At 40.0% G+C, this 72,089-nt stretch overlaps 1 protein-coding gene and 1 pseudogene across 1 annotated transcript; both read right to left on the bottom strand.

Moving 5' to 3' along the window:
* Window positions 1-18,407: 18,407 nt before the first annotated feature.
* Window positions 18,408-55,224, bottom strand: LOC149205367 (nibrin homolog; annotated as a pseudogene).
* Window positions 55,225-57,212: 1,988 nt separating this feature from the next.
* Window positions 57,213-57,774, bottom strand: LOC149205366 (nibrin homolog). Its single transcript, XM_089393453.1, has one exon. It carries the CDS (start codon window positions 57,770-57,772, stop codon window positions 57,242-57,244), a length of 531 nt encoding a protein of 176 aa, XP_089249579.1. The 5' UTR covers window positions 57,773-57,774; the 3' UTR covers window positions 57,213-57,241.
* Between the last annotated feature and the right edge of the window lie 14,315 nt (window positions 57,775-72,089).

Genomic DNA, 72,089 nt, shown 5'->3' with positions numbered 1-72,089 from the left:
TTTTCCTATAGCTCAACGCTTTCGAGATTCTTTGTCTTCAATTTGACATCTATAATCTGTTCAATTTCCCTTAGCTCCTTTATCATTTTCATATTCACCTGTTGTTCCCTCTTCTCTTGTAGCCTCTGCCACTTCACCTTCTTTCTCATGACATAACCATATTTCTTGTCCGTTTCATTTTTCTGCAACATTTCCATTAATACTTCAAGCTAAACTGCTATCTCAGCCTTCTCCCTCTCATATTCTTCTTTACTTAACTGTCTCTGTATGTCATTTCCTTTCTTTTGTCCTTGGATGTGGTTTCTTTTAGACCCTCTGTTATGACTGTCACTAGTCATCATCCTCTTTATCTCTATGAGTTCCTCACTCACTCACTATGAGCTGCGCTAAAGCCTCTATAATAGCAAGTCTGCCCTGCTGCCACCTACCTCACCAAGCTCTCCTCTGTAATTGGTCTTTTGGCAAGAAATTGGTTCTCTATCTCTGGAACCTCCTTTGAGCAATTCTCTTTCCTCCTTCTAGGCTTCAACTCATCTATACTTTCCAAGAACACAACTTTCCTCTTTATGCAATCTCTATTGGAATTCATCAAGGTTTTGCCACATTTCTTCTTGCACTTAGAAACTCTTACCAACTTCCTTCTTTCCCTTAGCAATTCTATCACATCCTCTGTGGAATTACCTTTGTGAGCTGAAACAATACCCCTGTAGTAACAAGTCTCCTCCTTGATTTCTTTGCCTTACGAAGCTTCTCTGCTCTGAGCTCAGTTTGATGGCATTTCTCTGGTTCTTTCCTTTGGAACCAATTGAGAACTCCTCACTCTAGGTTGCTGCAATCTTCTCACCTTCCTCTGTTGCTACCTGTGTATCAATATAAAAACCACAACTCTCCAATCTTCAATTCAAATTAAAATAAGAACATAGCACCTCACCTTTAAGATCTCTGTCTGATCTTTTCCTCCCATTCACCTGCACTTTTGAATGGATTGTTCTTTCCACTAGCCTTCAGTTGTATCTTCAAACTTTGTTACTTTAAGAGCTTACAAAGTCCTTCTTGCAGTTTAACTACTGTAATCTTGCTCTAAATATCATTCATTCAATATCTATAATCATTAGACAAATTTTCATACCTTCACCTACCTTCAAGATCTCACCATTTCTGCAAATCTGTTTCAACAGATCTTCATGCTTCCACTGCACAAATTTTCAACATTCAACTCTTGTCAATCAGATTTAGGATCTGATTCCTTCTTCCAACCTTCTGCTTTATCTTGGCAAGGCTTAACTATCGGCAACAATTTCTCCTTTTCTGATTTTTCTTCCACTCAAATATCCTTACCAGTTTCTTCCATTACTGCTTCTTAAGACTTGATCTTCTTTTGTTGAGATACTTCATTAGCTACAACTATCAATCTTCAATCTATTTCTTTATCTAGCAAAACTCAAATCAGAGTTAAATAAAACAATACCTGCATGGTTTCTCCACCCACTCTTCACATCTGAGTGAATCTCCATTCTTCAAAACATCGTTGTAGATTCTTTATGTTTCTGCAGTCTCTTCTTAATTCTTACTCACCTGCCTCTAAGAACTTAGCAATCTCCCAACTTTACTCTGGTTGCTTCGCTATCAGATTAGAATCTGATCTCCCTTGACTGCATACACATCTTTCCACATGTCTAAATTCTTTCAAAGAAACTTTCACACATAATTTCTTTGTTCTGCTATGATACCAAATGACGCAGGGTTACCCCTTATTTACCCATAGTATGCATATAGGCCTATGCATAAACCATTTTTTGCCCAGGAATTTATATGACCATCCGGTCAAAGATTCATTATAACTAAACAATGGGTTAAGGCCCCCTTAATTAGAATTCATGTGGAATGATTTATTTATTAACCACATAGTCTAGCCCTTCCAATCCTTTCTATCAGGACTTAATACATCCTCATAAACCTTTATTAGTTCCTATGGCTGCACATATATCCAAAACCCACTTTATAACTTCTGGTTAGAATTGGAAAATCATTAAAACCCTTTTATTGGTGCTTTAATCCATTATAATTCTCCTATAAGAGAATACACGTAAAAAACATGCATAACATACCTTTTTCCTCCTTTCCTCAACCTTTTCACATTTCCCAAGAATTACCTTTATCGCAATCTCTCATCCCAGTTTACCATGGTCATACCACATATATGCTCTTATCACCCCTCGGACTCTAATATGCGACTATTGAAAGCATTTAAATAATGCTTAAGCCTTAAAATACTTGGGCACAACACTTTAACAGAATACAAAGGAAATACATGAAATCCCGCTCCGAAACACATAAGCGGATCTCAAAATCTATACACCCGCATTCATATTTATCGTCGAGTCTGTCTCCATCTCAATCCTTCCACTGCGCTACTCCTCCTCTGATCTCTGATCGCTGATGCCTTTGATGTATCGCTATTGGCTATTTCTTGATCCTTGTACTTGACTCTTCTACTTTGAAACTCCAATCCGACATGTATTTCGAACCCAATGGGTTCTAGGTCACATTCGATAAGGTTTCGGGTCCGGCTATGCATCACATGTCACATTCATTCTCCGATCCAACTCCATATAACATTTGCGATGCGAATTAATCTTTGCCATTGATCTTCTGCCATCAGATCAATGACTGATGTCTTCTCCGAACAAACACAACTCCTCTAAATACCACTTACCACTTTTTCTCCACCCGATATACCACTTTTGTGTATAAATCTGTCGATGCGATATTCTTCCGTCTCTTCTGTGATCGGATCCTATCCGTTGATCTGTGATATCTAACGGTTGTTGTCCATTGACAATTTACTCCTCCAATATTCTGTTTGCTTATGATTTTACGTTGTTTCTTCAATGTTTCTGTGGTTCCGGGTTTCTTCAAGGTTCTGATCCCTTGGTTGTTTCACTGCGCACTTCCTCTTGAGCTTTGACTTTGATCTTTCTAATGGATTCAATGATCCATTATGATCCTCCTCTTCATGCATTTCTCTGTGTAATCACTGAACTTCACCTGCAACTCTCTGTTACACAAAATATGCTAATTCATTCATTCATCATTCAATATTAGATAACACACTTATACAAATTGGAAATTGAATCTTTGTGGATATATATATCAACAAACAATTACATATTGAGACTGTCTGTCTCTCCTCAGCCTGATCTTCTAAATTAATGGCCTCTGTTCATTATATACCCGTAGGCTTACAAACACAACTAAATATCTAACTCTCTCTATTTCTTTGTCTAACCTCTCTCTCTCTAATCATGCCTTTTAGGCTTACATTTATACGAAGGGATTCTAAAACCAATTTCTGGTTTAGATCCATAAACTCCTCAACAATATTCCTAAATATCTTCCTCATTCCTAAGGATTCTCTTTAATCCACAAAATCATGAACTGATTCCTAATTTAAGATTTACAATCAATTCTCAATCCTCTCATCACTCAACTATCCTAAATCTCTCATGTTCTCTTACGTTCGAGAACATTTACAATTATGCCTCATAATATTTAATTAATTCCTATTCTCATTAAAATCACTCAAAACATTAAATAATTACATTAATTCAATACTTAGGAAACCAACTTCTTTGAAACACAAGACCCCCTATGTCTACCAAAATACAATGATAATGTTGAGCTGAATGCTCCTGCATCAGGTAGCACACTCATAGTGAAAATATTAGCTTAAAACGACCTACTTATGCAAAATATTTGTAAATCATGTACACAGAGCTATCACATGTAGCTGAACATGAAAATCTATGAACAACAACACCAAATAACTTGCATGCATGAGAAAATAGGCATACAAAATAGGAGGTTGCACTTCCGAAGAACGGAGGAGTGTAAGGGGTCATTCGAGGCTTTGCAATGTGCTCATGCTCTAAAGCAAGTGGAGAAAACTATCAAGGGCACATAGGCACACTCTGAATGGTCGAAGGGGTGAGTTTTGGGGCCTTCAAGCCTTCACAATGTGCTCATGCGCAAGGAGAGAAAGAGGTCGCAGTCTGAAAGGGGGAGGGAAGATTCTTTGGGTCTTCATGGTACGCTCATGCTCTCAAGGGAGGGCACACATCTTTGTGGTGAAGAAGTGTGCTCAAGTGGAAAACATGGTTGTTCTCAGCGAAGTTTTCAAGGTTGATTGAGCTTCAAGGTCCAAAAGTGCACTCTACCTATTGGAAGCTTAGAAACAAGTTTAAAAACAAGATTTCATGATCAAAATGAGGAGAAGAAGGATTTGCAAGCTAATATAGAAGTTATCACACTCTTGGTGGAATATGGATGGTTGAAGAATGTGAAGAGTTTTTGCATGCGATCACAAATTAACACTTACAACATGAAGGTTGAAAAAAATGCCAAAAATCAAACTAAAAAACCAAGAAATGACAACAAGAAAAGAAAGAACAACAAAGAAATCATGAAAAGCGATGAAAATATTTGACATGCAAAACTTACTTGTGAAATGGGTTTATGAAGAGCTTCTTGATCTCCAGCTATGTGCTCAGCTAAGATGAGCATGATTATGCAAAATAATGATTAATTGAGTTGATTTAAAGAAGTTTAAATGAAAATATTATTCATTCATGATCGCCACTTGTCGACGCGTGAAAGGGTTATATAAGATAAGTTAAGTGGGCTCCTATTTTCTAGGAGTGTGCTCAAGAAGAGCATATGTCTTCGACGCGAAGGAGTGTGCTTAAGGCAGGCATACTTTCTCAACATGGAGGAGTGTGCTCAAGGAGGGCGCACTTCTTCACCCTGAAGGAGTGCGCTCAAGTTGAGCGCATGTCTTCACCAATTTAGAGTGCACTTTTGATTTCCTGACTGATTTTTTTTATTTTGTTTTCTTTTCATGTGCTTTTGAGTGTTTTTTTAGTGTGTGCATGGTGAGAATGAAATTTTCTAAGTCAAGATAAGTGATGAGTTCACCCAACCATAAACTAACTAACTCAAGCACTTCTAATGGTTAAGTGACAACGCTAAGGAAACATTGACTTAGGAGGATGTGACACTAGGAGAAAACACACAGATAACATATCAAACAAAATGACAACACAAAAGGGATTGAAATGAAAGTTGATGTAGTCTCCAAAATTGACATAGGCAAAAATTTTGGAAGGTCGTTGTTGCAATGAAAACACTTGTCGACATACTAGGAGAACCCCAACTTTTCTGAAATGGTTTCGTTTAAGCGATAGGTCTCATTTCTCCAAGAAGTATTGATTCAGTCAGTGGGTTACCTTAGCTCCCCATTCTTTCTTGGTTAGAGATATAGTCTTCCTTGTTCCATTACTCAACGTAACAAAACATATAACAATCCATATCATTGTATTGTTGATGTAAGGGTAATATAGTATGGGGAATTAAAAACAATCAGAGTATGAGTTTTACATGTTTGGCATTGCTCTTCTTCCAGCAGGCCTAGACTTAATTGTTACACAATAATTTGTCACTGCCTTCACTCTAGTCCTTCTACTGTGTCATGTGTCTAAGTCAAACATTCTCATATTGAACAAATGCTCTCTTGTGCTGCCAAATGACCCATTTTCCTAAGTTATCTACCTCATTGCGTCTGTGGACTAAATATACACGCTGAAGGGTGCTCATGAACAATCCAGATGCGCTTCCAGCACGAAAGTACATCTGATTCCCGCGATGGTCCGATTTCATGCTCCAGCATGAGGTCACTTGTTATCTTTAGCGATGATCTAACTAGATACATTGCTCACTAGCGATGTCAGCGCTAAAGCTCAGTTATGCCCCCACGATGATCCAGGTTGGGTGAATTTGTTCCAACAATTGGCCTTCTGGATGGCTCCAGACTTGGTTTCTGGCATAGTTTGTATCGCCCTCCTTTCTCTGGCATGGCAGTTCCATCAATTGTGCTACCTTCCTTGGAGATAATCTCACTCTTCCACCTTTCATGTAGACTCCTTCTCCTATTTAAACTCTCACTATTGATATGCATTGCTAGTTTCTGATAGTTGGCTAGTTAAGCAGTGCTGTTAGTGTTTGTGAGTTTGCTAGATAACTGGTGTGAGTGTGACAAGTGTGGGATTGTTAATAGCTTGTGGAAGGTTGTGAAGTGCCTTAATCTTGTGTAAAACTTATGAGTGAGAGAGATCTTGTATGTTGGGAGATTCATCTTCAAAGAGTGAATGCTTGAGGAACATGCTGGCTGGATCCCTCTGAGAAGGCTTGTGGCGTCAAGACTTTGGTTGTAATCTTACTCTTATTTCATTATTAATACAATCAATGATGTTTTCCTATGTCTTGTGTGTAATTTACTTTATAGCTCATGACTTCTTGAATTTGTGAGTAAATAGATCATTGTTGTTTTCCGGTTACGTGCTTTTTTGTATTTCCTTTGCATTGTTTCAGGTTGATCACTCGTTAAGGAAGTGGAAGCTGGAGCAGCGCAATGGAACTCCATCGACCACCGGTTGAGGTAGGCCTCCAACTATGACTGTTTAAGAAAAGTTATTGTTGATCTATCCTTGTTTGTGACTAGACTCACTCTAGGGCTAGAGGGGTTGCCTCTTTCTGCAGAGGGAACACTTTCCTGCATCACAAATTGGCGACTCCACTGGGGAGTTTGGCCTTTGTTCTTCCCTTGTTTTCTCTTGTTTTAATTTTTGATTTGGTCTCTCTTGAATTTTGAGGATTAGTTATTAGTCTTTTGAGTTTCCTGGGTTGATCTGGGAAATACCCCTATTTGATTGAAGGATTGACTGCTTTTGATTTGGGAGTTTTGGTTCGCCTGTCATTGTTTTGAACACCATCGTGGTTTTAAATTAACAGTCGTGTTGTCATTGTGCTCACCCTTTTGTAATATCCTGTGCATCACGTAGTTACATCTCACAGTCGTGACGGTTCTGAAAATCCGACCATCGCAGAAAAGTCGTGTACTTCTACGCTGACATCGCTCTGTTGCTACGGTTAATTCTTTATCAGCGCTAGTTGCTTGTGTATTACCCGCGCTGATTGTTGTAGAATTGATTTGCTCAATTCTTCTTCCTGAGTCCATCAGTCTTGCTAGTCCCTTGCTTTTCTCGCTTTCTTAGTAGCTTGTTTTTTCACTGTTTATGGTTAAGGAACTTTCTCGCTGGCTTCGTTGAATGGATTTTGCTTTTTTTCCTGTGTGACCTAGTTCATTATTTCAAGTTTCTTGAATCAGTTGGATTGGTTGTTGGTTTCCTCAAGATTCGTTTGTAGCTTTTTGTTAGTTTGATTGAGCCTTCCCCATTGCTCGTTTTTGGTTGATTGTTTAGTGACAGTTATTGAACCAATCTTCAGAATTTTTTCGATTTCTTTTCACTACCGAACATAGATCACAATTGTTTGGATCAACTGGTTTTTTCCACACTTGCTTGTTGCATATTTGTTTCTTCTAGATTTAAAGACATCAAAATCAAAAGGATTGCATTCATTTAGTGTACGAAAGTGAAAGTGAATTTGCATTTCGAGTTTGCATATTGGAAAGTGAATAATAAAATCTCTCATTAGTAGTATCCGTGCACTTTAGGAATTGATGTCTCTATGCATTGAGTGATTGCCTTTGTTGTCTTGGTTTTCTTGGTTTGGGAATAATCTCTCTACCCTCCCATAGGTAGATGTTCATTGAAGAAAAAGGATATTTCATTCATTCTAGCTGCATCCTAGGATTTGTTGTATACATACGGTAAGGCTTGAAAACTGAAACATAATTCAAGATCAACTCTAAAATGAACTGAATAAACCTAACAACGCATTGGAACATAACACACACTATTTAGAGGTCTAGGCTAGAGACGTGCTCTGGCGTCGTTAAACCTAGTCACTTTTGTTTTCACTCAAGGTTGGGTGATTCCTCCTTCTGTGACTCAATAGTGGTCTAGTACGGAATTGTGCTCCCATGTACTATCGAGTATATGTTGGGAGACCCCACTAGGTTATCATCCTTTATCCTTAGGAAGTCGTGTCTGCTGCCTTGCAAACTGTAACGCACCGAACACAGTATTCGGGAAGATTGACTGCTGTACAGAAATTCCTTGGTTTTCATATGACTGCTAAGGTGTATATGCAGTTTTATGGGTTGTCTGGTAAAAATTTTGCCTAGTTCTCCAGAGTAGTCACTTTCGTTCCTTTTAAGACTCCCTAAAAGAAAAGGTCCATCTGAGCGCTTGTCACTTCAGGCTCATTAAATATTCGAAGGTGACTAGAGTCATCTTTTTGTCCTTTTCTCGACTCTTTAAAGATGAAAAGTTCAAGTTTTGTTCCTGTGTCTTAAAATTTATTCGGCCACGTTCACATTTACCCTGTTAGATCTTGTTTGCGTTAGCTTGAGTAGGGTTCTTTCTCGTTAGTTTTCTTAGGGTTTTTAAATCAAATCATCCTGGCGGAATCACTGATCCCATCTCCCATTCCAAGTGACCAAGGGTCCCCCTCTTCTGTTGCTCTTGAGATACTGGTTGTTAGTGATACCCTCCCTGTTATTCCAAGTATCCAACCGATTAACTCTTGTGCTCTAGAAGACGAGTCTTACGATATTCACTGGAACCCTGTTTGGGAGCCTTCTGAAGAAGATATTCCCGGTACTCCTCCTAGTGTTTCGGTCCCAATGTCTTCTTTTGACATGGATGACACATCCCCCATCACGAGTGAAGAATCCGTTGTGATGAGCGGTGAAATTCCTATCCCAACAGAAACTACACCCTTCCGTGTCACCCCTCTCGGTGTCACACTACCTTTACGCTATAAGGCTTTGAGGGATGTTATGGGTTCTAGGACCTCCCTTACAAGTTCCATGTGGTCTCATACCATCACTCCAACCTCGGAGTCTTTTATTCCTCAAATTCATAATGTGTCTGTCACCTCAGTCCCGACTATTCCAACTGTCTGTGTGGCTTCTTCAACCCCTGTTGTTGGTGCCATCACTACATCCTCAGTTGTGACCACTATTGCTGGACCTTCGTCCGGATCTGCGAATAGTGGCCCATCGACATCTACACCTAGAGTTGTTGATCCTACACTAAATGCCCCACCTTCTTCTGGTTCCATTCCAGCAGGAGGGGTGTTACACAACAATTTGTCACCATTTGTCACCGTCCTTGTTACCCCTCACCCGCACACTGGAGGACTCATTCCCGGACCTGTGAGAAGTGACATGACCTGAAACCACTTGCATCATATTCCTCTAAGTATGAGCTTCATATGCCCTGAAGACATCTCCTGCAGAATAACCATGAAAACAACTCTTTTTGCATTAGCGCGGGTCCACAGTTTACTGCCCGCGCCAATGGGGGAAATCCTCTAAAGAGGGTGCGCTATTGGCGCTCTGTCTAAGAGTCGCACTCGCGCCAACCGAATTGAGTAAAGTTTTCAACGAACAAGCTTCCGAAGGTTCTCCTTAAACCATTCACCAACTGAACCTATGTTGAGCTAGGATGGTTTGGCTTCGAATCTCCATAGAAGGGAAGTGGTTTGCCACCTTTCATGGAAGTTTCTAAGTGATAAATCCCAATCCCATGAATAATGTGGTTGATCCTATCTCTTTCCTCTCTATCTATAAAAGCTTGTTTCCATGCCTCGAGCAAGCTAGTAGTTCCAGTTCTAATATAGTGATAAAGAATACCAGGAGTTCAAGAGTTTGAAGCTGCAAGGGCCTTCTTTGCACCCATAAAGCCAAATCTTAGTGAGGAGATTCTTGTCACCAAAGAGAGAGAGGCTTGTTCCCATACCAACAAGCTTTGCAAGACTTGTGTAGCTGACTACCCAGCCAAAGGAGGATTTGACGTCAGAACAATGGTTGTATTCTTCTTTGTTATTTATCAATAATAGATGACTATCATTATGGTTCCACTCTCATTGTCTTATGATTGATGTTTAGTGATATATTTTTTGACTGATATATAGTTGCATCTATTGGATTTTATGCTTGTATTTGTGTTGTTCTTTGCATGTGCAGGTGTCCAATTACGGAGATCGTGGGGATCGTGATCGGCCAAGGCAAAGGAACGAGGGCGACGTCTCTTCTACGAATATTAGCGTTGGAATCCAAGTAGGTTCTCATCATATACTTTTATTTGCAATTAGGAATTTGCGTAATAGCATTGTTTGATTGTTGCTAGACCCGGTCTGGGCTAGTAGGGATCGTCTCTGTCCGCAGAGAGGATTTACCTCCACAACATTACCTCCACAACAAGGGGCATACGATCAATATTTACACACTCTTCAAAATCCGAACCCCCAAGATCCATTTCATTATTACGGTTCTCGAGGAGCTCATATTTATTACCCTGGACCTTTGCCCTCTAAGCCTGCGGTTGAGGTTACGGTCCCATTATCTGTTGCTTGGGGTACCACCGGTTATCATGGTGGCCAAGTACCCCCTGCCAATTTTCAAGGACCACCTTATCAAGGTCAGCCATCTTACACGTAGCCCTCCTATGGGCAACAGTATTACAGATAGCCTTATCCAGGGCAACCTGGAGGCCCACAAGGACAACCCTTCTAGGGACAACCTTCGGCCTCTAGTGGTTCATCTTTTACCTATTTCGGGCAACCTTCTGGTAATCCGGGACAACCTTACATGCAACAAGGCCAACCTGGTGTCCAGCAAGGCTACCCTTCTGGGCAAGTCAGTCAGCCTTACGTTCAGTAAGGCCAACCCACTGTCCAGTCTGGTCAACCATCTGGACAAGTTGGTCAGCCTCAAATCCAATCAGGCCAACCAACTGTCCAGTCTGCTCAGCCATCTGGTCCATCAGGACAACCCTCAGTTGTGCAAGGACAACCCAATACCCATCAAGCTCAACCTTTTGGGCAAATGGGTCAATCTCAATCTCAACTAGGTCAACCTTCTAGCTAGGTGGCTCAGCCTCAGTTCTCTCAAGGACATCCATCTGGGTCTGCTCAACCGAGCACTCAAATGATTGTTGCTTCTCAAGCTCCACCCGGTTTTCAGCCCCAGTCTGGGCTCCAGACCCAATCCGGTCCTCAAATGCAGGTTAGATCTCAATCTCAACCTGCTTATCAAACACAGCTTGGCTCCTAGGCTCAGTTTGGAGCCCAACCGCCTTATGGTTTCCAGCAATCCCAAGGGCAAACCCAATTTTCCCCATACCAAAATTATCAACAACTGCAGGTGAGTCCTTATCAGAATTACCAGCAACTGTATGTTGCTCCTGTAGGCCAAGTTGGTAATCAATGGAATGCTGGGGGGAAAATCTAGGGTCAGCCATCCAGTTATAGCTATAACCCCTATGGACAAAATCCCTATAGACAGAACCCTCCTGGGCTAAATTCGTCTGGACAGAATCAATGGGGGCAACAAGCAGCTGGCTAGAACTCTGGTGCTACCTCCTACCCGCGGCCTCAAATGTCCTTTAACCCTCAACTACCCTTTTTAGCAACGTTGCAGTTATCGGATGTGTCCAAATTGACTAATGATCCTATTCTTCATAATCTGTATTGGCCACCGGTTCCAACTAAGATTCTCGGTGATTGTCCCAAATTTGATGGTAAAGCTGGAGAAGATCCCCAAGCCCACGTTATGACTTACCATCTATGTAGTTTGTCGAATTCATGGCTTGATGATTCAATCCGGCTCTGCCTTTTCAACAGACCCTCACTGGCTCTGTTGCTAAATGGTATATTGAGTTAGCACGCGGATCTTTTCAGGACTTTAACTCGTTGGCTATGGTGTTTTAAACTCATTTTCACTTGCCGATTCGATATGAAACAGGCACACATCTCCTGACATCCTTAAAAAAAATAATGAATACACATATCTCCGATCATATCCATGAATGGAGACGACGTCTCCGTTTGATTAATTTTTGGATTCCCGATCAGCTTCTGACCGACTGGTTCACGACCTCATTTGTCGGTTCGATAGTGCGGGACATTGTTATGGGGGCATGTGTAACTAAAGAGTAGGCTATTGCGCATGCTCAGTACCTTGACTTGGTTTACTCCCAGTCCGGTACCCTATATGATTATTTGCCTGATGCCTTGAAGCCCGGAACTTCCAAAGCCCCGCCAACACCATCTATTGACGACGTCATTGGTTCTGTTAATCCGTCCTCTAAGAAATCTTCCGCGAGCCCTGGGAAGCAAAAGTCGAATGCTCTGAATGAAAATACTTCTCGGGCTATATCCAATTCTGGTAATACTTCCGAGGTTAATGTTGTCCAGTCCACCACAGCAGACAAAGCCTCGAAACGAAAGAAGAAGGGAAAAGGAAATAATAAAGCTGATTAACCCAAGCAGGATTGCCCTAAACCTCCACCCGAAGAAGGTGCCAAACACAAGCCCAAGTATCCTTGCCTTATCTGTGACGAGGATCACTATACCAAAGACTGCTCGAGGCAGTCTGAGGTTAGTCGTTTGTTGAAAGGTTCTTCCAGGACTCCTGCCGTGCTCAAAGAGCCTTTTCCCTCGCAGTAAACGCAAATGGTGGTTGATCCATCCCAATCCTCTTCTCCCTTTGGTTCTCAAGTGTTTATGGCTAGGATGATTCCCGTCCACATTAGTACTTGGGAAAAAGAGTATCCGTCGCTTTTCGGGAAAGAGCCCGAGGTTCCCTCTAGCGCTCCTCCGTCCAGTTCTGGTCTCCTCCATATTGAGAGACCTAGCACTGAGATGACTATCTGACCCCCTCCTAAAGGTGTACTCTAGAAATCTTCTTACAACCCTAATGGTCGTGGTGCTCAGCACTACAACATCGTTGAGGACTTAGCCTAGGCTCCATCAGCTATGTCTGCTTTAGAAGTTCTTCAGAGCTGCCCCTCTCAGAGGAAGTCCTTGCTATTAGCCATCAGTGGCATCGACCCGGCCGACTCGGATTTGATCACTTTTGACCTCGATAGTCATATACCGAGACTGCCTCACCAAATTTTCTTCCTTATCCAGGTCATCATCAATTCTAAAATGATTCCTCATACCGTCATTGATGAAGGCACTTCTACTTGCATCATGTTTGTTGCTTGTTGGAAGGCTATCGGTTCTCTGACTCTAAGCCAGTATCCTACGACCTTGGAAGCCTTTGATGGGAGAGAGTCTTACCTTATGGTATACTCCAATGCTTGTCTATTACATTGGAAGGGAAGACAGTTGAAGTGGAAGTTGAAGTCATTGATGCCAATCTAACTTACAACCTCCTTTTGGGACGAAGCTGGACATATGCCATGCGAGCCGTGGCTTCATCTCTATTTCGTGTCATTCATTTCCCTCATCAGGGGAAGATTGTCACAGTAGACCAGCTGTCTTTCTTCGCCTCCTCCTCTTCCGATGGCAATGTGCCTTTTGTGGAGCATACCTCCATTCCATGTGAGAGTGTGGGAGCTGGACTCTTTAAAGATCCTGCCCTTATGGGTGTTTTTTCACTCCCACCTCCCAACGTCACTCCTATTAATATGATTTCTATTCGCTCTGATCCTTGGGTTCTTCCCCCCACTGATCAGATAGAATCCTGGGGTGATGAGATGCTGTTGAGTCCTACCGAGCTCAACTATGTCGAAATTGTTTCTGCATCAGCTCCACCCTCTGAATCTACTCCTTCGAGCAGAGCTCTCGACTCGTACGCTCATTCCCCTTGGCTTGGAGGTGACGCTTCTTCAGACCCTTTAAAGGAAATTTTTCCTTCTGATGAAGCCATTATCAAGACCATGTCTCTCGAGGAACCCCCTTGGCCCGATCATCACTATCATTCCTTGTTTCTCACTACCCACCGAGAAATGCTTACCTGTCTCGAGCGGTTTGCTCCTTGTCTCCAATCTCAACCCCTTCAGATGCCCATTCAATTTTATCAAGTGTCTTCTAAAGGGAACATGGGAAACATCACGCAAACCCAGCCAATAGACATCTCTGTTAAACCAGGGATTGTCGAGCACATCCATATTGGAGTGACTTGTACTCCGACGGAGATTCAACTCTATATCGATCTTTTTTGTGAATTCCATGATGTGTTTGCCTGGTCTTACGAAGAAATGCTCGGCATCGATCCTAGCATTGTGGTGCATGCGATACCTACATATCCGGGTGCTAAGCCTGTTCGCTAGCTTCTACACCCCGTGCACCCCCGAAAGGCTGCGGCTATTAAAGCAGAAGTTGAAAAGCTTCTTAAGGCTAGTTTTATTTACCCCATCCCACTCATAGATTGGGTCTCCAATATCGTCCCTGTGACTAAAAAACAGGGCACTATCAGGGTCTGTGTTGATTACCGTGATATTAATCGGGCCTGTCCCAAAGATAACTACCCCACACCCTTCATTGACCAGCTCATTGATGAGTGTGCCAGGAGTGAAATGTATTCATTCATGGACGGTTTTTCTGGTTATAACCAGATTAATATTGCGCCCGCAAATCAACACAAGACCGCCTTTATCTGTCTGTGGGGCACTTTCGCCTACAAAAAGCTCCCTTTCGGTTTGAAAAACGCCGGTGCTACCTTCCAATGTGCAATGTCTTATGCATTCCATGATATTTGACACATTGTGCAACCTTACCTGGATGATCTGCCAGCTCATTTAGCAAAACACCAATATCATCCCGCCCACCTTCGCAAAATATTTCTCCGCTGTTGACACTACTGCATCAGGCTTAATCCACATAAGTGTGTCTTCTCTGTTGAGTCGGGTAGACTTCTCGGGTTCATCGTCTCCCGAGAGGGTATCTGTTTGGATCCCCTTAAAGTCGAGGCCATTTTGAATCTCCCTCCCCCTGCTTTTTTGCAGTAATTGTAGAGTTTGTAGGGCAAAGCAAATTTTTTATGACGATTCATTCCGAACTATGCAGAGGTGGCCAAAGGCTATATGCGGTTATTGAAGCGGGACACCCCTTTTCTTTGGGATGCTGCTGCTTAAGAGTCCTTTGAGCGCCTCAAGGTTCTCCTTGTTTCTACTCCGTTGTTGCGTCCTCCTAATTATCATCATGACTACACTCTGTATTTAGCTGCCGCCGACACCACTATTGGAATGGTTCTTGTTCAAGATGATGACGATGACACTGAGCATGTCATTTATTATCTCAGCCACAATCTACTAGATACGGAAACTTGTTATGATTATGTCGAGAAGTTGGCATTGGCCGCTGTTTGTGCCGTCCAATGTTTATGCCATTATATCTTATTGCGCACCACGACGTGGTTTCTGATTGCAACCCGATGACGTACATCCTATCGCGTCAGTTGCTGGGGGGCAAGTATTCGAAGTGGATTTTTATCCTCCAAGAGTTCGACTTGGAATTCACCACTTCCAAGTCTAAGAAATCCCTCGTCTTTGCTGAGTTGCTTTTCTCTCTGCCATCTCTTACCACGCCCTCTTGGTTAGAGGACCATATTCTGGATGAAACTCTGTTCTTAATTAACACCCTCAATCCCTGGTATGGGGATATCATTGTCTATCTACAGATGTCCTCTTTTCATCCTGATGTGTCTAAGGATGCTTGACGATGGATTCACCATAAGTCTCAGCCCTATCGTATTATTTGGGACACCCTGTACCGTCTCGGCGCTGACTCTATTCTCCGCCGATGCTTAACATTTGAGGAAGCTGAGTGAGTTCTAAATGACTGCCATTCTGGCACCTGTGGTGGTCACATGTCTGGATATGCTACTCCTTAAAAGATCCTCCGTGCTGGTTACTTTTGGCCCTCCATTTTTAAGGATTGCATTCTTGCCATCCACTCTTGTCATGAGTGCCAAATCCACTAGCAGAAGATGCATGCGCCTCCCGCTCCATTGCACCCTGTTGTTACCGTCGACCCTTTTGCCAAATGGGGCATTAATTATATGACCTATAACCCTCACTCGGCCGGGGGGCATGGGTATATCATCGTTGCCATTTATTATTTCACAAAATGGGCCGAGCGATGCCTACACTATTTGAAGACGGTCACACAGTGGCACAATTTTTGTTTAATCATGTTATCTCATGGTTCGGAGTCCCTCAGGCTATCGTCACTGATCACGGTAAGCATTTTTGTAATCATATGATGACTGAGTTAACAACCCAGCTAGGCTTGCGGCATGATAGCTCGACACCATAATATCCTCTGGCCAATGGCCAAGTCGAAGCCGTCAACAAGGTTCTAGTTACGATGCTTCAACACACCATTGGCATGCACAAGTCCAACTGGCACTTGATGTTGTTCTCTGCCTTATGGGCCTACCGAAATTTTGTGAAGGATGCCAATGGTTTCACCCCGTTCCAATTGGTTTATGGACTGGAGGCTACCCTTCCCATCAAGTGTGAGATCCCTTCTTTGAAATTAGCCATTGAATTACTCCCCAACACTACTCCGATAGAAGAACGCATTCTCTACCTAGAGCGGCTGGATGAGACTCGTTGACTAGCCTCTCTAGCTATTGAAGCACAGAAGAAGAGAGTGAAAAATCACTTCGATCATACTGTCCATCCTCATTCTTTTGTTGAAGGAGATTTAGTCCTGCTCTATGATCAAGCAAATGATAAGCTGGGGGCAGGCAAATTCGAGCCCATGTGGCATGGGCCTTATATTGTAAAGCGAGTTTTGCAAAAAGGGGCCTATGAGCTGATTGATTATGAAGGGAACCCTCTGGATAAGCCCCGAAATGGGCTTTACTTGAAAAAATATTATGCGTGAACTTCATGCACTTTGATTTGTACATACATGTGTTTTTAGCAGGTGTGTTGTGTGTGTGTTTTCATGTTTTGGCTTGGTGTGTAGGCGTATTGCTGCTTATTGTGTCTTTTGCTTCTTGTGTAGATCTCTGGTGCACCTTACATTGGTTTTCCTAATGGTGCCATAGTACCCACAACCTGTCTTCTGCGGCATGGGTGATCTACAATCCTCAAAGTGAGTTAGTAGACCTTCAAGGTGTTTGTCTAGGTTGTACCACGAACAATGTCATTGAATATAGTGTTGTTATTGAGTTACTGACTGAGGCTATCAATCTCGGTATTCATACATTGATTGTGAACTTGGATTCTCAGCTTGTCGTCCACCAGCTCAATGGGCAATATTCCGTCAGAGACCATCAGATTTTAAGGTTGTATTTACGTGTTAAATTGTTAGAAAGGAATTTTGATTTTATCACATATCAACACATTCCACGAAGATTAAACATGTTAACTGATGCATTAGCTAACCATGTATTAGATAGACATTTGCGTAACATGTAATTAAAACAGCATATAAGAAGCATGTAAAACACAATAATAAACCATAGGAATATGTATATATATATCTCGTGTGGCTCACCGAGGTGCTAAAAAAATAAGTGTATATGTCCAAACAGAGTCTGTGTTCTCCATACATCCGAGACACATGTCTCTCAAAAAAGAAAATCATCAGCAGCAAATAAGACCTAGGTGTCTACTGCGGTGGGTTATGCTCCTTATAGCACACCACCGCTTGTGCCACCCGCGTCCACAGGCGGTGCACCCTGGGTACCACTCCTACTATGTGAATCTGGAACGTTATGGGGACCTCCTCAACCCCCATGTAATCAATAATTCCTCTCGTTAGGCCCTCAAGATTTCGGGCCACTGTCTCCACCGGATCATCGGCTGAAGGAGCCAAGGCCAGTGCTGCAATGCCCTGTGCATCCCTCCGTGCCTCTAGAGCCAGCCCGACGGGTCTCATTGGTCCCACATCTGCAATACCATAGAGTTCATCATTAGGACATATACATGAAAAAATATAAAAAACATCATAAAAAATAAAATGCAAAATAATGTGATCAAGTGTCTTACCACCATCATCCCACTGCTCACTAGTGGGCAGCTGCATTTTAGGATCTTCGTGGAAATCCATGGCAACATATGGCCAATCTTCAACAAAGATCGTCTGGCGCTCCAGCCACTCTCGAAACAGTGTCCCCCATGACACTGGTTGTCCGCCACCTCCTCGTGGCATAACGTGTGCCCACCGTGTGATCCTAGTCTCACGTGGTCTGGGAAAATCCAAATCCATGTCCTGTAACTGCAATGTTGGCACCCGCTCTAGCATGAGCGGGACTAAGATGGACCCGTAGCCAAACTGCTTTGTCTCTCCTTGACGGCAGTTGGTAAGTTGTCTCTTCATATTGGTAGTTATTGTTTCTGCCCAGTTGAACATGGTTGGATTGAGACATTCGAGAGCTAGCCAGAGATGCGTCTTCAATGCCTCGTGTTGGGCTTGGGAGCTCGCTGCCCCTCTAGAATGGGCCTCTCACCAAGATGGGACAGCCCGGTTAGGAAATATATGTCTGTGGCATCAAAATCGATGTCTCGGCCTCGGATTATGAATTTCCCATCTGTTGGATTCCAGGCACGGATCAACAGCTCTAATAAATCGGGTTGGGACCAAAGGTGCGGAGTAAGGAAGAATTTTAGCAATCCGCATGCATGTAAAGCATTTCAGCATCCAACATCAGCAAAAGCTTCCACATCGTTATCATCATGCGTTCGTTCCTGCCAGACAAACACCATTATGGCCTGCATGACGAGAAAAAATGAATTAGAACTTCGCTTGCAAATTTCAATCCATAATTTGCATAAAAAAATAGTTTTGCATCACCATCACGACTGTTTTTAAAACAGTCGTGACGCAGCGAGGTTGCCAGTTCAATTTTCTCGCGGTCATCGCGGAAGTACATCACTTTCCCGCGATGATCGGAAAACGATATGTGTAAATATTTTCGGTCATCGTGGACTCGAGCGGTATACCCGCGATGACTGAGCGGCAGATCCGACTTGAAAAATCCACCTAAACTCACATATATAACATCAAAATGCATAAAAAAGACTTTGAAATGAAGCGCAGGAAGAAGTCTATTTACCTGGAAGAAGTTTCAGGATGAACGGTGGACGAATGGGGCCAAAATCAGCTCGCCAACTTTGGTGCTCCAAAACACTCCAAGGTGAAATGAACAGTGCCAATGGTAAAAATGAATGAATTACCCCCCCTTTTATAGTAATTTTTGAATAATAAAAAATTATATTTTATAAATGTGGTTTTTTCTCATTTTTTATCATATGGTCAGTTAAAATTTTGTTTTTTAACTATGTTTTCGCATATATTTTTCATTTTATGTCGAATGGGTTTACGTTTGACGTGTTTTGTGCAGAGATACAGGTAGTGGAGTTACCTCGTGCTTCGTGTATACTTGATCCATAAAGTCGTCTTTAACGCTCTTTTCCGACTTGAAAAATGAAAAGATAGCTGAGTTGTTCCTCTTGACTTGTTAAAGAAAATAAGAGGCGGTTGCCTTTAAGCTCTTTTCCGACCATGCAAACACGAAAAGATTGCTGGGCCTTTGTCATTTCGGATTCGTTACTGGTTACGAAACGATGTGATTTCGATCGCTTTTCTACTTTTTTGGGTCAAGGTCACTAGCCACGAAAAGTACTCCTCGATCGTAATGGCCGGGTGGTTATTTCGAGTATCGTTTTATACATTTTCGAGCTCAAGAGACACAAATCTACGAAAAACGACCCCCTTGGAGTTTTTTTTTCCGTGTCTTTTTCAAACTCTATAAACATGAAAAAGACTCCGAGTTTTACCTATGTCGGACTCGTTAAACCCTGACGACATTGGACTCGTCACCATGACGAGACTCGAGCTTCTCCTCCCTAGGGCTCGTTAAATTATTACTAGGTTGGATTCGACCAATGGTCGAACTTATATTACAAGAATATGCTACCCCTTCAAGCTTGTTTTCAAAAATAATAGGGGTACTTGCCAGAAATGGTGGGGAAAATTTGAAAATCATCATTGGTAGCTAGTCACTCCTGAACATCGACACTTTTTCTTCTTGTCAGGTTGGGACATACATACATCGTCATTTGGCCTTCCGCGGATTTGGGTTGTCATTTAGCATCATTCCATCTGATTCACACCGTTTCCATTGTGCCTCTAATCCCTTGGTACCTGAATGCTGCCACCCACTGTAGTTGTGTCGCCGACATGTTCAAGAGTATAATCCTTCTGCAGTTTACACCCTTGCCTCCTCCTCTGATACTCTGTTTCTCCATCTACCACTTGTTCCTTATCTCGTGTCGTTGATGGGGGAAATATTATGTCCCTCCTGCGACGGGTCGTCTCCTATCGACATCAGCTCATTATCCAGGAGATTGATCTAGAGATCCCCTTTGGTACCTTAGAGCTTGCATGCCTCAATGGCAAGTTCTTCGCACCTGACAGCCTACTTTAATCATTGGTCGTCGATTGGGTGATTCCATGAGTGTTCAACTTTAGCTCCTTTTTCACACTTCGTGGAGTGTGCTAGATAGTACCTTGAGAACCATTGGCATTATTGGTGGTTTCTCTCGTTTTTGGTAACAGTTTTCATCATTGACCGGTAATCAAGCGACTTTCTATCATGCTCGACCTCAACACCTCTATTCACATGTTAGAATTTGTACTATGGTCAGTTGGGTTCAAGACCCCGAACTCAGATTGCACATGTTCGGGCTGCGTGGATTGGTTTGTGATTACATGACCCATTGATGGATGGCTGCGACCATACCTGAGTCTTCATGGATGGCTGTGACCATAACTTTATCATTATCATGGTCTCATTTGCTGGATGGCTGCGTCCATACCACAGACCTAGTTCGTATGTCTTTTCGATGGTTGCGCCCATGCCTAGACTACATTATCAGAGATATCAGTTGTACTTGCATGTAGGTTCTTCTAGATGGTGTTTCAGCTTAGCCAGTTTTGTAAAGCAATTCAGCCCCCCCACTCTCTTGGGCTTCATACTTTAGGGGGCATCTGTTACATGGTAATTTGTCACTGCCTTCACTCCAGTCCTTCTACTGTGTCATGTGTCCAAGTCAAACATGCTCATATTGAAAAAATGCTCTCTTGTGCTACCAAATGACCCATTTTTCCTAAGTTATCTGCCTCATCGTGTCTATTGACTAAATATATGCGCTGAAGGGCACTCATGAATAGTCCAGATGCGTTGCCAGTGTGGAAGTACATTTGATTCTAGTGATGGTCCGATTTCATGCTCCAACACGAGGTAACTTGTTATCTTTAGCGATGATCTAACTGGATACATTTCTCACTAGCGATGTTAGCGCTAAAGCTCAGTTATGCCCCCGCAATGATCCAGATTGGGTGAATTTGTTCCAACAGTCGGCCTTCTGGATGGCTCCAGACCTGGTTTTTGGCATAGTTTGTATCACGCTCCTTTCTCTGGCATGGCAGTTCCATCAATTGTGATACCTTCCTTGGAGATAAGCTCACTCTTCCACCTTTCATGTAGACTCCTCCTATTTAAACTCTCACCATTGCTATGCATTACTATTTTCTAATAGTTAGCTAGTTGAGCAGTGCTGTTAGTGTTTGTGAGTTTGCTAGATAGCTGGTGTGAGTGTGAAAAGTGTGGGATTGTTAATAGCTTGCGGAAGTTTGTGAAGTGCCCTTAATCTTGTGTAAAACTTATGAGTGAGAGAGATCTTGTATGTTGGGAGATTCATCTTCAAAGAGTGAATGCTTGAGGAACATGCTGGATAGATCCCTTTGAGAAGGCTTGTGACGTCAAGAATTTGGTTGTAAGCTTACTCTTATTTCATTATTAATACAATCAATGATGTTTTCCTATGTCTTGTATGTAATTTACTTGATAGCTCATGACTTCTTGACTTTGTGAATAAATAGATCATTGTTGTTTTCCGGTTACGTGCTTTGTTGTATTTCCTTTGCATTGTTTCAGGTTGATCACTCGTTAAGGAAGCGGAAGCTCGAGCAGCGCAATGGAACTCCATCGACCACCGGTTGAGGTAGACCTCCAACTATGACTGTTTAAGGAAAGCTATTGTTGATCTGTCCTTGTTTGTGACTAGACCCACTCTAGGGCTAGAGGGGTTGCCTCTGTCTGCAAAGGGAACACTTTCCTGCATCACATTAACTTGACAGAGTCAGGAACACAAACATTTTTTTGTCATCAACAAGCCTGGATAGTACGTTGACGAAGTATCTTGTTTCACCTCCTTGTGCAGGAAGCCTTTCTCTTCTTTCACCCTTTATATTTTTCTTTTCTTTTCATAGGACTATGCATAGGCACTTATTATTTTTCAATGGGCAGAAGAGGGATCACAACTTATTAAGAGAAGAGGAGGTTTCTCCTTCAGAGACAAGTTTTAGACCTCTGATGCTTTGTTCGCCAAAAAATTTCCCCTTATCTTACTCTACACAGATAGATAAGTAAGAACACATTATTCATAAACATCAGTAAGTATAGGAAAGAGAATCCTAAAAAGATATGGGCATCATGGTTTGTTTATATATTCCCAGCTAAATTATCGTATTTTCCATCAGACAATCACTGACTTGAAAGTGATGTAAACCAAAACAAAGAAGAAGGTAATAGATAATCCAAGGGTTGTATGATACTACAACTTTCCATTCACAAAATCTTAGCCACATCATCTCAAATCTTAAAACCCATTTTATTCAAAGACAAATAAATTCAAAAGAAGCCAAACGTGAAATATAAAATAGAGAACAAGAATGTAGTTCATCTAACTACATGAAACCTATATTATCCTAACCTAAACAATACAAGGTTGAGTAATGTAAAGTGTAATTTCCAGTGCAACCATAGAAGTTTCTCCTGACCTTTGGACTAAAATATGTGATCGTGTAGAACCAAAACAAAAAGCAGTGCAATGAATAAGGGAAATCATACAAACATCTACATGGACCAATGAAAATAGGAAGTGCAACCACAATGGTGTATTATGCTCAACTGCTCTACCAAATGAAAAAATCCACAACTACAATAACTACCAGTATTGTGACCATACAAAACTCGACCAGGTGCATGCAAGTGCAGGCCACGAGACATCGGTCTGGACTGAAAATAATCTACTAATGAGTCCACAATAGGATCATGGAAACAACCTTTAGGTAAAAATAGACAGGAAAGACTGAACAAAGACATCCATTTCATAAGCAATTTTATTAGATTGAACACAATCCATGTTGTCATGCACGTGAGATTCTTCGATGTATGATGTAAAATATTCATTAATATTCTTCACTCTTTACACATTACATATTAGATATTTGCTTTAGATGGGATGTAGTGGTGGAATTTCAATAGTCAATCTAAATTTCCTCCCCTAGGGGTTGAATAGTTTTATGTGAAGGAAATAAGCATCCCTCAGGAGAGAGTCAACATCCCATGTGATGACATTAATGACAAAATTGTACAAAAGAAACATGAACTGACTAAAATCACAAATACCATCATGATGACAGGAGCCTGACATAACCATCAATGTAGGATGAAGTGTCTTATTCACCTGGCTCAACTTTGAATTCTGAGGAAACACGGTCAGCTGCTTATCAAGACAATATTCATTATTTAAATCATGAGATTCAACAAAAGATATATTTTCAATATCACTGCAGAAATATTCAATGATAAGTATGTCATTTTCCTGATCAAAAGGAGATATACCTGAAAGAAAATATTTGATAATTGTTACATAGGAAAATGACCTCCTCATCAGCTCAGAGGAGAAGGGCAAGATGACTGAAAGATTGACCAAGTTCACAGGCCTATTTTCTAAGCTAATGCTCTCCAAGAACTAGCAAGGTGCTTTATAAATCTTCCTAGCCATGCATCAGGTGCGTTAGTCCCTAGGGTAACTCTCTGTGTTGCCTCAGGGGGTGCGTTAGTCAAATTTAGTGAGTTTATGGAGGTCAAAGGAGTGGGTTGACCGAATAATATCCCTATATTCACTCATATGTCAGCTCATAAAGCAGGGAAACATCCATATTTGACCTGTTTGAGGAATTTCTATTCCTAACGGAGTCTACAAACAAGGAAAGAGTGATAAAGCATGGAAACATCTCTGCTTTTTCCCAAAAGAACTCATGAAAGATTTGGAAAGGCTTATCCTCTCATGCTATATATTTGAGGCTAGGGCCATTGTGAAAGAGGTCGAAAGTATTGAAAGGATTTCCTATTGGCTGTCGAAGTTTGTATTGGACATTGGCTCTTCAAGAGCTTAAGAAGAGAGAGAGGAGCTGGATGAGTAAGGGAAAATTGATGCAACTGATGGTTGTAAACAGTCTTTCCTATCATTAATATAGACCTACAGTTGTGTTTTCCACTCCATGGCGTTGGTATTTTGATTTATTTACATGTTTATGCAACGCTAATGATTATGAGTAGCTTAGATGTATGCAGTTAGATATCCTTATGTATTCTTGTATTGATTGTTAAAGTTATATGCTATGATATTATGCCTTGTATTTTTTCTGTGCAGGTATTGATCTAGGAGCTAGCTAAGGGGTCTTCCACTCCGCTACTTTGTGTTCTCTAGCAACACCACACCAAGATATGAAGTAACAATCCTTATTCTTACTTTTATTGTCATTTCACTAATACAGATATGTGCATGTATCTCTAGGCTAGCTACGGCTAATCTTATTGTTTGCCAAGGATACTGGGAAGATCCTTGAGGGTATCACCACCAAAATCACCTGTGCATTAATCCCTATAGCAAAATTGGTGACTCCACTGGGGACTACACTTAGTTCCCGGTTTTCTCCCAGAAAGTTCCCAGATCTCTCTTTCTTCCAGGCCTTCCTATACTTCTTGATCCCCTTTCTGACCACTCAAGACTATACAACACCCTTCTCACAGTGCTCAACCTTAGATCTGATCCCCACAACCTTATTTTAGAGCCTATTCCTCACTAACGCACCCTACCAGTGAAAACAATGCTTTATAAAGCATCGTGACCTTGCAAATAGAGTGTTAGTGCAACCATTAACTCTCTGTATCCTTTGTTACAATGCGTTAGACAACGAAGTCTTGATAAGCAGCCAATTCTGTGAACTCATGGGTTGGGAAAGTTTCTTGTAGGTTGAACAAGGATCCGTAGTTGTGCATGTTTGATTGATATATGTTTCCTAAACATTTTTTTCTTTTTAGGAAAATAGCTTTACTGCTTAAGTTTTTCATAAAAAAGAAAATACAATTTTTTTTACAATTTTTCTGCTTAGTTGGTTAGATCTACATTTATTTGGTTTTAAAAGTTGTTATATAGAATTGTATTTCTATTGGTTGTGCTTGTGTTTTACTGTACTGGATGCATGATATGTATTTATGTATAAATGACCCTTTCCTTATAGAAGCAACTCATTCATCGAAGTGAAATTTAAAGCATTTTTCCTACATGGTTTGTGTCTGAGAGTCCCACATAAATCCATAAGTCAACACCCCCATCAAAGACATTAAAATAGTACATTTAAAATTTACATCGTAATAAAATCAATCAACAACTCTTTTATGAGTAAACACACATATTAGTCTAGGCTAGGATCTTGGGTTAGGCAGTTGTGAGTTAACTACCCAAGATCATACACCGAAACTAGTGTCATTAATGAGGGAAATCCTTCTGGACTCATACTATCTAGGACCACTCCATTCAAACCAGAGCTAAATGCAAGACAACATTGTACTGTAAACGAAGGTAGCTCACCTTCGCTTACATCTCATTTGGGTATTTTGTGTATCAGGGATCCATTCGGGGATATCGGAGCTAAGTCAGGGACTCAGATATCCTACCCACACAACGTACTATCTATGACCATGTCCCCCTCAGTAGTGTCTGTGATTTGAGGTAACCATAGTGGCCATACTTTTAGGGACAAACACAACGTGACTGGGACGGGCTGCCTTGGTACCTAAATAGATGAACCTACTTTGTCTTCAATTTTTGGGAGGGTGCTCATCTTCACGAGAGTACTTGGCTACTTAATATGAGGTTCTGGCGAAGCTCAAGAGTAATCGTAACTGTACATTTGGCCAACTCTCTGTTTTATCCATTGTGATACTGGGTTTCATCTCTAGAAAATGGTGGTTATCAAACAGGGTCATACCCTTTGCTTGTTGATTGACTTATTTAGAGTATTTTTTATTTTTTAGGTGCCAGTTTGTTATCATCGAGACTATAATAGATATCACAGTAAAATATTTTGATAAAACATATTGGTCATTGTAGCTACATATGACCCTCATCATCAATCTAGACAGATACAAGGTGTTCCCCCACTAATTGTGGAGGATTCGTTGAACCCTAGTGAACTGGATTACCCATATTCAGGTAATAAGTCTCTAATATCTAATACTGAATCATTCTAGACATCCCACGACTCAAGTTTACCAGAAGATTTCTTTATTGAAGGCTTCATTTCTCCTTATAATCCTTTGATCACGAATCCATTAGGACTAATGCTAATTCAAGTTGCACCTGTACCTCCTATGTCTTCCATTGTATCTATACCCACCATCCCATCGACGACTAACATGTCATTGGATTTTGTGGACACTTTTGGTCCTCCCCCACTTCCCCAGTTGACAGTCAGTACTACGTCGTTGATGGCATACCCAGCTATCCCAACTATGCTAGTTCTGAGCACCATAGTTATACCCAACACGAGTGGAACTCAAAACATACCGATTTCCACCCATTTTGTGTCAGATCCTAGATCATCTACAAGCAATCTGTATAGTGCTCCATATAGCGTGGTTATCACAAGTCCCTTTTGGTTGGAACCCATTGTTTAGTTCCAATCCCCAGGTTCAAACGCCCTGGGGAACTGTTCCGAATACGCATATACCGGTTGGGAACATTATTGTTCCCCCTTCTTTTAGAGGACAAAATAGAAAGTGATTGATTGACATGAATCCTCCATATTTCAGTCAAGGGCCTACGACTAATTACGTGGCTAGCAGGATCCCTCAACAAGGTCTCACTCAATCCATATGGGCACCCCACTCTCAACCTCAAATGAGTCAAGGGGGCACTCCTTATCCTGGGGGAACTTATATCCCCCAGCCTAACAACCCCTATGGATAGCCACAATATACAATTGTTCCCCAAGGAAATTATTATTCCATGCATCCTATGTATAATGTTGGGAACAATATGATGGGAGGACCGCAAGGACCCTCAAGTCATTTGTCATCACCTTGGTCTAAATCGGGGGCATCAAATACTTTTCCTTTCTTGGCAATGCTTGACATCCCTGATTTGAACAAACTCACCAATGAACCCATCTTTCACAACTTACTTTGGCCTCCAATCCCACATAAAATTCCCACCGACATCCCGAAGTTCGAAGGGAAACAAGGGGAGGATCTGGGTACACACATCATCAACTATCATTTATGGTGCATTTCTAACTCCATGGTGGATGATAGTATCTAGCTTCAACTCTTTCCCCAAACCCTTACTAGTAATGTAGCAAAGTGGCAGATTGAGTTACCACGTGCATCAATCAATACCTTTGGCACTTTAGTGATGGAATTTTTAAATCACTTTCAACTACCAATCCGCTATGAAATTGGGACGAAACTCCTCACTTCTTTACGTTAGGACATTGCCACCCACATCTCTGATCACATCCATGAATGGATATGTAGGCAGAGGCTAGTCAAAGTGCCCCTCCCATATTATCTATTAACGGATTGGTTCTGCAAATATCCTCTCCCACAAATCGCTAAGGATGTTACCTTAGGTGGTGCGGTCACGGAAGACCAATCCATTCGTTGTGCCCAATACTTAGATTTAATTTATTCGCAGTCTGGCACATTATACGATGTAATTCCTGTTGGCATTATGATTCTGGTATGGCTCTATGATACAGGTGTTGTACTTGATGGAAACTCTCTTAAGTGGCAATGCTCTGTTCAGGCTCTCAAAATATGTTGGAAAATAAGAGGTACGAAGGTACACCGTACAAAAGCTGCGGACCCGCTGGAATATCATAGATAAAGTGCGTAAATACCCGTAGGTTACCCGTTCATGAGGTGCGGACCCCCAGTTCACTCACTTCAAGGCAGAGAAGCGCGCTCACGTGAGGTTTCTTATGTTTGGCTCATGGTATTTAGCCCGCCGTTCTTGATTCTATGGTTTTGGCCCATGGTATAGGATCTAATTTAGCCCCGGTTTGGATCCCTTGTATTGGTTATTGATGGTTTTGTCCCATGGTGTGAATAAGGGCTTGACTATAAATAGGGAAGGAGATCACTTGGCTAAGATATCTTTTGCAAATTGAATATCTTAAGATCTGAAATATTGGGTTATTAGTTTAAAAGCTTGATCTATATAAAAGTTTGAAAGTGAATCTATGAAGTGTGATCTCTCAGGCGCATGATCAGAGCTGAGCATCTAACTATCTGTGGCACACTGGTGGACTGCCAATTTGGCCCTAATCAGAGGTTCGCAAGTGATTAATGGTTCAAGTGCGGGGGTACGCATCCCAGAAGAAGGAGCAGTGCGTGGGTACGCAGCACGACAGAAGTCCAGGTGCGGTGGTTTGCAGTGAAGAGAAAGGAGGAGTGCGGAGGTATGCTGTGCGACAGAAGCCGTAGGTGCGGAGACACAGTGAAAGTACGCGGCGTGATAGAAGCAGTAACTGCGGAGGCACAGTGAAAGTACGCGGAGCGACAGAAACAGTGGGGGCGAGGGCACAGTGAAGGTACGCGGCGCATTTAAAGGAACAATGAGTGGATATGCAGAGCAGTTCAAGGATCTCAACGGGTATACGCAGAGGTGCAGAACGTGAAGTGCATAGCAACGCATGCCAGAGAAAGAAAAACTGCGTATCTGTATTAAGGCATTTATTTGACTGACTTTTCTCTGTTAATAAGGTGTTCTGGGTTTAGTTTACTATCACTATTGATCTGGTTACTGCAGTTGACTTGGTGATTTACTTATACTTGATGATCTCTTGATGTTTATGGATCCAGTTTGAAAATTTATGAAAAGTGGTCCTTGAAAGAAAAGAAGTAGGGGGTTGTAGCTCCCTTCCAGGAGAGACTGGAAAACGAGAGAGAGTTGTAGCTCTCTGCAGGTTGCAGCCTGCGTACTGGTAAAGGACTGCACCAGTACAAAACCATTGTAAAAGGAGTTTTTAATTTGAAAGAAGATAGAGACATATTGCAGCAGGTGGTTTTCACCCACATTGGGTTTCCACCTTATATCTGGTGTTCTTTGGTGTGATTATCTGTTTTTCTTGTTCATGCTCATTATTTTATGGTACTGACATGCAAAAATAATCCAAAGTATAAATAAGGAAGATTTATTGAAAGAACTTGATAATACTGATTCACCCCCCCTCTCAGTATTATTTCCAACAATTAGTATCAGAGCAGGTCCTTCAGAGAAGCTTGATCTCTTGAAGGAAGATCATTCATCATGAGCAACTACGAGAGGGAAGCATCAATTAGGCCACCAATTTTTGATGGGACAAACTTCAATTATTGGAAGGTAAGAGTTACTGCCTATCTTCAATCTCTTGGTACAGAAGTTTGGGATATCATAGATACAGGCTACACTTTTCCTTCAGCTACTCCTACAGATCCGGCCGAAAAGAAGAAATATGAAACAAATGCTAAAGCAGTGAATACTCTGTTGGGATGCTTATCTCAAACAGAATTCGTGAAGGTTATGCAATATAAATCCGCAAAGGAAATATGGGACAAGATTGTCTTGAGCTACGAAGGAGATGAACAGGTAAAGCGTGCTAAACTTCAAACCCTCAGGATTCAATATGAGAATCTCAGAATGTATAATGATGAAAGTGTGGCTAACTATTTCCTTTGGGTAGAGGAGATTGTTAATTGCATGAAAAACTTGGGTGAAGAAATAAAAGAGGCTATTGTGGTTGAAAAAGTTTTAAGATCATTGTCCCCCAAGTTTGAATCTAAAGTGTCTGCAATAGAAGAAAAGGAAAATCTACGAACTCTTACTATGTATCAGCTACACGGAATTCTAACTGCTTATGAAATGAGAAAAGGAGGTCCATCAGACAGGAGAGAAGCTGCTTTCAAGGCTTCAGGCAAAGGAGACTACTATGAAGCAAGTCACGCGCCAGAAGAAGAAGAAGAATCAAATTTTGTAAGAAACCTTCAACAGGGTACTAGAAGGTTCAGAGGTAAGTTACCTTTTAAATGTTTTGCTTGTGGAAGAGTAGGTCATTATGCTGCAAAATGTCCTCATAAGGATAAGATTGACAAAGGAAAGGAACCTGCTAGATGGAACAAGAAACAGAATGCAAATAAGAAAAGCTACTACACTCATGAAGATAGTGATGGTCTATCAAATAGTGATGAAGATGAACGAGGTAATGACTATAAACTTTTAATGGCATTTGAAGATGATGATTACATGGATGCTATAGATGTGGATAGCTTTTATGAAGAAATTTCTAGACTCAAGACATGTATAGAAGAAAATAATAGGATCATTGATACCCTACAACTTCAAATTGATGAAAAAGAAAAATATCTTGAAAAGTTAGAAGGTGAAATTGTTGGTCTTAGAAAAGAGATTGAGAAAACAAAGGATATTAATCTTAAGTTTGTCAAAGGATCTGAAACTCTGGATGAGATCATCAATGTACAGTGTTCTCCTCTAAACAAGACAGGTCTGGGCTATAATGGAGAAACTTCTCAAGCATCCACCTCAAAGAGTTATCTTGATGCAGCAAGAAGGAATGAGCAAAAGCACAATGGAGATCACCAGGTAAAGCAGGGACGAATTACATCAAGAACAAACAAAGACTATCAGGTAAACCAGGGGCAATCCATCTCAAGGATGAACAAAAGCTACAACCAGCCACAGGTAAAATCCTCTCAATTTGCTTCAAGAATGGATGACAATAGAAATTACAATCATTTGGCCGGAAGATTTGATAACCGCAGAAGTTTCTTCAATGGACAATGCTTCTCTTGCCATAACTTTGGTCACAAAGCAGCTCAATGTGTTGCATATAAAACAATCATGACTAGAGAAGCTCAAAAACAAAGAAGTATGACCGAGATTACAAAAAGGACCTATAACAACTTTTCGGCTCTTGAAAATGAAGTTGAATGTTCTATTTGCAATAACTTTGGTCATGAAGATTCTGAATGCAGGAGCAGGTTTCAGCAGACAAAGGAACAAGCCTCAAGCACCAAAACATGGAGAATAAAGGAACCACAAACAGAAAGATGTGGGATAGCATTTTATGCAGAGGGACAGGAAAATCTATGGTACATTGACAGTGGATGTTCGAAGCATATGACAGGTGATAAAGAAAAACTTGAATCATATTCTGCTTTAGAAAAGGGAAAGAAAGTTTCTTTTGGAAATGATACTCCTGCAGCTATAAAATGAAAAGGCACTGCTCAGTTAAAAGAAAAGGTCAAAGCTGGAAATGTTTTGTATGTTGATGGATTGAAGCATAATCTTCTGAGTGTCAGCTAGATGTGTGATCAAGGAACCGAGGTGATATTTAGATCAAATGGATGTCTTGTTCGTGATCTTGATACAGGTAAAACAGTGATCAAAGGTGAAAGAACTCCAAATAATCTATACATATTTGAAGAAGGACAACAACAATGCTATCTAAGCAAGGATGATGAACACTGGTTATGGCACCGGAGGTTGGGGCATCTAAGATTTTCACAAATAAGGAAAGCATGCAAATATCAGGCAGTTCGCGGTCTTCCAGATATCAAAATTCCAGACAACACCATATGAAAATCATGTCAGTTTGGAAAGCAAACCAGAACTAACTTTCCGGAGAAGGAAGGATCAACTAGCATGCCTCTTGAGCTAGTACATACAGATGTATGTGGTCCATTCAGGAAAAGGACACCTCGAGGAGAAGAATACTTGATATTATTTATTAACGATTTCTCCAGGTTTGTCTGGTTAGGACTTATGAAGCACAAAGATGAAGCATTCGAAAAATTCAAATCCTTTAAAGCCTTGGTTGAAAATGAATCAGGATACAAAATTAAGTGCCTCAGATCCAACAGAGGTGGGGAGTTTACCTCAAATGAATTTTTCGATTTCTTTGAAGAACATGGGATAAGAAGAGAATTCTCTACAGCTAGAACTCCTCAGCAAAATGGAGTGGTGGAAAGAATGAATAGAACAGTCCAACAAATGGCTCGTGCTATGCTTGATGAGTCTGGAACTCCCGCTACTTTCTGGGGTGAAGCTGCATATGCTGCGGTTGTTATTCTCAACAAAACAAATGTCCGAGTGAACAACACTCAAACCCCTCATGAGATCTGGTATGGTGAGACTCCTTCGGTAAAGCACTTCAAAATCTTTGGGAGCAAATGCTATATTAAGAATACTGATGAGCAACTTGGCAAACTTGAACCTAGAGCAGATGAAGGCATTCTTCTTGGTTATTCTCCACACAGCAAAGCATACAAGTGCTACAATAAAAGACTTGGAAGAATTGTTGACAGCATTGATGTAGTGGTTGATGAGAAGGGATACATTCCTAGGCAAGTAAATCATGAAGATATCGAAGAAGATGAAGACTACCCTCAAAGACAGAATGATGAAGAAGAAGAACCTCAAGAAGAACCAGAGGAGCAGATAAGGATAGAAGAGAAGACTCCATCCAGATATGTTCAGAAGAATCATCCAGAATCTCAGATTTTGGGGAAGAAAGAAGTAGGTGTACAAACAAGAAGAACAATTGCGGAAGCTTCAAGCTATTTGGCATTACTCTCTTCCATTGAACCACAAAATGTGAAAGAGGCATGCAAAGATGAATGTTGGGTCAAAGCAATGGATGAAGAACTTGAGCAGATCGAAAAGAACAACACTTGGGAGTTGGTTCCTAGACCAAAGGATAAGAATGTTATAGGGACAAAATGGGTCTTCAAAAATAAATTGAATGAAAATGGAGAAGTAATTAGAAACAAGGCCAGACTTGTTTGTAAAGGGTATGCGCAGCAAGAAGGAATAGATTTTGAAGAAACTTTTGCTCCGGTTGCAAGACTTGAGGCCATCCGAATGTTCCTTGCTCTCTTAAGCTTTGAAAACTTCAAAGTATTTCAAATGGATGTGAAATCAGCCTTTCTTAATGGAGACTTGGAAGAAGAAGTATACATTGAGCAGCCAGATGGTTTCATTCTTGGAAATGATCCAAATCTTGTATGCAGATTGAAAAAGGCTCTCTATGGTCTCAAACAAGCTCCAAGGGCTTGGTACTATCGTTTGGACAAATATCTTCATCAACAAGGTTTTTCAAAAGGATCAGCAGATAGCAATATTTATATAAAAGTTGAAAACGACAAATTGCTAATACTTGTTGTGTATGTAGATGACATTATCTTTGGCAACAATGAAGAAGCTATGATTCAAAGCTTTGCCTTGGTAATGCAGAAAGAATTCGAAATTTCCTTGCTGGGAGAACTGACATATTTTCTTGGTTTGCAAATCCAACAAAAAGGAGGGATCTTTTTGTCTCAAACCAAGTATCTCAAGCAGATTTTGAAGAAATATGGCATGGAAGAAGCAAAACCAATATGTACACCCATGGTCACAGGATGTAGCCTCAGTGCAAATGATGAATCAGCAGCAGTGCATCAACCAACCTACAGATCTATGATTGGAAGTCTACTTTATTTGACAGGTACCGGACCAGACATAATGCATGTAGTAGGAATAGTTGGAAGATTTCAGGCAAATCCAAAGGAAACTCATCTTCAGACAGTAAAGAGAATCTTCAAATATCTTCAAGGAACTCAAAACTATGGCTTATGGTATCCTAGAGATACATATCTCACACTTCATGCTTATACAGATGCAGATTGGGCCGGAAGTGTGGATGACTGGAAGAGCACAAGTGGTGGTGCATTCTTTATGGGTTCCAGATTAATATCTTGGTTTAGCAAGAAACAAAGTTCGATTGCCTTGTCTACAGCTGAAGCGGAATATGTTGCTGCTGCATCTTGTTGCACTCAACTCCTTTAGATGATACAGACCTTGCAGGATTTTCAAATCACTTGTATACCACCCATCTCCATCTTATGTGATAATACAAGTGCAATCAGCATTTCAAAGAACCCAGTCATGCATTCAAAGACCAAGCACATACCGATCAAGTATCATTTTCTCTGGGAACAAGTACTTGAACAAAAGGTCAAGTTGGAGTATGTTCCTTCTAAGGAACAAGTTGCTGATATACTCACCAAACCATTGCCCAGGGAGACCTTTGAATACCTCAGGCAAAAGCTGGGGGTTGTTGATGCATCATCTTGTTGAATCTCTTCTGATGGTTGGTTGTACGCAAGGCTCATCTGGGGTACATGCGTACATGTGCTGGGTTGCGGATTGATCGAAGATCGAATGGCACAGGTTCAGGGGGAGCATATAATGCATTGTTGGCATTATGGAGGAAGTACAGAGGGAGATCATGGATGATGGTCTGAATATTGCTGCAATATGTCTCTATCTCTTTCAGGGTCATTTATGGTGTTTGGTGGATTATGGTTCTTCTTTGCAGATCTGGTTTATAGTCAGGGGGAGCATGTTCTTAGGGGGAGCATAACCCTTTGCCCTCGATGTCAAAGGGGGAGAATGACGTTGAAGATCTTGAAGTTGCCATCAAGTCTAAAGGGGGAGATTGTTGGCATTATGATTCTGGTATGGCTCTATGATACAGGTGTTGTACTTGATGGCAACTCTCTTAAGTGGCAATGCTTTGTTCAGGCTCTCAAAATATGTTGGAAAATAGGAGGTACGCAGGTACACCGTACAAAAGCTGCGGACCCGCAGGAATATCATAGATAAAGTGCGTACATACCCGTAGGTTACCCGTTCATGAGGTGTGGACCCCCAATTCACTCAATTCAAGGCAGAGAAGCGCGCTCACGTGGGGTTTCTTATGTTTGGCCCGTGGTATTTAGCCCGCCGTTCTTGATTCTATGGTTTTGGCCCATGGTATAGGATCTAATTTAGCCCCGGTTTGGATCCCTTGTATTGGTTATTGATGGTTTTGTCCCATGGTGTGAATAAGGGCTTGACTATAAATAGGGAAGGAGATCACTTGGCTAAGATATCTTTTGCAAATTGAATATCTTAAGATCTGAAATATTGGGTTATTGGTTTAAAAGCTTGATCTATATAAAAGTAAAGTTGAAAGTGAATCTATGAAGTGTGATCTCTCAGGCGCATGATCAGATCTGAGCATCTGACTATCTGTGGCACACTGGTGGACTGCCAATTTGGCCCTAATCAGAGGTTCGCAGGCGATTAACGGTGCAAGTGCGGGGGTACGCATCCCAGAAGAAGGAGCAGTGCGTGGGTACGCAGCGCGACAGAAGTCCAAGTGCAGTGGTTTGCAGTGAAGAGAAAGGAGGAGTGTGGAGGTACGTTGTACGACAGAAGCCGCAGGTGCGGAGACACAGTGAAAGTACGCGGCGCGATAGAAGCAGTAACTGCGGAGGCACAGTGAAAGTACGCGACGCGATAGAAACAGTGGGGGCGAGGGCATAGTGAAGGTACACGACGCATTTAAAGGAACAGTGAGTGGATACGCAGAGCAGTTCAAGGATCTCAGCGGGTATACGCAGAGGTGCAGAAGGTGAAGTGCGTAGCAACGCATGCCAAAGAAATAAAAACTGCGTATCTGTATTAAGGCATTTATTTGACTGACTTTTCTCTGTTAATAAGGTGTTCTGGGTTTAGTTTACTGTCACTATTGATCTGGTTACTGCAGTTGACTGGGTGATTTACTTGTACTTGATGATCTCTTGATGTTTATGGATCCAGTTTGAAAATTTATGAAAAGTGGTCCTTGAAAGAAAAGAAGTAGGGGGTTGTAGCTCCCTTCCAGGAGAGATTGGAAAACGAGAGAGAGTTCTAGCTCTCTACAGGTTGCAGCCTGCGTACTGGTAAAGGACTGCACCAGTACAAAACCATTGTAAAAGGAGTTTCTAATTTGAAAGAAGATAGAGACATATTGCAGCAGGTGGTTTTCACCCACATTGGGTTTCCACCTTATATCTGATGTTCTTTGGTGTGACTATCTGTTTTTCTTGTTCATGCTCATTATTTTATGGTACTAACATGCAAAAATAATTCAAAGTATAAATAAGGAAGATTTATTAAAAGAACTTGATAATACTGATTCACCCCCCCCTCAGTATTATTTCCAACAATTCCCAATGCCCCTAGAACTTCCAATGGTCCTGCTACTCAGAAACCTGGTGCACACACTAATGGTATTATCAACGGTACCTTTGGGGCTGTTGTAAAACAACTTAGCATCACATTGCCCAGTTGTCAGTTGACCCTGCTACCCAATTCAATGCTCTTCCTACCACCATGATAAACTCTATGCAGTCTACACAAAAACACGGTGGTAAGAATGAGAAGAACAAGAAAAACACTGCTCCTTTTGAAGAGCAGTCAGGCAAGTAGTCCAACCCAAATCAGAAAGTTATTGTGCCTCCTAAAAGTGGAAATGACAAAGCTGTCGACCTCCCTTGCAAGATCTGTGTGGAAGACCATATGACACATCATTTTCTGCGTCTCCACCAATTTCACAAATCTCCTTGCTCAAAAGGAAACTGGCCGGACCCCGTAGTTCCAAACAACCCTTTCCCTTCTCAGCAACATCACCATCTTATTGCAAACGAACCTCAACCCGCACAAGGGGGCAACGACAGTTCACATCATCCTTTAGTTGGTGAAGGACCATCCACCATTTACACCTTTTAAATGATCAATCTTCAAACTAGAGCCAAAACTTATGGAGCTCCAGTCGTTAATGTTGAGAATGATTCCTCGAGTCCAAATCCACTGCCGCCCAACAGTCTTCATATAGAATGACCGATTGATGATCTTGTGATTCTCCCCCCAAAAGGGGCACTTCATAGCACAATGCATAATACATCTACATGTGCTGCCCAAAACTATAGCATTGTAGAAGATTTGGCGCAAGCACCGTCATCTATGTCGGTGCTCGAAGTATTGAAAACTTGTCCAGCACAAAGGAAAGCTCTACTTTTCAAAATTGGTGGGGTCGACCCTCAGGATTCCATGCTAGCAATATTCGACATGGAAAATTGTAAACCTCCCCTTTCACACTAGCCTGCATTTCAGGTGCAAATATTTTAGAAAGGACAAGGGGTACATAGAACTGTCATTGACGAAGGTGATTCAACCTGCATCATGTTGGTTTCATGTTGACTCACCTTGGGTTCTCCAACCCTCTCACTGTTTTCGAATTCCCTTAAAGCTTTTGTTGGGCACACTTTCATCCCAAAAGGTTACCTTGCCAGCTACCCCATCACTTTGAGTGGGAAAATGGTAATGGTGGATATTGAAGTCTTGGATAGAAAATTCAACTATAATTTCAACATTGGGCCATAGTTGGACTTATGCCATGATTTCCATTATGCCTATTGTCTTTCATATCATTCTACTTCCATTAGATGGAAGGATAGTCACAATGGACCAACTATCCTTTTGCACCCCAGATTACTCCCTGTTACTTAGTGGCTATGTACCTTTAGCGGGTGATATACCTGACTCTTATATCAGTATAGGCATTGGTCTATTGAAGGGTTCTTCCCTGATGGGTTGTTTTCCTCTTTTGTCACCTGCAGTTCCACAGATGGTCTATATGGTCTCATCTATTCCTCATGGACCAACTAATCCTTGGATCCTCCCTGCCCCTTCAGACATTGACTCTTACGGAGAACAAATGCCAATATCACCAACCGAATTGGCCTACGAAGCCATTCAATCTACATTTGAGTCTCTGGTCACTTTGGTCACGACCAATGGTACCTCCTCCTCTCCCATAACTGCTCCCCCTAACGATCTCCTCAATCAAGTCCTACCTTCATATGAAGCTATTCAAGAGATCATGTGTTTAGAAGAGAGACCTTGGGAGGATTCTCATCATCACATTTCGATATTTGATTTGGATGTAATACCTATATAAATCATGTCCTTTGAAACACTTGAGGTTGTTCCCTCACTTTATACGATCATCCAAACTTTGGGTTCGTAAGGGAACATGTGCAATCTTTCAAAGACACTTCTCATCGATATTTCAATCAAGATAGGATCGTGGAAAACATCCTGATTGGAGCCGATTTCACACATGAGGAAATTACAAGCCTCACCTACCTTTTCGAGGAATTCCGCGATGTATTTTCTTGGTCTTACGAGGAAATACCTGGCATAGATCCATCTATTGTCAAGCATGAGATCAAGATTTATGATAATGCCAAGCCTGTTTGCCAAAGACTTCGACCAATCCACCCCCGCAAAACTGCATCCATCAAGACTGAGGTGCTAGTTTCGTTTACCTCGTTCCCTTAACAGAATGGGTTTCCAATCTAGTTCCTGTAGATTAAAAAATAGGGTACCACCCACGTCTGTGTCGACTACCGGAACTTGAACACCGTGTGTCCAAAATATAATTATCTGAAACCATTCATGGACCAAATAATTGATGATTGTGCCAGTTGTGAATCCTTCTCATTTATGGATGGTTTCTCAAGCTATAACTAGATCACCATAAAACCCACAGACCAACACAAAACCGCCTTCATTTTCCCTTGGGGAATATTTTCATATCGAAAACTCCCATTCAGTTTAAAGAATGCTGGAGCAACATTTCAACGGGCCATGGAATATGCATTCCATGATATCAGACATATTGTTCAGGCTTACTTGAACGACCTTCCAACCCATTCCAAGAAGCAAACCCAACACCTAGTTCATTTACGAGCAATTTTTCTTAGGTGCAGGTTCTATAACATACGTCTGAATCCGCACAAATGCATTTTCTTTGTTGAGTCTGGACACCTACTTGGTTTCATTGTCTCAAAACATGGGATTAGGGTTGATCCCGATAAGGTAAAGGCAATTACTTAATTTCCCAAACCACGATCCATTTTTCAGCTCCAACGTTTGCAAGGGAAAGCAAACCCCTTATGACGGTTCATTGTAAATTATGCCGAGTTGATGAAAGGATTTATGCGCCTACTAAAGAAGGGAGTACCATACTTGTGGGATGATCAATCCCAATGATCATTTGATGCCTTGAAACAGGCACTTATATCAGCCCCACTGCTTAGTGCTCCCAACTATGCACGCAACTTTCTCCTCTATCTGGAAGCCTCGCCATCCTCTATTGGAATGGTGTTGGTCCAAAATCATGATGATCTGAGTGAGCATGTGATCTATTATCTATCGAAAGGCCTGGTTGGGCCCGAACTTAGATATTCACATGTGGAAAAGTTGTCCTTGGCAGTTTTCTTTGCTGTCAATCATTTCCGATACTATATACTACTGCAATGGACTATCTTCATCACTTTGGAGAATCCCATGGGACATATTTTGTCGCGTCAAATCATTGGAGGAAAATTTTCCAAATGGATAGTTATACTCCAACAATTTGATTTGGTTTTCGCCACTGCCAAGGTAAAACAATCCTTAGTCTTCGTAGAACTATTATCAGATCTTCCCATTTTCGATCCATATCAAATAGCTGATGATCCTCTCCTAGATGGATCTGTCTATTTGATCGACTCTACTTACCATTGGCATGGTGACATTCTTGTCTACCTCCAAGCGCAATGTTTCTACCCTGAACTATTGTCAAGTGACCGTCATCACATTCGCCACCAAGCTCGGCATTATTTAGTGTTGAACGATTCTTTATATCGTCGTGGTGCCAATATAGTTCTTCAATGTTGCCTCACTCATGAAGAGGCGAAACATGTTTTAAATGACTTCCATGTTGGGGCATGTGGTGGTCATCTTTCTGGCATATCTACTACCCAAAATTTTTTACGTGCAAGATACTACTAGCCAACCTTGTTCAAAGATTGTATCAAGGCAATCTAACAGTGTCACCCTTGTCAAGTATTAGATTAGCATCTATCTCATTTATTATAGATACATGCATGAAAGTTAATATTTACACAATTAAAAATTTACAAAAACATTTACATCATAAAAATGCCTATATATATATATATATATATATATATCGAATCCAGTATTTTACATCAGAAAATTCCAAAAACTTGGGTGTTTTTAAGTACAAAATGGCTACTAAGTATCGCTATAAACACCTGCTGGCTATACCATGTGTCTGCTAAAAGAGCCTACTACTCATGAAAACTCAAAATAGCTCTAACTATCCTCCGAAGAGGAACCAGAAACTGCTCAGGCACACCATTGGTGTGTCATTGCATATGAGCAGGAATCTCCCTTATGGGAAGTGGAGGAACACCCATGCTCAGACCTTTGAGGTTCCTCATAGCCTCGAGGAGAATTTGTGCATCATCTCCATCTTTGGCATCTGCTGCTCCCATGATAGCTCCAGGTAGTCAGTCCCCTCGCCTCGCTTGGCAGGGCATGCCTGCAGGTCGTACTGGTGCCACATCTGTGTCAAGCAAACACTTCATGTCAGTACTTGTTCATCCATAACAAAAAAACATTACATAAATATTCAAAAGCTAAAAAATACTTTAAAGTACTCTAAAAAAGCCTTCTTACCTTAAGGCTCCCAATGTGTACCAGGTGGTAGTATCAAGTCTGGATCTCCTGTAAAGTCCATGCCCTCATAGGCATAGTCATCAATCATTAAGATCTGACTGCTGAGCAACTCGAAGAAGTCCTCTTTGAAGAAATGTCTGATCATTCCCCCTCTAGTATGAGAATTGAGAGAAGCTCATCGCCTCGGATCAATTGGGCCCACACTTATTCGCAGTCTCATGACAGGAACCCTCTCAAGTATAAAGGACACGATGAGAGTACCATACCCAAAAGTAATTTTGGTTGTGAGTCTTGTAGGCTATTAAATCTACCTTCAGCTGACAAAGAACTGCCTCACACCAGTTAAATATATGAGGCTGGACACAATCAATAGCGAGCAATAGTTGGGCCTTCGTGGCAACATGAGGACTCTTGGACCCCGCCAAGTGTATGATCATCCACAATATGGCCCTCATGGACCTAGACCTGATCCGCTCGATGGGGACCCTGTTGCTCACTAAACCACTCTCAGGTATACAGTAAGTTTGGATCAACTCTAGGGTGGACCGTGGATCTATCCTGCCCCTGGTCAAATTTTCTCGTGCACCTCTACACGATAAACCAGCCAGAAAATATATATAATCTCTATCAATCAAGAGCTCATGACCATCAATCTGGAACACCCCTTGGTGTTCGTCCCAATGTTGGATTATCCAACTTAGAAGTTCTTCCTGACCCTTCATCAGGTCAAGCCTTGCATACTTCATTAAGACACATCTACACAACGCAAGTATGCATGATGGATCATTCCGCATCTGTAGTTCCTGGCAATCATGAGCTCTTTCTCTCCATAAACTCATGATGATGGATCAAAACCTACAAAAATCAACCCAAAAATAAGTAAAAATGATGAATAAATGCTTCCTAAATCACTTGCGGGGGTTTGGAAGTTCACTCATACGTACTAACACCCCCCCTTAGGGCATACAAGGTGCATTAACGCCCTCCTCTGGGTCGTGAAGGATGTTTAATGCCCCTCTAGACCTAGAGGGGAGTGTTAGTCGCATTTAATGAGCTAGGGCCTCCCTAAAATAAAAAAATATTTACCCTTAATGCAACTAGAAAAGGTTAAAGAATGCAAGATAAGGGTTTTTCCATCTACCTAGAACAAACGGTAAGTTGAATGGTCACCTAAATTGCTCGCAATTACCCAGGGAAGATCTTCTCCTCTTTCACTCTAGAACACTCTCACAACACTCAAATGATGCAAATGGTGAAAATGGAGGCTCAAAAAACCTCCTTATAGTCACTTTGGAGGTATGACTCATCTTAATTAAGTCATTGAAATAGAAGTAATTCATTTCCTATGATATTTATCATGCGCCATCTTGATATATTGTCAATATTACTCATGCTTTGATGAAGGGATTTTCAGAGCAGAATCATAGAAATGACCATGTTCGATTCACTATGAGCACTTTCTTTTATGGGATCTTTTCTCTCTCTTGAATTGAAAAATCCTCGAGTTTTCGTCATTGGGCTTGTAAAACTCCTACGTCGACGATAGGAACGCTTTCATTTTTGGGACTCTTTCTCGCTCTTAAATTGAAAAATCCCCACGTTTTCCCTTCTTCATGCTTGTTAAATCTATGAAGAAGGTATGGACAATTATTTTCTCTTTTTCTTCGCTCATTAAACTGAAAAATATACCTCAAGCTTTCTTCATTTGACTCGTTAAAATTTGATGAAGATCTATTGATTTTGTCATCGTGTGACTCATTAAAATTTCATGATGAATATCGAGTTTATTCCGTCCCCTCGTACTCATAACAAAATGAGGCAAACGTCTATTGAGAATAGGTTTATCGCTTTACCAGACTCAGTAGACTATCCTACAAAAAAGTAACCTTTTGGGTATACTATTAAACCTTTGTCGCACGCGGTTAGAAACTATGACAAAGGGACCCCCCTAGAGTCACTCTTTACGATCTTTTCAGACTCTTGAAATATGAAAAGACCGCTGAGTTTACCAATATGGACTTATTAAATTAATCAGATGGGGAAATTGGATAATACAATTGCTTTATGTCAGTATTTTGGAAAGAGTTTTTTGGTAGCAGTCATTCCCTTGAACATGGCACTCCCTCAACAAAAGCTTCTTTGTGATGGCCTCTCAAAATGAACCTTACCATCATATGAGTTTAGCCTATATACCCCAATGCTCTTGCATCTCTGTATCCTAACACTTTTTGGTGTTCGTAAGTCTAGTGTTGCATGGTTAAACCCTTTGTGTCATGCCTTCTATTGTTCAAGGGATCCATTTATCTTCTATTTTCTCCATCAAACCATCAAACATATGCGTCCATAAACCCTCTATCAATTCAACCCAATGCTCAAATATTCTTAAAAAAACAATCATTCTTGTCCTGTTTCATGTCAAATGATGTAGGTCACATTATTTCCTACCTTTTGACAGGTCTCTTCCTATCGACTTCAACACTCTATCTAGGATGCAGACCTAGAAACACTTCAGTACCTTGGAACTTGCAGACATCAGTGGCAGGTTACCTTTTTTTTGGTTATGGGTTTTCATTATTGGCTCCTAATTAAACGATTCTACGAGTGTTCGATGAAAAACACATTATTCACACTCGCTAGATTGTATTGTGCATATTGGAGACCATCATCATTATCGATGTCCATCCTTGCATCTCTTAACAACATCCATTATTGACTGGTAATCAAATGATTTCGTACATGTTCAACCTCAACACATTTATTCACATGTATCAAAATATGTTGTTAAGGTGAAGCGGAAATCAAGACCTTGGGTAGAGGCTCACACCATTCAACCTTGTTTCCTCTCCCAAGTTGCGTATATTAGTTTTGGAGATAGCTCATCAGAATGATCTTATTATGACACAAGTTCCACATTGTGCTTATTGGTGGACACGATTGTCATATATCTTTATTGAGAAATTGCTCTGACATAGCTACTGAGTGTGGGAATGCCCAACTCAGGACATGATTTTAGATTCTTTATATATATGTGTTGTATCAGGTTTCTCGTAGTTCCAAAGCTCTGACCCTCTCTCTATTTTTTCAAAGAAAATGACAGTTATAAAGTATTTCAACCATCGTCTATGCCTTTGATCTCACACATAAGGGGGCATCTGCTACACAGGAAAATGACCTCCTCATCAGCTCAAAGGAGAAGGGAAATATGACTAAAAGATTGACCAAGTTCACAGACCTATTTTCCAAGCTAACTCTCTACAAGAACTAGCAAGGTGCTTTATAAAGCTTCCTAGCCATGCATAAGGTGTGTTAGTCCCTAGGGTAACTCTCTGTGTTAACTTGGGGAGTGCGTTAGTCAAATTTAGTGAGTTTTTAGAGGTCAAAGGAGTGGTTTGACCAAATAACATCCCTATATTCACTCATATGTTAGCTCATAATGAAGGAAAACATCCAGATTCAACCTGTTTGAGGAATTTCTATTCCTAACAGAGTCTACAAATAGGGAAAGAGAAATAAATCATGGAAACATCTTTGCTTTTGCCCAAAAGAACTCATGAAATATTTTGCAAGTCTTATCCTCTCATGCTATATATTTGAGGCTAGGGACATTGTGAAAGAGGTCGAAAGTATTGAAATTATTTCCTATTGACTGTGGAAACTTGTATTGGACATTAACTCTTTAAGAGGATAAGAAGAGAGAGAGAGAGAGAGAGAGAGGAGCTGGAGGAGTAAGGGAAGCTTGATGCAACTGATGGTTGTAATCACTCTTTCCTATCATTAATATAGACCTGCAGTTGTGTTGTCCACTCCATGGCATTGGTATTATGATTTATTTACATGTTTATGCAATGCTAATGATTATGAGTAGCTTAGATATATGCAGTTAGATATCCTAATGTATTCTTGTATTGATTGTTGAAGTTATATGTTGTGATACTATGCCTCGTCTTGTTTCTGTGCAAGTATTGATCTAGGAGCTAACTGAGGGGTCTTCCACTCCGCTACTTTGCATTCTCCAACAACACCACACCAAGATCTGAGGTAACAATCCTTCTTCTTACTTTGATTATCATTTCAGTAATACGGATATGTGCATGTATCTCTAGGCCAGCTGTAGCTAATCTGACTATCTACCAAGGAGCCTGGGAAGATCCTTGAGGGTATCGCCACTACAAATCACCCTTGCATTAATCCCTGTAGAAATAATAGCATTAGACTCCATTTGAAATTTTTGCAAATCTGAATCTTCATGTAAGGACAAAGATTCATCCATATTACTTGAACAATCATCACCGTATAATTCAGAGCAAAGGAAATCATCAGGGTCACGATCATTGAAGGGTTCAATTTTTTCAATGGGTGAAGGGTCAACTGGTGGAATATAAAGATTGGAAGATGGTTGATTGATAAGGTAAAATGAATCACCATCAGGGGAAATATGTGAGATAAAAATCAATTCTTCATTAGTGAATTTATATTCTATTTTAGCGATTGATTGAGGTTTGAAACATGAAACATCAAAAAGAGGAGGACATGGAACAAAAGGTAGGTCTGATTCTTCCTCAGGATGCTAAAATTATTCTTGATCAGGAGAACATGAAGAATTTGATTCAAAATATTTCCTTGATAGCCTGACTAAGAAACGAAACTTCTCATCTAAAAATTGCCAGTCCACATCCTCATCTAGAAATTGATAACAAAGATGAAGGGGTCGATCAGAAAAATCTTCAAGGGATTCATTTAATTCCATTCTAAGTTGGTAAATTTCATCAATAACATCTTCATACTCATATTTTTCAAATACATGACAAAGCTCGCTAACCATTTACTTATAAGATAAAATAGAATCAATGGGTAGAAAATAGCACCATTTCTTCGCACGACCATCCAATGTGAAGGTAAACAACCACGCGAAGATTTATTCAGAATAAACACCACTTGAAAAACAAAATTGAACAAACTTAATGATGTAATCAAGGATGGTTACCATACCCCTTCCATTGAATTTAAAATGTGACAAGTTATGTAAATATTCTCTGAGTATTGAAAGATATAAAGCTTTAGAAAAACACCTCGAGATTATGATATGGGATGAAGCCATTAAAGATAAGAGATTAAAACAAAATTCGCAGGCTCAACTTGTCATCTAGCCCTCCTTCTAGTGCCAAAAATGTTGACAGTGATGGATGCCACCAACATTATAAGGGGATCTCCTCGATGTGAAATCCCAATTAGAACTCACACTGTTTGGTGTAGGAGTCCCATCCAATCATACCGTACGACCACTGTTGGAAAGGTTTTAAAGATATTCCTTGGTCACGATCAAACACAAGAGAACACAACACCTCTTTGGGGTAGCAAGAATGCGAGCTTTGTGAGACACCCAATGTAAGGTGTACGAGGGATACTTCCACGACTACTAGGGAAAATGAGGCACCGATCAAAAAAGTAATATTACTATCCTAAACATGGACTTGGGAAGAAAGAGAAAGGCTTGTTGGATACCTGTAGATTAGTCCACATAATAAACAAGCATTAAAAAACTCATTAAATAATAGACATAGCTAAGAAACATATTAGTTCATTAGCTTAGTATGTAATTAAAGAAACATATACCATAAACATAACCAGAATAGTCCAACTATATCTATGATATATGTATGAAGAAGTGTTGACTCATTGTGATTCTAATTAAGAGTGCAAGATCTTGAGTAAATTGTTACATAGATGAAACAATTCATCCAATAGTAGAACGCAAATCCACAACTTGCTTCTCCAAATAATGCTCTATCTCCTATGTAATAGAAGAGAAGCCAAGGCAAGACCTCTAAGATCCAAGCCCCCGTGTTTGAGTTATGAGGAGCTATTTATAACAGGTAGCAATGACCTTTGAGCTTCCTCATGACTCTTTGACTTATATGATTATTCATATTCTATACATGAGTCTACATTCCAATGTGTGGCTATTCACATTCCACATTTTTACCTTGGACTTCATTACATATCATTTATTACATAAGATAAATTACAAATGAGACGACGACTATATAAGACAAAATTGATAATGGGACTGTTAGGTCCCTATAATACTAGTGCATTCCCCCATTATTATTTCCATTGTAGCCGTTATTTTTATTGTTGTGCCCATGTTGTCCCCATATTGTTATTATTGTGCCCCATAGAAGGCCACTATTGTTATTAATGTGCCCTCACATTATTATTGTTATGTCGGCTTTGATTATATTGTGACCCCTTAGACTCCTATATATAGAAAGGATGTTTTGTCATTTGAATAATCAAATAATTATTCATTTGTGTAATGTAAAGGAGGTTTCCCCCTTGAAGAGGCTAATTTCAAGTCTTTGATCTATCTTTTCTTCTATTTTGTGAGCTAGTTGTATAATATTTGGTATCAGAGCTTTGGATTCTAGGGTTTCACTGCTTCAAACAGGTCATTGTGGAATTTTCGCTATAACATGTTTTCTACGAATCGTTAGAAGATAAAAAAAACCCATATGAGGCGAAATCAGGATGAATGTCGTGACCCAGTTTTAGACCTTTTTGCGCTATATCTTCGGCGATACGAACCGAGGAAATTACGATTTTTGCAGGCTTCAAAATTCCATCTCAAACATGTGACATTGGGGAAATTGTCATAACTTTCTCTCTGAGCATCGGATTTGAATTTCATAAAAAGTGACAAAAAGAGGATGGTATTTTTCTTTTTTGGTTTCATTTTCAGTTTCAAAGGTTGAAATCGTGACGTGTGGAACTTCATACAAGTTTTCTCTACTGAACCAGTGTATAATCAAGTCATTGTGTGAGATTGGGCATAACTCTTTCTTGGAGAATCCAATCACAATCAGACTTGTGGGGTCATAAAGAAGACCTAGAGAGATACTGCAAGATGAAATATCAGACTTTGGAGATCCTCAATCACAAAGATACATCAGATTCAATATCAAGATCCTACAAAGAGAAAAAAATGTGTAGTTTTTAAAAATTGGATAAGTTTTGTTTAAGAAAGTAGTTTGAAGTGATTCAAAGTGAATTGTGAAGCATAATTATCATTAATTGATGATCCAAAGAAATAAAATGGAAACACCTAGTAAGCAACCCGAAATATCTACCATGACACATGAAGAAGAGGAAGAAATGCAACATGATATATGAAAATTACGAGACCAAGTGCAACAAGTTTCGCTATCACAAAAAGTAACAACAGCTAAGATGGATGGTTTAAAGAATGGAATGGAAGCTAATATGGATGGCATGGACACTAAGATAGATGGTATGGAAGCTAAGATGGATAGCATGGAAGAAAAGCTTAAACGAAACATGGAAGATTTGAAGATAGATTTGACAAAGTTGCTACAAGAAATGATTCTTAATGGCAAAAGGGTAGTAAATGAAACTCGTGGTGAGAACAAAAGAAATGTTAATCATGATTTCATAGACTCTAACATTGGATTGAAGACCCACCATATTCCAAAGATCAATATGAGGAAGTTTGATGGCAAGGATCCCATAACATGGATACTACATATGTAGCAATATTTCGATCTCCATAATGTGAAAAACACACAAAAGATATGCATTGCAACTTTATATTTGGAACCCAATCAGTTTGTATGGTATCAAAGGCTTTTCTCTCATTAAAAAATTGTCACTTGGTTAACTTTTACAAAGGAAATGATAGCACATTATGAGGATACAAAGAGAAATACCTTTAGTCAATTGATGAACCTCAAACAAAAGGGTTCAATGGTGGAGCACATTGAGGACTTCCAAAATTGAATATAAGGGTAATTGATATTCCAGAGGAGCATATGATTGATGTGTTCATAGGGACTGTTAGTGCTCAAATCTACCTCAGGCTGAGGAAGGCAAAACTCAAGGCCACATCAAACCAAGCTCAGCCTCGTAGCTAGCCCTACGAGGACAGGAGAGGGCTCTCTCCGGGTCTATCTCGGCAAAAGGTCTTCAAAGGGGCTGAGATGACTCAAAATTAATACTGATTTTAGGCTAGTAAAGAGATAGGAAAGTTTGATTTAGATTTTTGAGTTTTTTGTTGGAGAAACGGGAAAACCAATTTTGGGTCCGGGGATAAGGTCAGATCTTTGCAGAATTCGAGTTGGGGTGAGGTAGGCAGTAGTCTTGATGCTTTTAATCAGGTGTATGGATGGATCAGAATGACAAGGAGCTGAAGAGGGCAAAGGAGAACATGGATCCTCTCCAAACTGGCGAAAACATGTAAAACTAAACAAATTTAAAGGAAGAGCACTGTAAACAATGAATTCAACCTCATTTACTCATTCATTTAGTTTCAGAAGCATAAGAAGGGAATGACATACATTTAAACATGAATAAACTTACAATAACTGAGAGATAACACCATCAAGAACTAAAAGCCACAAGAATCCCAATAGGTGCTGCAAAACCTCTGATCTTTCCTTAGCCAAAATATGAAAAATATGTACAACAGTGTGCCACAATCTTCCCAAGAGTCCAACCCTTGCTACTGACTGAAAATTTACATATATAGATCAAGCCAACCCATTCCCTAACCTCTAGGGGTAGAGCTCTTCCTTCTAGGATCAGTTTGAACAAATTCTAAACATGGAGCAAGAATCTAGGTGACCAAAACAACCTGCCTCTAAAAAGAAGGAAACTGATTCATTACATTAATTTTTGCTATTTTGTGAATGAATCATCTAGAATAAGGTAAATAAGTGAAAAGTTACCTCATACACATCAAATTACATCAAGCTAGGTCAAAAATCACATCAAGAAGTGAAACTGGTGAAAACTGGCCAAATTCCTGAGCTGGAGGATGAAAATTTGACCAAAACCCTCTATGCGTAGCGCCCTGATCTCTATGCATAGCGCACCTTTCAGCCTGTTTTTGGGGCACTTCCCGACATCGAAATCAAGCTCACAATAGCTGGTTGGAAAGCTCTAGATGTCTGCTATCCATCCCAAGTGGAATTTCCCAATTTGGAGCTCATTTTCCCCCTCAAAATTTCATTCTCCCAGAAGTACTTCCTGCTGTTGCAAAAGGTGGCAACAAGGTGGTTTTCATGGTGTTTTTGGGCCTTTTGATCATCCAGAATTTGATGAAATGCTTCGGAAATAACTGAGCATGCATAACTTACCATGAAAAACCTAAAAATACAAATTTTCCCTCCAGCAAGTGTCCCAATCAAAAGCGAGCGCGTCGACGCGCTACTCGTATAGCTGAAAAAAATGTTTTTGGGACCAAAAATTTCTCTGAATTTGCTCAAATTCGGAGCGAAGACCCTCCATCATGTGTCATGCCCAGCCAGAAAAGCCTCGGCCAAAACTCGAAGTGGATCTAGCCTCTTTCGCTGTTTTAGTGCTTTGCTCAACCTCCTTTTCAAAATCTTCATTTTTGCTTTGCCGACATGCATGCGAGCCCAATAATGATGTTTCATATGACGAAGCATGTATTTGTCTCTATTGGCCTTCACCAACAACTCCTCCAAATGTCGATTGAATTTCTCAAGCCAAAATTACCGCTCAACAGGTGTCAAATCGCCAGGTCTTTTTCGGGCCAACCTTCGGTCTTCACGGATTTGTCGCAGCTCTATAAGTGTATGCTGATCCTCTAGCTGCTTATTGTGCTGCTCCAAATATTTGATCAGAGATTCTGCTTTCAGTAACTTCTCATTCAAGTTATCAATCTCGGCCTTCTGCTCTTGGATGATCTCTTTCAGTTTCGAGCTAGGAGAGCTCCTATTTACATCACTCAATGTAACATCAACATCATGACCTCCTGAATGGCCCTCATCATATATTGACCTCTTGCCCCTGTCCTGAACCTGTACCTGTACTGAAGAAGAAGGCGAGACCCCTTCCACGCCATGTGGAGATAGTACTCATAATGTAGCTGCAAATAAGGCCCTGTGGCCTCGCTGATATGTCACATACACTGGAGCATTGACATGCTCAGTCTCAGGAATGTCAAACTGATGTGAAGGCTCTCCCTCATCATGAACTATCTCTGGAGGTGGCTGTGGCGCTGTGAAAAAGTCACGAGAAATAAAATCCTCCCAAGTAATGCCCTGATGTGCCAACTGATGAACCACTACGATCTTGATCAGTGTGTAATGATAAATACTTCTATGTTGCTGTGCTAGGGTCTTCTTTTGTACAAAAAACACCATCCTCTCTATGTTGTGATACATGAAGTATGGAATGTTCATCATACATACCCTTGTGAAATGCATCAACAAACAGACATGGTACGCATAAAGACGCGAGAATCTGCCCTCACAACTGAAATACCGAATGATGAGTTTCATCAAAGGTGCAAACTCATCACTCAGGTATTGGAAAGGAAAAACCCTGCTCAGGTGCCTCATATACCCAAGTTTGATGTACAGCTCATAGTAGGATTTCTATAACTGCTGACGTTTATTCCATTTTTCTCCAATATTTGGTATCCCAGTGGCCTGTGCAATAGTCTCTGGTGACAAAATGAAATCAACTCCAGCGAGGTTTACATGGCCATCATGTAAATGTAGAACAAACAAACGAGCTAGTTCACGATGATGCTGGATTTGTGAAATTAACTCACAATAGTGGTAGCATGACTGATAGCGAAAACAATCCATTGCAAGCAGGCAAGCCTACAATTGAACCAAAGTAGGCTCTTCCCTGATATGCTTACCACCTTTGCCACCTCTGCGAGGCCTCCGTGGCACATTACCCTCTGTTGTGGAATCACTGTCATACTCCTGCTCATAAATTGAATCTGTGTCTGACATGGCTTTAAAAACAAGATGTCCGCAATATGTATGTTGATATAGGTGTGGTGAAATTAAAATTTCAATGTATACTCAAAACCCAAATATGTTACATATGTACCAAAGCATCATAGGAAACAAGCCCCAATGATAATAACTCTGTTTAAGTGGATTGTCATAAAACAGTCACTGTTTTGATTACAAGGAAAATTTTGACAAATGAACAAAAAGTGTAATGTGCAGCCTTTGCAATGTTGGCTAAAATTTGTCAAATGAGTATGGGACTGTATTTCATCAATGGAGAATGGGAAAATCTTCACAAAGCCACCCACATGTCTTTAAAACCCTAAGGAATGATTTTGGTATGAGCATAGGGTTTCACCTCTCTACACCCAACACATTAAGTTTTCCCACCTTAAACACACTACAAACATTTCAAAATTTATTGAGCAGCCATCGAAAACCTACTTGCAAGCTTTGGAGTCGATTTGGCAAGATCTGGACGCACTAGCAAAAATTTGTTGGTGCTGTAACTGTGTGCGTAGCGCACGAACCCAACGCGTAGCGCACAACAAGTGCGTAGCGCTTGTGGTTTTAACAATGGTTGGTGAGGCCCAGTGCGTAGCGCGCACTATATGCGTAGCACACACCATGTATGGGTAGTGCATGCCTCCAAACACTGTCCACGGCTATGAAAACACGGCTTCGGCCTTCAAGAGCACAAACACGATTTCTACCTTGAGATTTTTGAACAAATGAAATTGTTTTCCCCTTTTATATGTGAAGAAAATATCTCATCAAATCAGATTTGATTTAAATTTGTTTGCTAACCCACTTTTATAATATTTGGCACTTTGTCATTCAATGACTTAATATATTGTTGTTATTTGGCTTTTCTTTGCTTTTTCTGAGTCTTGAACTGATAATACTTTGTTGATTTTTGCAGGGATCCGACATTTGGCTTTGGAAAAGATCAGAGGCTTGCTCTGAAACTTTTTGAGATGAAACAAATACAATTATTTGAAAACATTTTTCGTCCAAAATGTTAGCGCTCAAATCTGCCTCAGGCTGAGGAAGGCAAAACTCAAGGCAACATCAAACCAAGCTCAGCCTCGTAGCTAGCCCTACGAGGACAGGAGAGGGCTCTCTCCAGTCGATCTCGAGAAAATGAGCAATAGGATGCGAGATGACTTCAAACTCGAAACTGATTTTAGGCTAGTAAATTGATAGAAAGGGGTTTTTTGATAAATGATTGGGTTTTCTGGGCTGTGTGGGGCAAAGACAGCAAGAGCAGAGATTTAATCAAAGACACAGATTACTCCATAAGGCAAGGTAGGCAAGAGCTTAAGCATCCAAACTGAAATTATATGAAATGGAAGGACTGTTAAGAAAGCTGAAAGGGGCATTAATGTATGAATCCCTTTCAGACAGAGGAAGAAACACAAAACATGAATGCTTCTCTAGGGAAAAGAAGTAAGCTGAATTTTACCCTTTTCACTCAGAAACATTCAAATTGAAACCAATTTATGAATGAAATGAAAAACATTACAAGATACATATGAAACAGAGAAAAACATATGCCAAATTTCAAGCCACATGAATCTTATAAATCAGAGTTGTACTCTTCAATTAATCTCTGTCAAACAACTGTACAATAAAGCTCTATGTTCTCCTCCACACACCTCTCAGAACTCTCTAACCTTTTACAAATGATTTTCAATACATTAAATAAAACTCAGCTAGGAGAAAATAGATCGACCCAAAACAAGGGCGTTGTTTCAACTGAAATGATGAAAATAGGAAAGGTCTGCTCTAAAAAGGAGCAGCGTTACATTTGTTTGTTGATGGCCAATTAAAAGACAGAATCTGGAGCGTAGACCATCTGAAATGCAACTGAGGTCAAAAATAGGCAAATCGACCCTATTTCTCTACTTATGGTTGGTATTCTGCGTTTAATTTGGGTTTGACTGTCTATTCACTTCCGTTACCGTTATACCACCCTCCCACTATGTCACGACATTTGTCTCTACGAAAGGCACATTTCCATGCTGCCACATAGATACCTATTGTTCCAGATCACAACCCTGAAGACGTACATTCACCTTCCAAGTTTCATCCTTTGCAAATGCATTACTTTAAAGTTTCCCCAATCTATAGTTAACACCTCAAGACTCCTAAGAGTACGTAATGCTTCACGGACAGGAACATCCAAAAGAGAACCTGGAAAATGTAGTTCTACAGCCTTTATATACCTACGACACCGTTTAGCCACTTGCTCTGCAATAATTCGACAATTCTCAAAATTCAAACATCTCCAGAAGTCTTCATGAACACTAGCAGCATGCCAATGTCTACACACTAGACCAGCTTTAAAACGCAGTCCAAATCATCATAGTTAAGCATTTCCACATTATCCATATCATCGTCGACATTCTCAATATCCTTTCAGTTTGCAGGAAAATGCAGTAATTTGGCACGAATCTGGGTGAATAAGAGAAATTTCTTTGGCTCTGAGACTGTATGGGTAGCGCGCCTACCCAACGCGTAGCGCGCAGCAAGTGCATAGCGCACTTGATATTTAACATGGGCTGTGGGCGTTATATGCGTAGCGCCCCTTATATGGGTAGCGCGCCTCCTCTGTGTCGTTTACCTTTTTGAAACGCTGGCATTACTGCGCTGGATTTATAAAACAAGTTCTGTTCCCGCATAGAATCGACCTCATGCTTAAATCTTTTTATTTCAGTTGTATCTGAAACAATTTGTCTTTCCTTACAAATTGGCGGCAACTACACACAATTACCACTCAAGCTTGTCTTGCTGCTATCTATGACCTTAGAATGTTGATGTCTTGTGGTAACCTCCTCTTCATTTTCAGAATCAGCCACATTTCTGTTTCTTTAGTTGAAGATGATGAAGGGCACAAGGTCGTTTCGAAGGTAAATGCACTACAGTCTCCAGCTACAATCGCTTCAACTACTTTATCTTCACTCAATCTAGCGATTTCCTTAATGTAACTGAATCCATTAGAGTCAAGTCCTAAGTTCTCTTTTGTGCCCTCTACTGGAACTATTAAAACTTCACATTCTCTTGATACACCTGCCTGTGTACTTGAAAACCTTTTGGAAATTTGAATAACAGTAGCCCCAAAAACTTCTAGCAGAAGCTGCAATTTCTCCTTGTAATGGTACAAATGAAATGGCCCAACAACAAATGTGGTTCCACATAAGCATGCTTCTCGATGTTTTGGATCTGCAATCTTGACTTGTACAAAAACTTGCCCACATTTTAGTGCCATGGAAGGAGGAAAGCTCAAGCAGTTCGGAATCTCTGAAGGTAAAGATGTTTGCCCCACCATGGATTGAATAGCTTCCATCACATCATTTGTTATAGGAGAAGAATCTTCAACAATAAGATGTGTACACTCTGACATCCATTTCTCTGTTGCGTAGGCTCCCATTGATGACACAATGGTACATAAACCATGTTTTCGGTTCAATTTTTCTAGAGCTGGTATACAGAATAAGAATGGAACGAAGTTCAACCTGAAAGTTGAATTATTTGTTCCAAACGTTATCAAGTCCCCGTTACTTAGGATTTTCTCCTTATTTGCTAAAGAAAAAACGGGCTTTGAGAAAATTTCCTTGTTGACAAATGTGCCAAACTTTGAAAGATCCTTCAGGTGAATTTCTGGTGAAGGGACGCTTGAAAAGCACTGCAAGGCCTTCTAAGAAGAGGTTGCCTCAACTATGATCTCCGCATGCACACTTGAGATAGTTTTATCAGTTTGAATTTCCACTGCACAATCTTTCCGACCAACTTTCTATGTTCCTTGAGATACCAGATAGTAATTAAAACAGTAGACCCATCAAACACTGTAATGGCCAAAATCAACTTAGACAGATTTTTCTAAACAATGCCCCACACAGGCAGAGTTTGCTAGCTTTCGATTTCACATACCATTTCAATAGCTTTTAAGGTAATTGCTCTACAAAAGCAATGTCAAAATCTTATATATGTGAATTATAATTTGAATCCAGCATGAATTGCGACTACTCCGCCTGAAAGGTCTCATATTCAACTTTCTCAAAGCCTGCTTCCTTAATCATTTCAGCGAACTTTTCCTGAGATGGAAACTTGCATATGCTCTCCACTAAATATTGGTAAGACACATGATCCCCAGCAACAATTTCTCCAATAGATGGAATAACTGAAAATGAGTAAAACTCATATAATTCTTGGAAACCAGGGATGTTGACATGGCTCAACTCAAGACACAAAAATCTTCCACCCCGCCTTAAGACTCTGTATATTGCGCTCAGAGCTTTTTCTATATGTGTTTTCTAATCATGTTTAAAAGACCGATAGTACCTTAGAAAAGATGATGTTTCACAATGCTACGCCAGGGGCTTCTAATACCTTCAAAGTGCAAGATTTTGAAACAAATGTTTCCCTCTAAAAGTGAAGTTTCTTTCTATGGAAATCCTTTAGATATTCTAAGTTTATTTATCTCCAGAGGTATCTGCTCTTCAAGTTTTCTCCAAGCAACATACAGTAGCTATGTCATCCTCCGTTGAATAAGCCACATGGTACATTCTTTGACTTCATATAAAGGAAACACTATATTCTAATCGGTGGAGTTCTTCTTAGTTCTATCGTTCCAACATCTAACATGGCTGTAGCATTATCCTGTAGATCTCCAGCTTCAGCAGAATCAAGAATATGTCATCTTATTTATGGAACTTTCAATACTTATGATAAGTCCTCCTGTTTACATAGACTGATGGGGCTATTGAACCTAGCAAGATGACCAGGGCCTATATTTCGAAGTACTCCATGATGGAAGGCTTTAAAATGCAAATTTATTACAAAAACAAATTTGTCGATTTCTTCTCCAAAACAGAGTTTTGGAGAAGGATCATTTTCGAGCATTACTGATGATAAACTCTTGAAGTAAGAGACTTATTCAACCTCCCTCTGGCCTGCAAGCGTTATTTCACATTTTTGGAGACAAAACCCTGGACTCAAGAAGTAAAATGACTCTTTTTTGGACCACAGTAACATCAGTGACTGCGCATAACAAGGAATGAACTTTGGAGAATTTGACTGCAGCGGGCTGACAAGACGGAGTCTAACATTGGCTCCAATGGGGATGGCAGCTGCCGCTTTTTGGAGGTGCCAAGAACCGCAGAGCTTTGGGAGAGCAGACAATGCCTCTATCCATTGGGCAATGGAGTCATTATTGCGAAGAAACGACACGATTAATTTATTCACTAGAAACTGACTGAAATGATTGAAAAACTGACTCAGCAAACTTCTAACTAAACTGTAATGAAACTGGAACAAAATGCTGCCTTTTGGCTGCTTATTTATTTACAAAATCTACCCTACTTTGCTGCAAAAATAATAGATCAGGTAATACTGAAATGCCAGATCAACCATTCAAGTAAATCTGAGAAGAATGTTGCTTGAGAGTGTTTCAAATAGATCACAGATGCAATTGTTGGCAGACCTACATGCACATAATGAGTCTGATCACGTAAAAGACAGTTTGATTTGTCAGTCAAACTGAAAAACATTTCCATGTACATTGCAATAGGATCGCGAAAGCCAAAATTCAAACATCTCTAGAAGTCTTCATGGACACTAGCAGCATGCCAATGTCTACACACTAGACCAACTTTAAAACGCAGTCCAAATCATCATAGTTAAGCATTTCCACATTATCCATATCATCGTCGACATTCTCAATATCCTTTCAGTTTACAGGCAAATGCAGTAATTTGGCACGAATCTAGGTGAATAGGAGAAATTTCTTTGGCTCTGAGACTGTATGGGTAGCGCGCCTACCCAACGCGTAGTGCGTAGCGCACTTGATATTTAACACGGGCTGTGGGTGTTATATGCGTAGCACCCCTTATATGAGTAGCGCACCTCCTCTGTGTCGTTTACCTTTTTGAAAAACTGGCATTACTGTGTTGGATTTATAAAACAAGTTTTGTTCCCGCATAGAATCGACCTCATGCTTAAATCTTTTTATTTCAATTGTATCTGAAACAATTTGTCTTTCCTTAAAAATTGGTGGCAACTACACACAATTACCACTCAAGCTTGTCTTGCTGCTATCTATGACCTTAGAATGTTGATGTCTTGTGGTAACCTCCTCTTCATTTTCAGAATCAGCCACATTTCTGTTTCTTTAGTTGAAGATGATGAAGGGCACAAGGTCGTTTCGAAGGTAAATGCACTACAGTCTCCAGCTACAATCGCTTCAACTACTTTATCTTCACTCAATCTAGCGATTTCCTTAATGTAACTGAATCCATTAGAGTCAAGTCCTAAGTTCTCTTTTGTGCCCTCTGCTGGAACTATCAAAACTTCACGTTCTCTTGATACACCTGCCTGTGTACTTGAAAACCTTTTGGAAATTTGAATAACAGTAGCCCCAGCAACTTCCAGCAGAAGCTGCAATTTCTCCTTGTAATGGTACAAATGAAATGGCCCAACAACAAATGTGGTTCCACATAAGCATGCTTCTCGATGTTTTGGATCTGCAATCTTGACTTGTACAGAAACTCGCCCACATTTTAGTGCCATGGAAGGAGGAAAGCTCAAGCAGTTCGGAATCTCTGAAGGTAAAGATGTTTGCCCCACCATGGCTTGAATAGCTTCCATCACATCATTTGTTATAGGAGAAGAATCTTCAACAATAAGATGTGTACACTCTGACATCCATTTCTCTGTTGCGTAGGCTCCCATTGATGACACAATGGTACATAAACCATGTTTCCGGTTCAATTTTTCTAGAGCCAGTATACATAATAAGAATGGAACGAAGTTCAACCTGAAAGTTGAATTATTTGTTCCAAACGTTATCAAGTCCCCGTTACTTAGGATTGTCTCCTTATTTGCTAAAGAAAACACGGGCTTTGAGCAAATTTCCTTGTTGACAAATGTGCCAAACTTTGAAAGATCCTTCAGGTGAATTTCTGGTGAAGGGACGCTTGAAAAGCACTGCAAGGCCTTCTAAGAAGAGGCTGCCTCAACTATGATCTCCGCATGCACACTTGAGATAGTTTTATCAGTTTGAATTGCCACTGCACAATCTTTCCGACCAACTTTGTATGTTCCTTGAGATACCAAATAGTAATTAAAATAGTAGACCCATCAAACACTGTAATGGCCAAAATCAGCTTAGACAGATTTTTCTAAACAATGCCCCACACAGGCAGAGTTTGCTAGCTTTCGATTTCACATACCATTTCAATAGCTTTTAAGGTAATTGCTCTACAAAAGAAATGTCAAAATCTTATATATGTGAATTATAATTTGAATCCAACATGAATTGCAACTACTCCACCTGAAAGGTCTCATATTCAACTTTCTCAAAGCCTGCTTCCTTAATCATTTCAGCGAACTTTTCCTGAGATGGAAACTTGCGTACGCTCTCCACTAAATATTGGTAAGACACACGATCCCCAACAACAATTTCTCCAATAGATGGAATAACTGAAAATGAGTAAAACTCATATAATTCTTGGAAACTAGGGATGTTGACATGGCTCAACTCAAGACACAGAAATCTTCCACCCTGCCTTAAGACTCTGTATGCTGCGCTCAGAGCTTTTTCTATATGTGTTTTCGAATCATTTTTAAAAGACCAATAGTACCCTAGAAAAGATGATGTTTCACAATGCTACGCCAGGGGCTTCTAATACCTTCAAAGTGCAAGATTTTGAAACAAATGTTTCCCTCAAAAATTGAAGTTTCTTTCTATGGAAATCCTTTAGATATTCTAAGTTTATTTATCTCCAGAGGTATCTGCTCTTCAAGTTTTCTCCAAGCAACATACAGTAGCTATGTCATCCTCCGTTGAATAAGCCACATGTACATTCTCTGACTTCATAAAGGAAACACTATATTCTAATTGGTGGAGTTCTTCTTAGTTCTGTCCTTCCAACATCTGACATGGCTGCAACATTATCCTATAGATCTCCAGCTTCAGCAGAATCAAGAATATGCCATCTTATTTATGGAACTTTCAATACTTATGATAAGTCCTCATGTTTACATAGAGTGATGGGGCTATTGAACCAAGCAAGATGACCAGGGCCTATATTTCGAAGTACTCCATGATGGAAGGCTTTAAAATTCAAATTTATTAACAAAAACAAATTTGTCGATTTCTTCTCCAAAACAGAGTTTTGGAGAAGGATCATTTTCGAGCATTACTGATGATAAACTCTTGAAGTAAGAGACTTATTCAACCTCCCTCTGGCCTGCAAGCGTTATTTCACATTTTTGGAGACAAAACCCTGGACTCAAGAAGTAAAATGACTCTTTTTTGGACCACAGTAACATCAGTGACTGCGCATAACAAGGAATGAACTTTGGAGAATTTGACTACAGCGGGCTGACAAGACGGAGTCTAACAGGGACTTTAAAGGATAACATCCAACATGAGGTTTTCCTTTGGGAACCTGATTCATTGGAGAAGGCATTCAGACTGGAAAGAAAAATTGAAAGCAAAATTATGGTGACAAGGAAGCCTACCACTCACAACTATAAAGATGGAAGTGTTGTTGCCCCTAGCCTTCCACAAACTACAAGGTTGACACCACAACAATTGGAAGAAAAAAGAGCAAAAGGGTTTTGTTATAGTTGTGATATAAAATACACTAAAGGTCATAAGTGTGATGAGAATAAATTATTTTACATAGATTGTGAAGAGGAGGAAGAAAATTAACAAGAAACATCAAAAGAAGAGGATATACACTAGTAACCAACCCTAGAGCAAGAAGAAATTAATACGATCATATCTTGTAATGCATTGGCAGGAAGTACCACTCCTCAAACTCTCATGATAGAAGGACATATCAAGAAGAAAAATGTAATAGTGTTGATTGATTCAGTTAGTACCCATAATTTTATTCATTGTAAGATAGCCAAGGAATTGAATTTCTTCCTATATCCAGCACCAAAGTGTCAAGTGATGGTTGCAAATTGAGGAACCATAAATTGCTCTAGAAAGTGCCATAATATCAAGCTATCCATGGGAGAAAATGTATTGAATAGTCCAATTCTTTCCATTACAATAGGTGGTGCTGATGTTGTATTAGGAGTCCAATGGCTATAATATTTTGGTACAATAGCCTTTAATTTTCAAGAAATTTTCTTGAAATTTTTTTGGGAAGGAAAGGAAGTGGAATTAAGGGGTATCGCAGGTAAACCAGGAAAGATAATCTACTCTAACAACATGAGAAATCTTCTAAAGAAAGAACAATGAGGCATAATTGCATAATTGTGTTCACGAGAGGTTCCCACATCGAAATCATCTATTTCTCCAGATCTCAAAAAGGTATTGGATCATCATTCCAAGGTATTTGAGGCTCCCAAAGGCCTCCCACCTATTCATGATCATGACCATTCTATTCATTTGATTTCAGGAAGTGTTCCTCAAAACATCAGGCCTTACAGATATCCCTATGCCAAAAAGAGTGAAATTGAACGTATGGTTGCATAAATGCTAAAGGTTGGTATAATTCAACCTAGTCAAAGATCTTTCTTTGCTGCAGTAGTATTGGTGCACAAGAAGGATGGATCATGGAACATGTGTCCGAATTATAGGGAGCTCAACAAGCTCACTATTAAAGATAAATTTCCCATTCCTTCCATTGATGAATTATTGGATGAATTAGATGGAGAACTTTACTTCACCAAGTTGGATCTTCGTTCAGGATATCATGAAATTAGAATGAAGATTGAAGACATTCCGAAAACAACATTTAGAACTCATGAGGGTCATTATGAATTCTTGGTCATGCCTTTTGGCCTTACCAATTCATTTTCTACATTTCAAGGTTTGATGAATTCCATTTTCAAACCCTTCCTTGGAAAATTTATGTTATTATTTTTTGATGATATATTAATCTACAACAAGTCTTGGAAAGATCATGTTCAACATGTTGACATGGTGCTCAAACTATTGGATGAGAAACAATTATATGCAAAAACTTCCAAATGCTTCTTTGGAGTACAGGAGGTGGAATATCTAGGTCATATTCTATCTCATGAATGTGTTAAGGTAGACCCTAGCAAAATTAAAGCCATTAAGGAATGGAAAATTCCCACATCCATAAAGCATATGCGAGGATTTCTTGGGTTGACAGGGTATTATCTCAAGTTCATTAAGAATTATGGGAGAATAGTAGCACCTATAACAACATTAAGAAGAAAGATGCATTTTCTTGGACTCCAGAAGCAACGAAGGCCTTTGAACATCTTAAAGAGGCAATGTGCCAAGCATCGATATTATCTATGCCAAACTTCACAAAAACCTTTATTGTGGAATGTAATGCCTCAGGAAATGGAATTGATGTTGTTTTAATGCAAGAAGGAAGACCCATTTCTTTTGAAATTCATTCAATCAAAGGAAAGTATTTACACAAAGCTATTTATGAGAAGGAAATGTTGGCAATACTACATGCACTTAAGAAATGGAAACCTTACCTAATGGGAAGACACTTCAGGGTAAAAATGGATCATGATAGTCTTAAATACTTTTTAGAAAAAAAAATATCTTCAGAAGAGCAGAAAAAATGGGTCACTGGGATGTTGGGTTATGACTTTGAAATCATCTACAAAAAATGGAAGAAAAATATTGTTGCAGATGCAATCTCAAGAAAGGATGAGGATGTGGAAGCATTGCTTTGTGTCATTTTTGTTATCCAACCAGATTGGATAAATGAAGTAAGCGATGAATGAATGAATGACGAAGAAGTGTGGGCACTCATTCAAAAGTTGAGCAAGATCCTAGTACATATGACACATTTAGCTAGAAAAATGATTCGTTATGGTACAAATATCGCTTATAACTCTGTAATAATTCCCAACTCAAATAAAATATTCTTCTAGAATTACACACCTCTCCAGTAGGAGGGCACTAAGGATTTTTAAAAACATACCATAGGTTTAAGAAGGAATTTTTTTGGGTTGGCCTTAAATATGATATTCAAAAAATTGTGGCAAAATGTTTGGTTTTCGAACAAAATAAAGTTGAGATAATTAAGACCTTGAGTCTATTACAACCTTTATCCATTCTAGGTCAACATTGGGAGGAGGTTTCAATGGATTTTATCACAGGTTTACCCAAGTCTGAAGGAAAGAGTGTCAACATGGTGGTAGTTGATAGACTTACCAAGTATGCACACTTTTGTGCATTATCTCATCCATTTAAATCCAGTACAATTTCTACTGCATTTATGGAAATAATACAAAAGCTACATGGAAATCCAAAGATTATTGTAAGTGACAAAGATCCCATTTTCATTAGAAATTTTTGGACGCAATTATTTTCTTGTCTGGGTACTTAGTTAACTCATAGCTCATCTTATCATCCTCAATCTAATGGGGAAACTGAGATAGTGAGCAAATTTTTGGAAGGATATCTTCTTTGCTTTGCCTATGATAAATAGACACAATGGGTCAAAGTGTTGCCTCTGGCTAAATGGTGGTATAACACTTCCTTCCATATTATAGCAAAAATGACCCCATTTATGGAACTTTATGGATATCATCCACCATCCATCACATCATCTTTAAGAGAAATTCTAAGGTCCAAGCAGTGGAAGATCACATCGAGCATCAAAAAAAAGTTCTTCAACTCTTAAAGGATAACATCACTTTGGTGCAAAATAGAATGAAACAATAGGCATATCAACATCGCAGCGAAAGAAGTTTTGATGTAGGTGACTGGGTATTTCTACGGCTACAACCATACAAACAAATGTCCCTCAAACAAGCTAAGAAGGATAATAAATTATCACCAAAAGTATTATGATCCGTACAAGGTGTTGCAAAAGATTGGTACTATGGCATACAAATTGGAGCTTCCTGCATCTTCCCAAGTGCACCTAGTTTTCCATGTTTCATGCTTAAAGAAGGTTATAGGTGACAAGATCCCAGTTCAAACAATAATTCCAGAACTTGACGAGAAAGGAAAAATCATATTGGAACCTGAAGCACTCACAGAGACAATAAATCGACAACTACAAAATCGATCAATTTTAGAGTATCTCATCAAGTGGAAGAACTTACCCATTGAATATTCCACATGGGAGGATGAGAATTCAATACAAAAGCATACATAACTACTAAAACGTTGAGGACAACACTTTTTTGAAGGAGATGGAATGTTAGTTCCCTATAATACTAGTATATTACCCCATTATTATTGTCATTGTAGCCCTTATTGTTATTGTTGTGCCCATATTGTCCCCATGTTTCTATTATTGTGCCCCATAGAAGCCCACTATTGTTATTTTTGTGCCCTCACATTATTATTATTATGTCGACTCTGATTATATTGTTACCCCTTAGACTCCTATATATAGAAATGAGGTTTTGTCATTTGAATCATCAAAGAATTATTCATTTATGTAATATAAAGGATGTTGCCCCCTCAAAGAGACTAATTTCGAAGTCGTTGATCTATCTTTTATTCTATTTTATGAGATGGTTGCATAACAAGGACAAGGACTCTTCAAATTGATAATTCATTTGCTTCCTCATGGAGCTCAGGCATAATGTAAGTGTGCCAAGCTCTGAAATTCGTGGAGATGAATTTGACCCAATCTGGAAAGTCCCTAATGTAGCACATCTTTAACTCCAGTGCCTCAGTCAATATTTTCTTCGAGTTTTACTGTACATTATTCCACAACCATGAAAGTTTCATATGAGCTTTGGCTAGTGCAATGGCGTATTGCAAAATAATGTCTTTGGTTACCTCCAAGCCTTCCTATTATGTTTCCTACTTGATCTGCTCAATGTATTGCCTGATATCCAAGAAGATGATCTCCCTGTCTCTAATTTCTTCAAGTGTACCTATCGATGACATCCCATGCTTTTGTGTCAGAGACTCAAAACCATTGTGCAATCGATTATATAAAGCAATAGTATTAATCAACTGTTCTCCAAGAAACACTAGTGGTGGAGTCTCAATTGAACTCTATCCATCTTTGCGATGATACTATCTTTCTTCTCCAAATGTTGTGTAGAACTTGGATACTTGTAAACTGACTCCTGAAGATGATTGACTACTTTGTTTCTACTTTCAGGAGTTTCACCACTTCCTCTGCCTTATTTTGTATGCCAACAAGAGGATCCACCACTTGTTATAGAAGAATCATCCCATCATATAATCGTGCATGGTGTCCTCCATTGGCCCCAATTCTTTCTACATGGACCATTTGCATTTGGCGATGCTGAAGCCTTGTGATAACAACTGTCCATTCTCTGCTACAAGATGTTCTACTTGTTGCTTCACTCCAACAAGTTCTCTTCTCAGCCTAGCATTCTCATTCAACAAGAACTCAAAATTATTCTCTGTCGTTGTAGAGAAAACGCAACATTTTCCACCATAATTTTTGAAGAATGTAACTAATTTTGGTCTTCATAAATTGTATTTGAGTCACAATGAAATCTATTTATCAAAAGAATGAAAAAGAAATTATTATTATGACTTATTAAAGCATGGGTTTCATGCTTGGGTCATCATGTTTTAGGTCAAAGTCCCCATTGAGGACTTCTAGGATTTATTCTGAGAGTCATTGTCCATTTAAAGAGACCCTTATTGGGATTTTGAATCATGTAAAAATATTTATTATTGAGTAAAATAAAGTATTTGTCACCTCCACACCAAGTCAGCCTCAAGGAGATCAATTCGACCTCAAACTGGGTAATTCGACCTGACCAAAACCCTATATATTGAAGTAGTTTGAATTCATTTGGACACATATTTCTCATAAGTTAGATATCCAAGAGAAATACGCATAAAAAGTGTTGGAAATAATACTGAGAGGGGTGGGGGGGTGAATCAGTATTAGTCAAGTCAATAATCTTTTTCTTTTCATACTCAATTTCATATGTGATACTTCAATGAAGGTAAACCACATGTGCATGCAACTGTGTTTAAGGAAACAGGTGTATATCAAGCAAACTAATGATTTAGTTAATTCATCATATGTTGATCTTTAATTTGAGCATCACTACTTTATTAAATATTAAACAGTAACCATGTTTAGTTAATAACAAAAAGAACCATCACATGTAAGCAACACACATGAACAACAAGATGTAAGGTGGAAACCCAATATGGGTAAAAACCACCTACTACTGTCATCTCTGCCTTCTCTTAATAATAAGAAAATATGTTTACAACATTGTACTGGTGCATACTCATACTAGCACGTAGGGTTCTACCTGCAAAAGGCTACAACCTTCTCTCGTTCTCTAGCTTCTACTGGAAGGGAGCTACAACCCCCTAGCTCTTGTACTAGCCAATATGTTTACTAGCACGTAGGTTTCAACCTAGAGAAGGCTACAACCTTCTCTCTTCCTTCAGGTACAATGTTTCATAAATTTTCATGCTGGATACTCCTGGAATACAACATCATAATCTAAAGGCCATGCTTCATCCAATTTTCATAATGGATCCATCAACAACATTTAAGCTCAAAATAAATCACCATTGCAATCACTAAAACTCAATTATTACTTTATGAATCAACCAAACTCAATCAATCATTGACACCCCATGAACCTCTATCACAACTGAATCAATCATTCATTCAAACTTAATCAAATTCAATCAATCAGATGGAACAGACAGATCACTGTAACCAGTACACAAATATGAAATCAAAACACTGCATCATCATTCAGAATCAGATGTAACCTCAAAACCATGCATTAGAGTGTATACGCAACTTGGGAGAGCCGAACGAGCGTGTATACACAACTTTATCAAGGCGAACCAACGTATAGATATGCAAATACTTACTTATAACTTCGTTGCTCTTCCCGACTATATGTTGGCATTATGATGTATGTGTTGTACTTGATGGCAACCCACTCATAGAAGAACATCTCACTTATATACATTCAGATGAATCTACAGAAGAGATATTAGATGTGACATAATACATAGATGCAGGGCAGTTCAAAGGAATCAAATGGAAAGTTCTTAGTAAGCTTTGCCATCAAGTCCAAAGGGGGAGATTGTTGGCATTATGGCTAAAGTATTGTCCTTGATGGCAACCCATACAGGTGATAGATCACAGTACTTCAGGTCAGTAGCAGAGATTGATGATCAGCTCTCAAATATTGAAGAAAATAAGGGGTACGCAGGTACACCGTACAAAAGATGCGTACACGCAGGCATGTCTTAGATAAACTACGTACATACACGCAGGTCACTCGTTCATGAGGTACGTACACCTAGTTCACTTACTTCAAGGCAGAGAAGCGCGTTCACGTGGGGTTTCCTATGTTTGGCCCGTGGTATTTAGCCGTCGTTCTTGATTCTATGGTTTTGGCCCGTGGTATTGATTTATATTATTATTATTGAGCCCCTATTGATCCATGATTTTAGGAAGAGCTTGCCTATATAAAGCAAAGGAGATCATTTGGCTAGACACTTGTGAAATAAGAAGATCTTAAGAGAAGCTAGATCTGAAATTCTAGTGATGGGTTTGTGAGAGAAAGCTAGATCTAAATCAGGAGAAACATGAGAACTACAAGTCGGATCTACTAATGGGTTGATATCTCCTCGGTGCATGTTCAGATCTGTAGATCTGACAGTTTGGGTTAATCTTGAAGTCTTGAAATTATCTATACCTGCAGGTACGCAAGTACAGTGAAAGAAAAGTGCAGAGATACGCAGGCGCAGAAGCACTGCAGGTGCGCAGATACGCAGGCTCAGAAGCGCTGCAGATGTGGAGGGGCGCAGGCAGTTCATTAGACACAGAGCGCAGGTATGCAGGAAGTCTGTGAGGCACAGTGCGTGGGTACGCAGGAATGCAGTTGGAAACAGTGCGTACTTATACGTAGGTCATATATGGGTGAAGCTGCGTACTTTTCATGAAATCTACTTGGTTGTCCATGTTTATCATTGCTGTGTTCTGGGTTTTGAAGTGATGTCTGGTTTCTGATATTATGTTCTGATAACAGCAGTGATTGATTAAGTGTTTATACATTGATGGATGAATGGATCAGGTTCTTATTGACTCATTTTATGTGATCTGATGGACTAGATCTGATTGATGACTCACTTGTATATGTATTGATCTAGTGCTTGGGTAATTCAGAAGGTTATGAGCTTCAATGTCGTTGGGCCCAGTATAAAAATTGGATGAAATGTGGCCTTTCAGATTATGTGTTGTGCTTCAGTGTATCCAGTCTGAAAATTGATGAAACGTGGTACCTGGAGGAGAGAAGATTGTAGGTCAGCACCTACGTACTAGTATCTAAGCTAGTACAAGAGCTAAAGGAAATCTTTGGAGCATTATAGCAGGTAGTAGCCTGCGTACTAGTAAATGGATCGGCTAGTACAAGAGCAAATGGGGTTGTAGCTCTCGTACTGGTATAAGGCTGCACCAGTACAAAATATTGTAAAAGGATTTTCTTATTAAGAAGAAGATTGAGATGACTTGCAGCAGGTGGTTTTCTCCCGCATTGGGTTTCCACCTTATATCATGGTGTTCATGTGTGTGCCTTATGTGTGATGATCTATTCTATGTTACTGCATCTGTTAACTGATAATATGGTTGATAATGTTCTAATGCACTCATTGAAGATCAATTAACTTAATCATAAGAAGTTGTGGAAGTAGCATATATGAATCTGATTATGGAAATGAAAAAGTTTTATTAATGTGATAATACTGATTCACCCCCCCCCCCCTCTCAGTATTATTTCCAACAATTGGTATCAGAGCAGGTCCTTTGGTAGAAGCTTGATCGCTTGAAGGAGATCCGTGGAACAATGGGAAAGAAGCTTAAGAAGAAAGCACCTAAGAAGAAGAAGTCATCTCAGAAGAACTATGACAATGGGAGAATCGATTGGGGATTAGGTATAAGAAACTCTTCAGATTCAAAATCATTATCAGGTATGAATATATTATCCTCTGATGTTCCAACTATATTTCCTTTTGGAAAAGATGAAAGTGATAGCGAAACTACTGAATTTGCTCTTATGGGTGAAAAAGAAAGATATCAAATAGAGGCAGAATTTAAAAGGCTGACAGAAAAAATTAGAGATCAACAAGATCTATTGAACAAAAGGGAATGTGACTTCAAAGAAGAAGATACCAAACTAAAGGCCCAACTAGAAGAAGGAAACAAGGTAAGAAAACTACTCAAGGACAAGGAGGACCAATGTCAAAAATTGCAGCATGAAGTGACATCATTAAGAAAAGAAGTCAACGAAAGAATCACAACCATCAAGAAACCCAAAGATAGATCCAGCTACTATGAAAATCTTGAAGCTACAATCCTCTCACTAAAAGGAGATCTTGAAGAATCAAAGAAGCAGAATGAAGATCTACATCAAGCAATTGAAAAACAAGACAACGAAGTCATCAGCTTAAAATCTCAACTGGAATGTGTCTTCCGAGTTCGTCAAATGCAGCAGGATTTGAATGAAGAACAAGAAAAGGAGATTCTCAAACTAAGGGAACAAATGGAAGAAGGAAGGAAAGCTGAAGAAGATTTGAAAAGGCAATCTCTTGAAAAGGAAGAACAGCTTCAGGTTGAGGTAAATATCTTGAAAGGTAAATTAGAAGAAAAGGATAAGCTTTTACGATTTCAAGATAGTTCTAAAGTCTTGGATGATATTCTTAGTAGTCAAAGGTCTCCTGCTATAAAGACTGGTCTTGGTTTCCATGAATCTATTGAAGGTGAATCTAGTTCACAAGGTGAGGCAAGGAACTCTAAAGTGATCAACGAAGAAATGAAAGATCAATCTCATCATCAACCAAGGAAAGAGATTCCTCAAAGAAAATCCTTTACTCCTCCCATGAATAATGTTGAATGTTATGTATGTCATAATCTTGGACATGTTGCAGCTAGATGTAGAAGAAGAAGGGCTCAAGACCATTATGCAGAAAGATCATCACATTCAAGGTACTTTAATGGATATTGCTTTGCTTGCAATATGTATGGTCACAAAGCTGCTGATTGCTACAAATGGAATATGAAACATGTAAGATGTTATGCATGTAACAAGCTTGGACATATAGCCAAGAATTGCAGGAACAAAGTGTGGGCACCATATCAAAAGGAGAAAATGTCATCATCACGCTTGAAGATATGGAGGAAAAAGGAAGTACAGTCAGAAAAAGGCGGCACAGCACAACGTACAGACATACCAGAATCAGAGGGAGCTGAAAGTACAAAACTTCAGTATCCTGAATCTCATATGCAAACTCCATAAAGGGAAGTCGTGTCTATACGCGAGTTGGATACTGCACAATCGCGTATATGATTGTTTGAAGAAAGTCAGTAGGGAAAGTGAAGTGAATCTATGAAGTATGATCTCTCGAGCACAAGATCAGATCTGGGAATCTGAATGTCAGTAGCACAAAGGAGGACTGTTAATTGGGTTCTAATCAGAGGTACGCAGACCATTCGCTGTGAAAGTGCGGGTGTACGCAGGTGATACACAGCGAAAGTGCGAGGATACGCAGCAAAGGCACAGTCCAAGTGCGTATGTACGCGGCGTAACAAAAGAGCACATGCGGACGGACGCGGTGAAGCAGAAGAAGAGGTGCGTAGTAAGATCGGAGGTACACGGCGCGATAGAAGGATAACCTACGGAGGTACATAGAAGTACGCGGCGCGATAGAAGCAAAGGATGCGTGAGGTACGCGACGCACCTGATGGCACAGGTGCGTGGGTACGCACTGTAGTAGAAGGTTGTCTGCATGAGTACGCAGAAACACAGAAGGACAGGTGCGTGGATACGCAGAGGAGCGAAAGATGATGTGTAGAGCCACGCAGGTCATATAATAAAAAACTGTGTATCTGTCTTAAGGCATTTAATGGCTGACTTTTCTTGTTGATAAGATTTGACAGATGGCACCAGTTTAGGGGGAGCATATGTTCTTAATGCATTGTTGGCATTATGGTCCTTGGTGACGATGCTTATGATTCATCTTGCTATGGTTATGAGTTGTTCACATGGTTCTTGGATCAGATTTGTGGTTGATTCCCTAATAGTGCTTGCATGGAGTCTTTATTGTTCTTGGCACATATATGGATGAGGATTGTTGGCTGGATTCATGGTTGACTATTCAAAGTTGCATTAATGCAGATACTCCAAATTGATGATACTTGGTTCATGCAGATCTGGATGGCTATGGTGTTTCTCACATATGTTAGAATGAAAATGATTCTGGATGAGTTGATGCGGACATACCTTGATGATTCTTGCACTAATACAAGTTGCTGGTGACAGATGCTTTGAAGCAGATCATTCAATATTGTTGTTGATATTTATCATGATGTTTGTCATGTATATCATTCGATGTAAAAGTCATATCAAGTCTCATGATGTAATAGTGTACCTATTATAGTCATCTCTTCAGGTCATGTAACGGCCTATGTTGGTTTCCCCACTATGCCTGGGATGAATGATGTTGTGTTATCATATGTAAACTTTTGGTATATCATCATTGTGATGGGAGATAGATGTATGTATGAGCTTTTGGTGATAGGAAGGTTTTTTATGATATATAGAGTCATGTTCTTCTTGTAGAAGATCTTTTTTCAGACCTTGCATACAGTCAGGGGGAGCTTGAGCATGAACAACACTATATAGCAAAGCAGACATTTCAGCTTATTCTCAGAAAGAGCATTATCAGATTGTTGCACCATGGCATATACAAAGGGGGAGCTCATTCAGAGACTTCAGCAGATCCGGTTTATAGTCAAGGGGAGCATGTTCTTAGGGGGAGCAAAACCCTTTGCCCTTGATGTCAAAGGGGGAGAGTGATTTGGTGTTGTTGCCATCAAGGCCAAAGGGGGAGATTATTGGCATTATGATGTATGTGTTGTACTTGATGGCAAACCACTCATAGAAGAACATCTCACTTATATACATTCAGATGAATCTACAGAAGAGATATCAGATGTGACATAATACATAGATGCAGGACAGTTCAAAGGAATCAAATGGAAAGTTCTTAGTAAGCTTTGCCATCAAGTCCAAAGGGGGAGATTGTTGGCATTATGGCTAAATTATTGTCCTTGATGGCAACCCATACAGGTGATAGATCATAGTACTTCAGGTCAGTAGCAGAGATTGATGATCAGCTCTCAAATATTGAAGAAAATAAGGGGTACGCAGGTACATCGTACAAAAGATGCGTACACGCAGGCATGTCTTAGATAAACTGCGTACATACACGCAGGTCACTCGTTCATGAGGTGCGTACCCCCAGTTCACTTACTTCAAGGCAGAGAAGCGCATTCACATGGGGTTTCCTATGTTTGGCCCGTGGTATTTAGCCCGCCGTTCTTGATTCTATGGTTTTGGCCCGTGGTATTGATTTATATTATTATTATTGAGCCCCTATTGATCCATGATTTTAGGAAGAGCTTGCCTATATAAAGCAAAGGAGATCATTTGGCTAGACACTTGTGAAATAAGAAGATCTTAAGAGAAGCTAGATCTGAAATTCTAGTGATGGGTTTGTGAGAGAAAGCTAGATCTAAATCAGGAGAAACATGAGAACTACAAGTCGGATCTACTAATGGGTTGATATCTCCTCGGTGCATGTTCAGATCTGTAGATCTGACAGTTTGGGTTAATCTTGAAGTCTTGAAATTATCTATACCTGCAGGTACGCAAGTACAGTGAAAGAAAAGTGCGGAGATACGCAGGCGCAGAAGCGCTGCAAGTGCGCAGATACGCAGGCTCAGAAGCGCTGCAGATGTGGAGGGGCGCAAGCAGTTCATTGGACACAGAGCGCAGGTACGCAGTAATTCTGTGAGGCACAGTGCGTGGGTACGCAGGAATGCAGTTTGAAATAGTGCGTACTTATACGCAGGTCATATATGGGTGAAGCTGCGTACTTTTCATGAAATCTACTTGGCTGTCCATGTTTATCATTGTTGTGTTCTGGGTTTTGAAGTGA

This window comes from Pinus tabuliformis, chromosome 1_2 (assembly GCF_031772625.1).
Source record: "Pinus tabuliformis cultivar Carrire ecotype Pingquan chromosome 1_2, CPIR1, whole genome shotgun sequence".
NCBI lineage: Eukaryota > Viridiplantae > Streptophyta > Pinopsida > Pinales > Pinaceae > Pinus > Pinus tabuliformis.
The sequence above is the reverse complement of the archived record's forward strand: the minus strand, read 5'-3'. Positions and strand labels throughout refer to the sequence as shown.

Excerpts from the sequence above, each read along its gene's own strand:
- LOC149205366 (XM_089393453.1), bottom strand. The coding sequence starts at position 57,772 with ATGGTGGGGCAAACATCTTTACCTTCAGAGATTCCGAACTGCTTGAGC.